At 43.7% G+C, this 70573-nt stretch overlaps 3 protein-coding genes, 1 long non-coding RNA gene and 1 pseudogene across 12 annotated transcripts in view; 3 read left to right on the top strand and 2 right to left on the bottom strand.

Annotated features, from left to right (window-relative positions):
• The window catches only part of Zfp866 (zinc finger protein 866), a 13588-nt gene extending 6647 nt beyond the window's left edge, over positions 1-6941 (top strand). Inside the window, exons 3-4 of the mRNA NM_177899.3 lie at positions 572-632; positions 1488-6941. Coding sequence (NP_808567.2) covers positions 572-632; positions 1488-2859 — 1433 coding nt within the window. The 3' untranslated portion in view covers positions 2860-6941. The remainder of the gene's footprint in view (positions 1-571; positions 633-1487) is intronic.
• A 4927-nt stretch (positions 6942-11868) lies between these two features.
• On the bottom strand, positions 11869-12472 carry Gm19893 (annotated as a pseudogene).
• Positions 12473-18302: 5830 nt separating this feature from the next.
• Positions 18303-26626, top strand: Zfp963 (zinc finger protein 963). The gene is made up of 4 exons (NM_001200023.1): positions 18303-18433; positions 23678-23804; positions 24013-24073; positions 24655-26626. The coding sequence occupies exons 1-4, from the start codon at positions 18431-18433 to the stop codon at positions 25613-25615; spliced, it is 1152 nt and encodes a 383-aa protein (NP_001186952.1). The 5' UTR covers positions 18303-18430; the 3' UTR covers positions 25616-26626.
• A 21842-nt stretch (positions 26627-48468) lies between these two features.
• Positions 48469-51158, bottom strand: Gm51532. The gene is made up of 2 exons (XR_003947396.1): positions 50512-51158; positions 48469-48734 (listed from the first exon to the last, which is right to left on the bottom strand). It is a non-coding gene; the product is annotated as a predicted gene, 51532 (long non-coding RNA).
• A 38-nt stretch (positions 51159-51196) lies between these two features.
• Zfp869 (zinc finger protein 869) lies at positions 51197-63128 on the top strand. 9 transcript variants are annotated; one of them, NM_001359087.1, is made up of 7 exons: positions 51363-51981; positions 53856-53963; positions 54900-54988; positions 57281-57579; positions 59800-59926; positions 60094-60154; positions 60571-63128. In NM_001359087.1, the coding sequence occupies exons 4-7, from the start codon at positions 57541-57543 to the stop codon at positions 61931-61933; spliced, it is 1590 nt and encodes a 529-aa protein (NP_001346016.1). In that variant the 5' UTR covers positions 51363-51981; positions 53856-53963; positions 54900-54988; positions 57281-57540; the 3' UTR covers positions 61934-63128. The 9 variants fall into 9 exon arrangements, with proteins under 9 accessions (XP_011240622.1, NP_001346016.1, NP_001035056.1 ...); XM_030243731.1 differs by having other exon boundaries at positions 51364-51497; NM_001039967.1 differs by lacking the exon at positions 54900-54988 and having other exon boundaries at positions 51363-51497.
• The last annotated feature ends 7445 nt before the right edge of the window (positions 63129-70573 follow it).

Genomic DNA, 70573 nt, shown 5'->3' with positions numbered 1-70573 from the left:
TGCCATGCAAGTATTAGAAACCAAACCTAGGTTCTCTACAAGAACAGTAAATATTCTTAACCCCTGAACCATTTCTCCAGCCCCTTTCTTCCTTTAAGAAATGATTTATTTTAAATTATCTGTGTGTATAGGGGCAGTCTTGGGGCATGTGTGTATATGAGCGCAGGTGGCGTGACTAACGCTGTGTGGTTTGGAGCATGTACATGTATGTGAGCGTAGGTGCCATGGAGGGCAGTGTGGCAGTGTGTGGGGCATGTGTGTATATGAGGGCAGAGGGCAGAGGCCTCAGGCGCCTCTGGAGCTGGAGCTTCAGGTGGTTGTGAGCTGCCCAGTGTGAGAAGTGGGAACCAAAGTTATATTTCTTTGAGAACAGTAAGAACCCCTCCTGGTTTTCAGGAACTTCTGACCTTTTTTTTTCTAGCTGGGGTCTCAGTGTGTAAACCAGCAGACCTTGAAGATACCACTTGCCTCTGCCTTCTGAGTGCTGAGGTTGACAGCATATGCCTCCACATCCAGTTTTATTTTTATTAATTTCTAATAATTTATCATAAATTTTGGGACTGCCTTTTAGGGTATATATGGGAAGAACAGAATGTTGAAGATGACTGCAAAAATTTTGGAAGAATTCAAAGGTAATTTTCATGTATAAGTGGAAGGAACTGTCTCTTGTAGAAACCTTAATGTGCCATATAAATTTAACAATAAGCAAAAGAACTTTAAGTTTATTCATCATTAGAAATTTGTCAGCAAAACTATGTGCTTGAGTGTAAGAATGCTATTCACTGTTTGCAGCACACTTTACTTGGACCCAGTGTTAAATCATGAGATTTAACAGTATTAGATTATTGCTCTGGGGAGGCATATTGTAAAAATATCGATCCATGTAGTTTCACACCATTCAGACGTGGCAGAGAGTGTACACTTGACCTCATCTTGAGAGCAGTGTCTGACCTACACCTTGATAATAAGCAGTCAATGAATCTAATTTGGTTGTTTTTGTTTTTGAGAAAGGGTCTCACCATATAACTCTGGACCAGACTGGCCTCTAGTTCACAAATATCCACCTGCCTTTGCCTCTTGAGTACTGGGATCAAAGACATGTACCACCAAGCTTGTCTTTTTTTTTTTTTTTTTTTTTGATTTTTCGAGACAGGGTTTCTCTGTGTAGCTCTGGCTGTCCTGGAACTCACTCTGTAGATCAGGCTGGCCTCGAACTCAGAAATCCACCTGCCTCTGCCTCCCAAGTGCTGGGATTAAAGGCGTGCGCCACCACGCCCGGCCGTCTTTTTTTTTTTTATTATTTTTTATTTATAGAAGTCGCATATTATAGACTATGAAGGTATGGTCTTAGGGTGAAGGTAGTCAGGGTCACACAAACTTCAACCCTATGCCGAACCTCAATAGAAGCATCAGGTTTTCTACTAAAATTAAGCTCTGTGAATATAGTGTTTGTGAGAAGGTTTTACATCTCATTCATCCTTTAATAGGCATGTCATATCTGATTCTGAATACTTACTGGATGAGCAGGAGGGATATGGAAACAAGCCATACGATTCTAGTTCTCTCACAAGTATTCAAGGACACATGGGAGCGCACACTGTGAATGGACCTTGTGAATGTGAGGTATGTTTAAAATCCTTTGGTTTTCCAAGTGCATTTGGAATGTGTCACCAGCCCCACAGTGGACAAAACGTTTGTGACTACAAGGAATTCGGAAAGGCTTCTGGTTACCACAGTTCACTTTACACACATGGAGGGACTGACACTGTAAGAAAATGTTACTCGTGTAACCAGTGTGGGAAAGCTCTGAGTTCTTCCAGTTCCCTTCAAAGGCATGAGAGAATTCACACAGGAGAGAGACCCTATAAATGTCAGCAGTGTGGGAAAGCTCTGAGTTCTTCCACTTCACTTCAAAGGCATGAGAGAATTCACACAGGAGAGAGACCCTATAAATGTCAGCAGTGTGGGAAAGCCTTTAGATGTCACAGTGCCCTTCAGTTACACGAAAGAATTCATACTGGTGAAAAACCCTATGAATGTCAGCAGTGTGGGAAAGCCTTCACATGTCACAGTTACCTTCGATTACATGAGAGGACTCATACCGGAGAGAAACCTTATGAATGTAAGCAGTGTGGGAAAGCCTTCAGATGTCAAACGTCCTATCATAGACATAAAATTATTCATGGTGGAGAAACATTCTATGAATGTAAGCAATGTAGTAGGCTCTTCATTTATCCCTCTTTACTTCAAATGCATGAACGAACTCACACGAGTGAAAGACCATATAAATGTAAGGAGTGTGGAAAGTCCTTCCTTTATCCCTCTTTACTTCAAATGCATGAACGAACTCACACAGGTGAAAAGCCCTATGAATGTAAGCAATGTGGTACAGCCTTTAGACATCACTCTTCCCTTCGGTTGCACGAAAGAACTCACACAGGAGAGAAGCCCTATGAATGCCAGCAGTGTGGGAAAGCCTTCACGCGTCACACTTCCCTTCGGTTACATGAGATAACTCACACTGGAGAGAAACCTTACAAATGTAAAGAATGTGGGAAAGCCTTCAGACATCATTCTTCTCTTCGATTGCATGGAAGAAATCATAGTGGAGAGAAACCCTATGAATGTAAGCAATGTGATAAAGCCTTTATACGGTACAGTTACCTTCGATTACACGAGCGCACACACACGGGAGAAAAACCTTACGAATGCAAACAATGTGGGAAAGCCTTCAGCCGCCACAGTTCCTTTCAGAGACATAAATCTATTCATGCTGTGGAAAACCCCTATGAGTGTCAGCAGTATCTAATTCCTTTACCCTTATTTCCTCCAAATACATCAGACAGCTCATACTGGTGAGAAACACTATGAATGTGAACAGTGCTACAGTGTATTCTTATCCAGTGAAAGCATGTGAGAACAGAAGCTGTCACAAGATAAGCCTTCTCCACATAAATGATACAGTTACAAAGGAATGCATGCCAGGCACAGTGTCTACAAATGTAAGCAGTGTGTGGCGGGCCCTTTATTGGTCTTTACTTGCCTTTCAAGGAAGGAAGTTAATTCATGTTGGGGAAATGCCTTATGAATGGAAGCAATATGGTGAGTCTTAGCCCTGTTTGCTTCAAACACATGAAACACTTAAGGTGCAAAATGCTGTGACTGTCAACAGCTGCAGCCTTCCAGAGTTGCAGGTCCCTTTGGTGTCGTGAAGGACATCTTACTGGAGGAAAAAACCCTTGCTGTTTAGATGTCATTGCTCCCATAGATTCCATGAACAACTTCTGTTGGAAACAATGTCTGTGAGTGGCAACAAAGTTGTAACACCTTCAAGCTCAGCTCCTTTCAAAGATGTACAAATACTAATGGTGGGACAAAGCCTATCCAAAGAAAAATGGTGTTGGTTTTGGTTGTCAGTAGATGGACAGACATTTCTGTCAATAGTGCAGCTGCCTGTAAGTTGCCCGTGCTCAATAAGCCCAATTAAAGTCAGTGGCTCCCCAGGCTGCACTTGGGTGGAATAATTTCTTTGCTTTTAGCCTTGGTGCCCTGTCTAGGGTGAATAGACATTTGTACACATGTGGCCAGAAAATGTTCACACAGCACTTGGCGTCTGAATGAGAGGCACAGTGGAACCAGAGTCGAGTTTGAGAGGAGCATGGGCTTTGCCTCTGTGTGGGTGATGAGACATGGCCTCTGAAGGGAAGCTTTCTGTGGGCGCAGCAGCACGTCTTCCAAAACGTCTGTCCTTTGCAGTGTGCCATGGAACGATGAGCCTTCATGTTGCAGTACCAGTTGCATGGTCTGTACCTTGCAGCTCCTTTGTAGTATGGAGTGGCACTTCTGTGACAGATGAGTTTGCCACATGAGTGGATGGATGTCCACATACAGCTGTCAGGTTAAAGAGTATATTACAGGTAATTAGCACAGGTGAACAGATTAAGTAGGCCTCAGGTGCATGGCCCTTGCTTTGGGTAATAAGACATGCCAATAGGGCTTAGCTGTCTGCCAACATGAACTTCCCCTCTAATGGAAGAATTACTTTGAGGAAAAGATGCACTGTGTTGGCCTCTGAACTGGCAGGAAAAGAAAGAAGAGGGCAAGTGGGAGGGAGGGAGGATGGGCGTGGATGGGATGCAGCTGCTGGCTCCCAGTTTCTTACAGCTGGAATGTCATAAGGGAAACAGAGGTTCTGTCTGCTCAGTAGTCCCACTGGGACCCTAAGACTTGAGGCTTTTGTGTAAAATCCTGCAGGGTGAGAGTGAGGACACTTTTTTCAAAGGGAGTGCTGGGTGTGGTGGCACACGCCTTTGATCCCAGCACTTGGGAGGCAGAGGCAGGTGGATTTCTGAGTTTGAGGCCAGCCTGTTCTACACAGTGAGTTCCAGGACAGTCAGGGCTACACAGAGAAACCCTGTCTCGAAAACAAAAACAAAAACAACAACAACAACAAAAACCAAAAATCAAAGGGAGTGAGTAGAAGAGACCCAGCACACCCTGTAGTCCTGACCTCTACTGCAGAGAAGTGGGAAATGACGGGTACACCTAGGGTTGGAGTCCTAAATAGTAGCCCAGCAAAGGAGCTTGTGATGATTAGCAAATATTCTGCCTCTGGAGGGCTGGAAGGCTTGAGGAAAACATGAATGAAGGAAGATAAGAGAAAGCAGTGCAGCTAAAACGTCTGAGCTTTTCCTGGGTCATTTCCCACAGAAGGGGTGTACTCTCCTGCAGGAAAGGATGTTTGTGTATAAATTGTTTGTTCAACCCAGAGACCTCTCAGTAGCCAGGAGCATCCACTGAAGAGGCAGCAGTATGCTACAGCTTGAGCCCAGAGACTGTCAGACCCTGCCAGTCCATGGGATACAGCAGGTGAGCATGTCTGGGTTTCCCCTTGGCCCTACACCCACTGGAGAACAGGAGCCAGCTCCTTCCCCAGCAGATCAGCTGGGGGTGAGGAGATCCATAGGCCCAAGCTACACTCAGGGTGAGGTTGCAAGATGGCTCATGAGGAATGACAGATCAGGTGCAGGATAAGGTGCAACCTCCCGTCTCCTCTACTGTGTCCACACTGGCTTGAATTTATTCTTTGTTTTCTTGAGGAAAATTCTTATATAGCCTGGGCTGCTCTTAAATGCACTGTATAGACGACAATGATCTTGAAAGTCCTGATCCTCCTGCCTCCTCTTCCCAAATCCTGGGGTTGCGTGCATGGGCCACCCCATCTGGTCTCCTGTGCTTCAGAACGAACCCAGGCTCCATGCACACACTCTTAGCTGTGCTATGTCCTCAGGTCAACCCTGAGAAGACACTTGGTACAAGTCTTTTCATGCCGTTGGATCTTGTTAATAGTTTATTGCCCCCTTAGCTGCTGACTGCTGAGTTCAGCTGGCACTTGTTTAGGATGGTGGGTTTAAAGCCTTCCGTGATCCTGAGACCCCGTCTCCTCCCAGTCCTCTGTGTAATAAGGAAGAGGATCTTGCATCATGCTGATAAAATGCTAGCCTGTGATGCTCCACAGATCTAGAAAACAATCCAGGTGAGCTGAGGGATGATCAGGACAGGAATATGCACAGGACAGGCACATGGCAATTTCCAAACAAGGTGAATAGGGGAAATCCTTCACAGCCTGTGGCTAGCATTAAACATTAAAAGGTGAGTTGAAGAGCTTGGATGAAGGCACCCTGTGTGAAAGATACATTCAAAAGATAGGCTATTTAGTTCAGATGCAGTGTCAGAGGTAGACTACTTCCCCAGGAGCTGTTAGCCAGGGATGCTCCTGAAGTCCCCTAAACAGTACAGACTATTGCCAATTCTGTTAGTTATCCCCAGAACTTCATGTAAGTCTTCCTGAAGACACCACATGCTTTGGTTGCTGACTGTAGAGAAACCCATCTGAGACTGAGCTGGAAGCTTTGTCCTTGCTGGCCAGCATGCATAGGACCTGTAGGTGCAGGCGGCTGTGCGGCACAGCACCACTTCTCTGGACCCTGCATGGTACTGTGTCAAGCAAGATGTGCCTACTAGGGCTGGTGAGATGGCTCAGCTGTTGAGGGTGCTTGCTGCCAAGGCTGCCAGCTTGAGTTAGATCTCAGAACCTACATGATGGAAACAAATCCTGCAAATTGTCTTGTGATCCCTTCACTCATGCTGTGACATGTACCTTCCCTGCACAATACACAGATAAATGTAGTAAGATCCAGTACTGTAGCCACCCGACTCAATGAGAGTAATCAGCTGCTTTTTGGTTGCATTAAGGCTTGCTCTCCAGGGGTCAATTTACATGTATAAGACCCAATCACCACCCACAGCTAGACAGTCCTAAGGCCCTAGTATTTTGCTAGATGGGTATATTTCTGTGAAATGACTGTCTCACATTCTGTGTTTATGCCTGTAGATTATTGTTTCGGTCATTTTTGAGCAGAGCAGCTTCTTTTTGCAGTAGGCAGTAGTTACTGATGAGACTTCTCACCCCCTCCTAGGTTTGGCACATTCTAGAAAGGGGTGGCACGCCCTGGAGGAAGGGGTGGTGTGTTTTGGAATGCCGTCTTCTGAGTGTGCTGTTGCCTATCTTTTTGACATCTGGGTACCTGTGATGGCCTACAGGAAGCCCACACAAAATCTAAACCTTTAGTGTCCTTATAGAGGCATCGGCATGGAGCCCTGGAACCTTCCCTGATGATCTATCTATCCATTTGCTTCTGAGTGCTGAGATTAAAGGTGTGCACCACCATGTCCAGCCTACTCCCTGAATACCTTTAGGTGGTTAATGGTACTTAGACAGGAGGGCGTCATAAGATCTCCCCCTCCTTTGAATATAAAACCAGATAGTTGTTGCTGGTAGGGGGATGTGGATTACCTATCCATAAGTTTCCCATGTTTTTGTCAGTACCCCTCACCCATGCTCTTGTAAGTAACCCTAATTAAAATAATTGGTTCATCAAGCTGCACTTGTGTCAAATCCTTTCCTTGTGTCTGTGTTTGGTGTCCTTGTCTGAGATGAACGGACATTCAGACCTCAGAAAAGTTCCACACAGCTGTATTGTAATAAGCATTATACTGACAAGCTGTCATGTTGCTTAAGTTTGTTGAGAGCAGACACTGTGAGAGAGTACACCCTCCTTGTTCTTTTCAGAAACCTGTTAATCTCAAGTTTTCTCTGTTACTTCCTATCCTGGGGTAGGCTGGCTGTAACAGGGAGAAAGTTGTTCAGCAGTAGCTATGGGTATTGAAAAGCATGGTAAGAGATAGAAGGCAAACTGTTTCAAGATTGCAGTGGAAATAAAAAGCCAGATGCTTTTTATTGGCCTCAACAATGCTTCCCCAGTGTACTCCTGCTGGGTTTCTTTCTTTCGTCTGTCCTTCTGTCCTTCCACCCTGCCTTCCTTTCCTCCCTCCTTTCTCCTTCCCTCCGTCCCTCTCCCCTTCCTCCCTCCCTTCCTTCCATCCATCCACTTATCCATCCATCTACCCACCCATCTATTTATCTATTATTTGTTTTTTGTTTTTGGTTTTTCGAGACAGGGTTTCTCTGTGTAGCCCTGGCTGTCCTGGAACTCAACTCTGTAGACCAGGCTGGCCTCAGAAATCCACCTGCCTCTACCTCTCAAGTGCTGAGATTAAACGTGCGCCACCACCACCACTCAGCTATTATTTGTTACTTATTGATTTTTATAAAAATGTACATGTTTAGGTGTTTTGCCTATATGTAGGTCTGTGTACCATGTGTGTGCCTGGTGCCCAGGGAGGTCAGAAGAGGGTATTGGAGTCCCAGGAACTGGAGTTAGAAATGATTGTGAGCTGCCATGTATATGCTAGGACTCAAAGCCAGGTCCTGTGGAAGAGCAGTCAGTTCTTTTAAGTGCTGAACCATTTCCCTAGCCCCTGCCTACCCTCCCCCTCCCCCATTTGCTCTGTGACTATGCTGCTTTCAGTTTTCTGCTGGATGTTGTCAGTGTCTCATGTTTTGCTATCCACCTATCAATTCTATCTGCAGCTTGCTGTTTATTCTTGTTTGTTTATTTGATACAGAGTCCCAATATGTTACATAGTCCTGGCTGGCATAGAACATATGATGTGTATCAGCCTAGCCTGGAACTCACTGACATCCACCTGTCTGTAGATGTTTTGATTTTGTATTAAATCTTAATTTTTTGTGCATGTGTTTGTGTGTATGTGCATACCTCAGTGTGCAGAGATCATTTAGGTCCTGGGGACCAAGCTCAGGCTCTGTGCCATCTTAGCATCCCCTATTGTTTTCATGTTTTTGCTCTATAAGTGTACTTCATGGAGAGTGAAAGTGTGGTATTGCCCCTGGTAACCCAGAGTGTACTGAGCGAGTGGGGGAGGGGAGCTTGATGAAGGGGAGGGAGGTGGCAAGCCTTCACTTGTCCATGTCTCTCTCCTGTGTCTGTAGGTACTCACATGGCAAAACAAATCTCCAAATAAAAGCTGATGATGTTGGGAGAGGGTGGCTTTCTTTGAAAACAATAAAAACAAACAGGAAACAAACAAAATGCTGGAGGAAAAATGGTTTGAATTTTCATACATTGTGAAAAAAATTCAGACTTCCTAATTCCCTTCAAATATACGGGGGGAAACGCATGGGTGAAAATTTAATGAATATAGATTTAATGAACATAAAAGAATGAATAAAAAAGGCCTTTGGGTTTTTTTCCCTTTTTGACATCACAAAAGGACTTACCCTGAAGAAAATTCCTGTGTATATTAGAAATGAATTAAAGCCTTAAGTATCCTTTATTTCATTTTATATTTTTTTGCGGCAGGGTGTCTGCTACGTTGCTCTGGCTGTTCTAGAACCTGCTTTGTAAGCCAGGATGACCTCCAACTCACAGACTTCCACCTGCCTCTGTGTGTAAAGTTCTGGGTTTAAAGGTGTTTGCCATCTATCTATGTATTTATTTGGGTTTTTCAAGATGGGGTTTCCCTGGGTAGCCCTGGCTGTCCTGGAACTTGCTAAGTATACAGGAAGGCTTCTAACTCACAGAGATCCCCTGTCTCTGCTTTCCACGTGCTGGGAATTAAAGGTGTACTCCATCACAGCTCAGCTCAAACACTTGTTAAATTCATTCAGGCACACATCGGTGCTCTTAAGCCAGTGCTTAAGAGCGCTGTAATTGTCATTGAGAGCAGATCAGTAGCTCCATGGATTTAATACCATCAGTGTTCTAAACTACGACCTTAGGAAGTTTAATATATATCATCTCGAAGTCTCATCTTTTAAATATCTTTTTAAAATATGTCTTTATTTTATGTGCCTGGGTGTTTTGCTTGCATGGATGTATGAGGGTGTCAGATCCCCTGGGACTGGTATTACAGACAGTGTTGAGCTGGGATCTGAACTTGGATTCTCTAAGAAAGCAGACAGTGCTCTTATCTGCTGAGCCATCTCTCCAATCCTTTTTTTTTTTTTTTCTTTTTTTTTTGAGACAGGGTTTCTCTGTGTAGCCCTGGCTGTCCTGGAACTCACTCTGTAGACCAGGCTGGCCTCGAACTCAAAAATCCACCTGCCTCTGCCTCCCGAGTGCTAGGATTAAAGGCGTGTGCCACCACGCCCGGCTTTCCAATCCATTTTTATAGATCTTAAATAATTTATTCAGACCGTCATATCTTATGTAAGCCAACTATTCAGGAAACATTCAGCTATGTTAATGTTCTTACACAAATTCTTTATTAAAGCAACCACATGGTGGCTCATAACCATCTATAATGTGATCTGATGCCCTCTTCTGGCATGCAGGTGTACATAGAGCACTCATAAATACAAAATAAATAAATCTTAAAAAAAAAAACAATTCCAATGACAAACTAAAGTTCTGTATCATCAACTTTTACCCTGAGCGAGCAGTGGGTTTATTGGACTTAGAATAGGTGAGAGACTGCTGATTGCTGATAGCAGCATGTGTGACCCCAAAGCTGCCATACTGGAAGTCTTGGCAATATGGATGATGGCTTCCCCATAGCTGCAGAGGTAGTACCCCCTCTCTGGATACTCAAATGAGGGTCCAATGACTCTACCCATCTTCCCTCCATACACACCTTTTTAAATATGGGGTCTCAATGTGTGGCTCTGGCTGGCCTGTAATTCACTATGTAGACCAAGCTGGCCGTAAATGCATAGAGATCTAGCTGCCTTTGTCTTCTGAATGTTGGCATTAGCGGTAAATACCACCACGCCTGACTATTATACAAGTCATTGTAACTGAAAGGTAGAAGCAAAAGCAAGATGGGTAGCTGGAGCTTGGAGAAGCAGAAATAGAAGCAGATAAGCATGAAGCAATGGGAACAAAGAGTCTTGGGAAAGGAGAGAACACCTTTTTGGCTCATCCAATGTAACTGCATTTATTGAGATAGTGGTGAATTTTCATGGTTTCCTCAGTCTTGATGAGGGCATTAGGCAAGCTGGTGATGTAGCTGCATGGTTGTTTTTGGTTATGTTAAGCATAGCTCCATGCAAAATGAGCCTGTGCACCATCAGCGCAACAAGTCCCCTCGGGATTCATGCATCTCACAGATTAAATGTGGAGAGGCAGTCACCTCTTTCCTTTAAGAAGATATCTTAACTAGATTTTAGCCTGTATGTGTCGGAGACAGTATGTGTGGGCTAGGCATGTAGTCCCCAAAATAGCAAAGCAATATAGGAAAAAATCCTTAAAGCAATTTGAGTCCCTATATCCTACAACACAAATTATAAGCAGCATTTTGATTGATAGATACTAGATTGTGTCTGTAGTTGTTTTTGGTAGGACGGCTGTCTTGACAATATTAATTCGTGCAATTCGTGAGCATGAGGGGTCTTTTCAAATCTAATGTCTTCCTCCATTTCTTTCTTTGGAGGCTTAAAGGTTTTATTATAGAAGACTTGTTTTCTTCTCTTGGTCAGGTTTGTTGTTGTTCATATTGTAAATGGATTTCCTTTAGACTGTGTGTTGTTAGTCTTTAGGGAGGGTGCTGAGTTTGTATTTTGGCACTTTGCTGAACATGTTTGTGAGCTCAGAGTTTTGTGGTGGAGGGCTTAGCTAGGGTCTGTTGTGGAAGAACCATGTCATCCGTAGTCAGGATTTTGTTTTTACTTCTTTCCTTTGTCTTAGTTAGGGTTCCATTGCAGAAAAGAGACACCATGACCAAGGTAACTCTTTTTTTAAAAGATTTATTTATTTTATGTATGTGAGTACACTGTAGCTGTCTTCAGACACACCAGAAGAAGGCATCAGATCCCATTACAGATGGTTGTGAGCCAGCATGTGATCACTGGGAATTGAACTCAGGGCCTCTGGAAGAACAGCAGCCAGTGCTCTTAACCATTGAGCCATCAATGTAACCATTCAGCCCCCAAGGTAACTCTTAGAAGGGCAAACAGTTAATTGTGGCTGGCTTACAGGTTCAGAGGTTCAGTCCAGTATCATTATGGTGGGAATCATGGCAGGGTACTGGCCAACATGGCAATGGAGAAAGAGAATTCTGCATCTTGATTTGAAGGAGCCAAAAGGAGACTGTCTTCATGGGCAGCCAAGAGGTGAGTCTCTTCCACACTGGCGGAACTTCACACTAGGAGATCTCAAAGCCCGTTTGCACTTTCTCCAACAAGTTGGAGAATGGGAATGCTACCCTATTCCAACAAGATGGAGAACTGGGCACCACTGAAATGCTTTGAGTTTTTCTTTTTTTTTTATTTTATTTATTTTTTGTTTTTTTAGAAACAGGATTTCTTTGTGTAACCCTGGCTATCCCGGAACTCGCTTTTAGACTAGTCTAGCTTTAAATTCACAGAGATCTGCCTGCCTCTACTTCTCCAGTGCTGGAATCAAAGGTTTGTACCACCACTGCTTGGTAATTTTATTTATTTTTTTAATGAATGAGGCAATTTATTAACCCAGCATCCTTTGTTCTAATGCTTCTTGTTGGCAGCTGCCACCTGTCCAGCGATCCTGTCCAGATCTCTCTGTCCCTGAGGTGTTAGCTTGCGGCCCTCATCTTGGGCCTTTTCCACCATTTTCAGCCCCTCCAGGGCTTGGAGGATCCAGCGGGCCACACTCTTAGAGTCTCTGCTGAAGTGGCTGGGCCTGACACCATTTCTCTGCTGTCCTCTGTAGCCAACCCCTGCACCACCATGGAGGTACAGGTGCCGAGCTGTAGAAGCAGTTCATGTGTAGAACCAGTTCTCATCATTTGGGGCAAGCTCTTTATGTTTGGCTAGCCATTAGGGGACTTTCAGCGTCCCCGGACTTTTTGAGGAAGGCTGCCAGAGCTCTGACTCAGAACTCCTGCTGGTTAACATCTTTTACAGTAACTCCAGACATCATGTGGTGCCAGTAGACCCTCTGGGTCCCTTTGTCTGCATGGAACGGGTCTCTAGTCTCAGGTGGGCAAGGTGTCGGCAGGTGACAGACAGACCAACACGTGAGATTGTGTAGAATCTGAATGTATTGTCACAAAGTGAACACCAATCTTATATAGTACAGAAAATACAAGGGGTAGCAGGCGAAGTACATTGAAGTTACCTGACACAAAACAAAGGAATGACAACAAAGGGACTTACAGGAACCAGGTAGATGTTTACAGTAAAGATAAAGCAGTCCTGCTTAGGGTCAGCTTAGTGACAGGTGAGGATTTCACACTCTAGTGCTATACCTTTGATCCTTGTGAAGGCTAGCACCAGGGGGTTCTGCTCTTAGCAGACCTCATGAATAATGCAATATCACAACCCCCCTATTTCCTAGGCCTTGCTAAATTCTTATATGAGTGTAACTTTTTTTTTTCCATTTTTATTAGGTATTTAGCTCATTTACATTTCCAATGCTATACCAAAAGTCCCCCATACCCACCCACCCCCACTCCCCTACCCATCCACTCCCCCTATTTGGCCCTGGAGTTCCCCTGTACTGGGGCATATAAAGTTTGCGTGTCCCATGGGCCTCTCTTTCCAGTGATGGCCGACTAGGCCATCTTTTGATACATATGCAGTTAGAGTCAAGAGCTCCGGGGTACTGGTTAGTTCATAATGTTGTTCCACCTATAGGGTTGCAGATCCCTTTAGCTCCTTGGGTACTTTCTCTAGCTCCTCCATTGGGAGCCCTGTGATCCATCCATTAGCTGACTGTGAGCATCCACTTCTGTGTTTGCTAGGCCCCGGAATAGTCTCACAAGAGACAGCTACATCTGGGTCCTTTCGATAAAATCTTGCTATGAGTGTAACTTTTAAGTATTTGGAGAATCTCCATTTGTCAGGAGAATTCACCAACTTGCTTCTAATATATAATGCAGCCTGTACTGAAGATTTCTATCTCAGTGGGATTCCCTTGCTCTATTATGGTATTTCCTTGTTTGGGTGAGATTTGCTACTGTCCTTAGTAAATATTTTGCAGACTAGCTCTGAGCTACTGGCTCCGTCTTTTGTAATGCTTACTTAGTTACTGAATAGATAACTTCCTTACTGTATTCCTATTGGATTCCAAGCTCATTGGCTTCTGGGACCTTGGAACACTGGGGAGACTTAACTATATCAGAATTTAATCTTAAAAGGCATTTATAATAAAATATTAAAAGAGAGCTCGTAGTTCCATACACCAGACTAACGTGGGAATAGAGTATGAGTATGTGGGTAAATGAGAACGCCAAAGCTCCAGGAGGTGAGTTTCCAAGAAACTCTTCCTCATGAGTGCTTCCAGACTTTTCAGCCTGTCAAGCAGACTTGACCGGAATGCGTGACAGTGTGGCCTCTGCGCTGCCAGCCAGGGGAAAGGGAGATTTTTAATTTTTATGTTTTAGCTCAATAACAGTCCTTCTTTTTAGGACATTGTCACCAGCACTGCCATTTTGAAACCTGCTTTGGATTTAACAAAATGGACTTGCTGTTGATTTATAGTTCAGAGGTTCAATAGATTATCAGGGTGGGAAGCATGGCAGCATTTAGGCAGCCATGGTACTGTAGGAGTTCTGAGTTCTGCATCTTGACCCACAGTCAGCAGAAGGAGACTATGTTGTCACACTGAGCATAGTGAGAACATTTAAGACCTCAGAGCCCCTGGCCAGAGCTCCCAGGGATGGATTACCAACCAGTGAGTACCCATGGCGCTGACTGCATATGCGGCAGAGGATGGCCTTGTTGGACATCAGTGGGAAGAGCGCCCTTTGGCCTGAGGGTGTTCAGTGCACCAGTGTAGGGGAATGCCAGGGCATGAAGGCTAGAGTGGGCAGATAAGGGAGCACCCTCCTAGAGGCAGGGAGAGATGGGTGGGATAGGGGATTTCTGAAGGAGAGACCTGGAAAGGGGAAAACATTTGAAATGTAAATAAAGAAAATATCCAAGGAAAAAAAAAGTGATCTGAAGAGTACATAGGAGAACGAAAAGTTCTAATTAGGGAACGAGGAGAAAGACAAATATAGAGAGAAGAAAGAGGTTAATATTACAATAAGGAAACAAAAAAGTCATAAGAAATTATACTATTAACTATCTACCTAAAGTACCTACAGTGCATGTAATTTGGTGTATGAATATATAAACTTTTTACAAAGAAAAAAGACCTCAAAGCCCTGCCTCCACAGTGACACAATTCCTTGAACAAAGCCACACCTCCTCCAGATAAGGCCATACCTCCTAATATGCCACTACCTATATCTATGTCCAAGCATTCAAACATATGAATCTGTGGGGGCCATACCTACTCAAACCTTCACAGTGGGCTTTGAGATTTCAAAAGACTCAAGTCGGGGCTGGTGAGATGGCTCAGTGGACTGCTCTTCCGAAGGTCCAGAGTTCAAATCCCAGCAACCACATGGTGGCTCACAACCATCCGCAACAAGATCTGACTCCCTCTTCTGGAGTGTCTGAAGACAGCTACAGTGTACTTACATATATTAATAAAATAAATCTTAAAAAGAAAGTGCTCTGTCCCCATGAATAACTTGCTTTACTACTAAAAAAAAAAAAGACTCAAGTCATTCCCTCTCCACCTTCAGCTTGCAGGTCAAGGTGTGAACTTCCGGCTGCTGCTCCAACTCCCTGTGCACTTGCTCCCCATCATAGATTCCAAACCTCTGAAACCCTGAGCCCAGTTAAATGTTTCCTTTATAGATTGTCAGCCTTGGTAATGGTGTTTTGTCACGGTAGTAGAAAAGGAACTGAAATTTGGTACCAAAATGTATATAATATAATACTACTGTGACAGACAACCCTGACCATGCTGGTTTTTGGAGGAATGGAGAAGACTGGGACTTTGGCATAGGAAAGTAGTTGTACTTTGTAAGCAGGTCTTAACAGGATGCAAAACAGCAGTGCTGAGAGCTCTGTAGACTGTGGAGGCAGAACTTAAGAAGTTTCAATATTGGCAAAACTGGGCTAGAGACCATTCTTGGCAAAAGAATGTGGCTGCTTTCTGCCCTTGTATGAATTTGCCTGAGACTAACTTTAAACTAAATTGGTTATTAGATCTTATGCAGAACTGTAATAATACACACACACACACACACACACACACACACACACACACACACACACACACACGCTTCAGTCAGTGTTTCTCTGAGTCCTGGCTATCCTGAAACTCACACTTTAGAATCGTCTGGCTTTAAATTCTAAGATCTGCTTGCATCTGCCTTTCAAATGCTCAGATAAAAGGAGTGCAACCATGCCTGGCCCAAAAAAGATAATAAACATTAATTCTGTTGTGTGGTTATTATCTATCTTAATACAGGTCTACAGTGAAAAAGAACAAGTGGGGCCAAAAAAAATATGGAATATATAGCTTCAAGAAAAAAAGAATGTCAGAACAATTAGTGTTGGAAACAAGGTTTGTGCTGAAAGAGAAAAGGAGACCAAGGCTGGGGAGATGACCCAGAGGTTGAAAGCACTGGCTGCCCCTACGGAGGACTTAGGTGTCATTCCCACATGCTGCTAGTACTCAGCCTTTCTCCATCTCGCAGGTTCCATGTTGCCAAAACTAATACCACACATAGGAGATGCTTACATATTACTAAGTCAAGCACCTATAGGGCAGCTCTGTTTCTTCAGTTCCAGGAGATTATGCCCTCTTCTGGCCTCTCTAGACACCTGACACACATGTGGTACACAGACATACATGTAGGCAAAACACTCACACACAACATGAAAATAAATCCTTAAAAAACAGCAGTGGTGCACACCTTTAACCCTAGCACTTAGGAGGCAGAGGCAGGTGAATCTCTGAATCCCAGACCAGCCTGGTCTACAGCGTGAGTTCCAGGACAGCTAAAGCTACACAGAGAAACCCTGCCTAACAACCAAGAGAGGGCAGGGATGGGAAGAGATCAAGGCAAGACCTAATTTGTATTGGGATAAAGACCTCATTGTCTTGTTCTAATCTATGTAAGGAAATAGTTATATTAGTCCATAGAACAGAGGTTGCTGTTCTCTTTCTGTGAATAGACAACCATGACAATGGCAACTTATAGAAGAAAGCATTTAATTCAGACATTATATATAGTTCAAAGGGTTAGAGTCTGTGGTCATTGTGGCAAGAAGCATGGTAACAGGCAGGTGTGGTGCTGGAGTAGTAGCTGTTAGCTTGTATTCCACCTCAAGCCACCAAGCAGGCTGGCAGGCAGACACACCCACATCCACACCCAGAGAGAGAGTTGGGTCAGACAGACAGACAGACTGGGCCAGGTGCTGGCTTTTGAAACCCAAAGCCCACCCTGAGCAACATGCTTCCTCTAATGAGGCCACACTTATCCTTCCTAAACAATCCATCAACTGGGAACCAAACATTCAAGTATATGAACATATGGGGGCCTGCCACTCAAACTACCACAGGTGCCTCTGGACAAGACCCTACCCAGCTAAGCTTCTAACATGTAAAAAGGAAAAGCCCAAGTAATTTTCTATTCCCCAAAACCATGACAAAGGAAAACGGCTGCAAATGTGATTCAGTGGGGCCAGGCTCCATCCCAAGAAGGCAGCAGAATTTGGCCATGATGTCTGTGTGGTTCTGACTTTAGAGTCAAGTCTGTAACTATGGAGAGTGTATGGCAGTGTAGTCCCTGCATGGAAGGTACTGAGAAGCTATTGTGAGTCATTTTGGAATTCAAACCTGGATTTCAGTGGAGATCCTAGAGCCATGAGACATCCGCCAAGGAGAGAATTGTCTTGAGCCTTAGAAGATATTTGGACCTTTAAATAATGTTGAGACTGTGAAAGTCTATGGGGACTTTTGACGGAGAACCAAATGCATTTTGCATTATAGTATGGTCTATGGGGGCCAGGGAGTGGAAGGAGGTGGTTTGAATGAGAATGGCTTCCATAGGCCATGTTTCAGTGTTTGGTCCCCAGTGATGGAACTGTTTGGGAAGAATTGGGTGCAGCCTTGGTGGTGGAGGTGGTCTTCGAGGTTTTAAAAGACTTGTGCCATTCTCAGTGGATTAAGGTGTGAGTCCTCAGCCTGTGGCCAAGCCTTAACAATACCAGCATGGACTGTTACACACTGCACCTCTAAGCCTGGTTAAACTGTTTTATAAGTCACTTCAATCATGAAGTTTTATCATAGCAACAGAAATGTAACTATGTCAGGCAAGTGCCCTTAATCACTGAGCGATCTCTCCAGCTCCTGTTTTTTTTTTTATCAACTCTAATTTTGTCTGTTTGTTTGCATTGGGTATGTTTATTTGTGCAGGCTAGTTTTATGTCAATTTGACACAAGCTTGAGTCATCAGAGTGGGGAGCCTCAATTGAAAATGTCTCCATGAGCTTGGGCTGTAAGCAAGCCTGTGAGGTCATTTTTAAAAATTAGAGATTAATGGGGGGAAAGCCCATTGTGGCTGGGGCCATCCCTGGACTGGTGGTCCTGGGTTCTCTAAGCAGCCGTATTTGCAGACAGTTTGGAGTCACCCGATGTGGGTTCTGGAAATTGAACTTGGGTCCTCTGAAGAGCAGCATGTGCTCTCAACCTCTCAGTATCAACTGGAACCAGAGTGGTCTGACTGGCCTCCTAGGTCTGAGGCACAGGGGCCATTGTATTAGACACTGAGTTGGTAACTGGACTGCTTACGAGAACCATCTGGTACCCTGTTAGACTAGGAAGTGCTTGCCGAGTTCACTGAGACAGCAGGGCCCAGCTCTCCAAGAACAAGAACAAGTTCTGCGTCAATGTAAATTCTCCTGACCATATGCTGGAGTAAAAGGCAGGCAGTCCAGGGCAGAGACTGCCTGGTCATCACTTCAGCTCCTGCTGTCAATCAGCAGTCGCTGGGCGGACCTAGCCAATCAGGGCCTTCAAGCTTACACCACTCAATCAAGAGCGAGGTAGGGCAGTGGGAGGCGGATTTTCTCTGTCCGCCGTGTTGTAGACTGAACTCCGTGGCTCAGGGAGGCCCCGTGGGTGCGTGTGCTGCGCTGTGGCCGCCGCTGTGAGGGGAGCACGGGCAGCTCGGAAGCCGCGACATGGTGAGCGCAGGGCCGCTGTCCCAGGTGGAGAGGAGTGGCAGCTATCGGTAGCTCTTCGCTTGTGCGGCGTTAGGCCCGCTGCGGTTGGCGGCGACTAGGTCGCTGCGGCTGTGTCGCTCCGCCCTTCGGCCGCGTCTGCGCAGAGCTCAGGGCGCCGCAGGGGAGGCCCCGCCCTCCGTGTCGGTGACGTCACGGCCACGAAGTGGTTTTTGTGTTGTACCCTGAGGCTGTTTGCTGAACTCAAGGTCCTGCCGGTTCCCCTGAGTTGTCTTCACATATTGGTGGAGAGTCCACTTTGAAATACTTTTGTGGGAGTTGTAAACTCTTAAGTTTTTGCTTATTTATGCCTATGTTGGATAGTATTTGTGAAGACAATTACTCTCCTGAGTTTAATTTGCTCTTTTAAAAGAACATTGACTATTTTGTGAGGTTCTTTTTTTATACTGTTTTGTAGATAAATTAGTTTCCAAATATTCGTACACTATTATGATCATTAAATTTCTTTGTAAAGATAAAATCTTTTATTTGTGTACTATTTATTTAGAATTGTCTGGAACGTTGAGGGTTTTTTTTCCCCCTTTACATATAAACCTTAGAACGGCTTTCTGCTGTTACACAAGATGTTAGCATTCTTGTTGGGATTGTGTTTTGAATTTATAGTGTAAATTGAGGAAAGCAACATCTTGGTGTTGTCTTCTATTTACTAGGCCAGTGCATATTCTTATTTGATTTTTTTTTTCTTTTTTCTGGACACTGGATCTCTCTGTGTCAGTGGTTCTTTACCTTTCGGTTAAGACAATCAGAAAACACTAATTCCCAATGGCTTTAGGAACTGAGATACTGCTCAGTTACAACATTACAATTATAACATAGCAACAAAAATAATTTTTTGGTTGGGAGTCACCTCAACATGAGGAAATGTATCAAAGGGCCGCAGCGTTAGGAAGGTTTAGAGTGACTGCTCTATGTATTCCTGGCTGTATGGGAATTTGCCATGTAGCTCAGGCTGGCCTTGAGTTCACAGAGATCCCTCGTCTCTGACTCCCAAGTGCTGGAATTAAAGACCTGTGCCACCGTGCCTGGCTTGATTCATTTTTGAAAAAGAAATTTATCTTCATCCAAGGATCTTTGTGAAATTTAGTATATGCTTCTCTTTGTGTCTCCTTTGAGCTGTGGTGCTACATACTCGGGGAAATTGCTAACCATTCAGTTGCTCATTGCTATTATACTGGAAGATGGACTTCTTGTGTTAATCTTGTATTCAAGAAGATTTTTTTAAAAAAGATTTATTTATTATTATAAATAAGCACACTGTTGCTGTCTTCAGACTCACCAGAACACATCCCAGTGGTTGCTGGGATTTGAACTCAGGATCTTCAGAAGAGCAGTTAGTGGTCTTACCCGCTGAGCTATCTCCCCAGCCCCAAGAAGTTTTCTTATTATTTCCTTGAGTTTTTGTTGGTCTTGGAATTTCCTATTTGAAAAGACTTGTATTTTATGTGTTATACTTAACAATTTTATTTTGAGATTCTAATACAATTAAACATTTCTCCCTTCATTTTTCTCCCTCCAAACCTCCTTCCATAATCCTCCCTGCTCTTCTTCACATTCGTGGCTGCTTCTTATTCCATTAATTGTTGTTGCATGCTTGTAACATCTATATTCCTAACTATAACCTGCTCAGTCCATGGAATGTTACCCGTGTGTATGTTTTCAGGGCTGACTGTCAAGCATTGGACAAGCAAGCAGTGTGCTCGTCCCTGGGGAAGAGTATCTCTCCTACTCCCAGATTTCCTTAGTTACCTGTAGTTCTTTGTGTACGATTGAGGCATTGTGGGCTTGTCCCTACCCAGTTTTTCATGTCCATTGGTGTTATCTTTGCTCAGCTCATTCTGAATAGACTTTATGAGTAAGTGAGATATTATTTCTAGGAGACCCAGTCTCACAGGAAATCTCCCTGATTCTCTGGCTGCTACACCTTTTCTACCCTAGACTCTTACTTTTTAAAGTCTCAGTGGCTCCCCTGTCCTGTTCTCTTTCCAGTTGTAGCATCTTCATCTGGCCTTCATGCCTTTCCTAACCCCCATGACTTGGTATGGCTGGCTCAAGCTTACTGGCTTTCCCCAGGGCTACCCACTAGGCTGTGCTTCTCGAGGCTCTGGTAGACACACACAGCCACTTCCACTGTCTCTCCCTCAGTCCTGCCTGGCTTCTGTGAACCTCTGGAAGGTGAGCAGCTTGCACTCTGGGCTTACTTCCATGCTGGAGAGAAAAACCCAGAGCTCATCGCAGCCACTGGACCGACTTAGTTTTTTCCATTTGCACTGTCTTGCCATTTTTGCTTCCTGTGAGCCATTCTTAAGGTTTTACAGGGGGCTGGAGCGATGTCTCAGTGGGTAAAAGCACTGACTGCTCTTCTGAAGGTCCTGAGTTCAAATCCTAGCAACCACATGGTGGCTCACAACCACCCGTATGATGCCACCTTCTCTAGTATGTTTGAAGACAGCTACAGTATACTTATTTATAATAATATCTTTGGGCCTGAGGGAGTGAGGCTGACTGGAGCAAGCAGAGGTCCTAGATCCAATTCCCAACAAGGAATTGAAGGCTCACAGCTACATTGTACTCATATACATAAAACAAATAAGTGTAAACAAAAGGCTTTCCAGCCTTGTGGGAGTTCCCTAGCTTTGCACTTGCCCTTCTGTCCACTTTCTTTAAGAACTTCAGCTTCACATAAGTCTTGCCTCATTTACTTCTGGTGATGTGGGTAGACCATGTTCTTATCTCTGTCCTTCTTTCAGCTCCTTTACAGACCCACTTTAGCCCATCTCTGAGATCCTTCAATGCTTTTCCTGCATCCTAAGTATGGAGTCCTTCTAAGTAGCTCAGCAAAGCCACTAAAGCTCTGCACCATGGTCAGGGTTGTTCCTGAATTAGCATCTTTCTTTAGTTCTCCAGTGAACTTTGGCGTCTTGTCTGGAGCTGGGCATCCTGAGGCACCGCTCTCATTCCGATGCTTACATTACAACGTTCTCCCCTCATGTTTTCTCTTTACTGACTGAAGTCTCTTGGGTTTTAAGGTTTTGGGTACCAGAAAGAGCTTTTAAGCTTAGATCTAACTTGCATGCTTTTTTTCCTCATAAAGAGGTGTTGGTTAGCCAGGCAGTGGTGGCGCACACCTTTAATCCCAGCACTTGGGAGGCAGAGGCAGGTGGATTTCTGAGTTTGAGGCCAGCCTGGTCTACAGAGTGAGTTCTAGGACAGCCAGGGCTGCACAGAGAAACCCTGTCTCGAAAACCTCCCCCTCAAAAAAAAAAAAAAAAAAAAAAAAAAGAGGTGTTGGCTAGTCCATATTCTCTGTCTTTCCTGCTTTCTTTTCCAGATTGGGCTAATATAGAGGCTAGCAAACACATGTTAGAATTCCTCCTCCAACAGCCATCTCAGCCGCAGACACATTTCTTATTACACAAAGCAGGGTTGCTTCCTAGGCAGCTTGCTGGCAATTTGCTCATACGTGCTGCTCTGCAGGGCTTGCAGTATTTGTGCTGGCAGCCAGCTCTTCCTAGAGAGCATTCACATGGCAGAGCCCAGTCATGAAGCAAGCATGCCATTTCCTCCACATAGGAGAAGACTGACAGCGTGGAATTCTCTGCCCCCTACCCCTACCCCCCAGAAGGGAACCCACCTTTTTAAAATGTTTCCCCCCCCTTTTTTTAGATTTATTTATTTATGTATATGAGTACACTGTAGATGTCTTCAGACACACCAGAAGAGGGCATTGGATCCCATTACAGATGGTTGTGAGCCACCATGTGGTTGCTGGGAGTTGAACTCAGGACCTCTGGAAGACCAGTCAGTGCTCTTAACTGCTGAGCCATCTCTCCAGCCCCAGGGGTTCCATCTTACACTACCTATCCCATGACATGTGCAATGTCTACCATAGTAAGACAGCACACTACCATTAACACATAGGGAAGGGCAGCCCTATCAGAATTTCCTTCACCCTCAGCCTGGTCAGCCTTGGTTGCAGGCCTTGTTACCAAGACCATGAAATCACTCCTCCCACACTCACCGAATCTGTCATTTCCTGTTCTGTTGCCAAGTATGTTGTGTGAGTCTTCCCTGCAGAGACATAACACAAATTCTTCTCACCTCCACATGGGGAACAAGGAAAAACCAAAGCAACAGTTCCACCAGTGTCCATCTCGGTGACCCAGCGGCTCTGTTGGGTTTCCTTAGAGGCTGAGGAGCTTCCTAGAGGAGCGGGATGAGGAAGGTCACCAGTGTCATGGGAAGGCCTGTCCTGACACAGGACTCAGGAAAGCTGCATCCCGGAGCACTGTGCAGGACGTACTGTGCAGGGCTTGCAGGCCACTCTACCACTGGACAGGTCTCCTGGAAGTCATTTGCCACTTCTATACATTTAGATCTAGAGCGGCCTGTGGATCTTGTAAATTCCTGCTTTCCCAAAGATGTGTAATCACTTTCCAACTCTCCTGAATTTCGGCTTCCATCCAGGAAGGAATGTTTCCAGTTGGACAGAATTGCTATGTTACAGCCTGTAGATAACTTCATCTTTTTTAAAAAATTAATTTATCTTAACTTTTATTTGAAGCCATGGCTGTCTTGGAACTTGCTCTGTAGACCAGGCTGGCTACAAACTCATACAGATCTACCTGCCTCTGCCTCCTGAGTGCTGGGATTAAAGGTGTGAGCCACCATGCTCAGTCTTATTTACCTGTTTAACTGTTGTGATACCACACATGAAGTGTCCACTAGAGTAGCTCATTAGACTCATGAGCCACAATTTTCTTGCTGAAGGATAATGGGAGCTTAGGAAGTTTCCTAGTATTGGCACAAATCGTTTGTGTTGAGTGATTTATCCTTTATATTCATGTGAACCCTATCAAAATGCTACGTTCCCTCATGCCATCAAACTTTAAATGTTGTGAGGAGGAATTTCTAAGAACAAGCAGGCTCTTGAGTGCTAATGTTAACACTGTTCCGGACCCCAGGGGGAGGACCGTGAGACAGGAAGTAGAAATCACTGTACACAGAGGACTGGGGCAGAGCTGCAGCACATCCTATGCCCTGAACCCAGTAATGAGAGAGTGCTGCTACAGTGCTGCCCTTCTGCATCCCTCAGTGCTTGCTTGCATGACGACTTCTGTGTGCTAGAGGACATGTGTGTGTCCACACAGTGGCTGAACCTGTTGTCAATCAAGTATGTGCAATGTTTAGGCCTCAGTGAGCTTTGAGGACGTGGCTGTGCACTTCACCCAGGACGAGTGGGCTTTGCTGGATTCTTCCCAGAAGAGTCTGTACAGAGATGTGATGCTGGAGATCTGCAGGAGCCTCGCTACGATAGGTAATGATATCACCCTACCTTCACTCTGTAAATTAGGGAGCAAGTGTCCCTTGGTATCTATCAATGCTCTTCCGGAATTGGGGCTATATTGAAAGGGAAGAATATGGTGAACAAATCAGCCATGTTTTTTGTGGATATTGAAGGTAGAAACTAATTCTTTCAATGATCTCTAATAATTTATACCAAATTTTCTGGGAATGCCTTATAGGAAACAGATGGGAAGAGGAGAATGTTGAAGACCATTATAAAAATCCCTGGAGAAATATGAGGTAATTTCTATCAAAAGTTGAAGCAAAGGAACTTGAAGGAATTTTAATATTCCATGAACATTTAAGAAAACAAAAAACAGGGCTGGAGGGATGGCTCAGTGGTTAAGAGCACTGACTGCTCTTCCGAAGGTCCTGAGTTCAAATCACAGCAACCACATGGTAGCTCATAACCATCCATAATGAGATCTGACGCCCTCTTCTGGGGTGTCTGAAGACAGCTACAGTGTACTTACATATAATAATAAATAATAAAAAAACAAAATCAGCTTTCAGTTGTTTCATCATTAGAAAAATCATACCTATATTACAACACTAAAAATGTGTGCTGAGTATAAGAGCACATCAGGGTTTGCAGAGGGTTTCTCTTGGAAACGCTCCTAGGACTTTGTATCGGTGAATGCTCCTGTTCTGATTACTGTTCTGTGGGAGCCATGCTATAAAGCCATCAACCTATTTGGTGTCACACTGTTCGAATGGGCCAGAAAGCACATACTTGGCCTGATTTTGGGAGCAGTGTATGACATAAATCTAATAAGCAGTAAGGAGTAAAGCACCTCTCTAACAAACTTGTCCTTTTTCAGTGGTTCCATGTCAGAGACCCCCTGTGAGAGGACAGAAGATGATCAGGTCGAAGAAACTCTGACATGGATCTCAAACCTTCATGCAAGCATGACAGTTTTTCCAGGACTAGCACCATATGAATCCCATATATGTGGGAAGGCTTCGACGAGTCACTCATCCTCTGATAGGCATGCCACATTTCTCCCCTGTTATAAACCACGTGAGCGTGAGGACTGTGGGGCCGAGCAATATGACTTGAACTCTCTTACCAGCTTTCAAAGGTGTACGGAAGCCCACACTGGGAATGGGCCTTGTGAGTGTGAGGTATGCTTAAGATCTTCCTGTTTTCCAAATCCACTAGGAACACATCAAGAGGCTCACAGTGGAAAAACACCCTATCAATACAAGGAGTGTGGAAAGAACTCTGTTTGTGCACATGGAGGAAGCCCCACTATGGGAAAGTTTTATGAATGTAATATATGTGGTAAAGCCTTGAGCTCCTCTACTGCCCTTCAAAGACATGAACTAATTCACACCGAAAGATTCTACGAATGCACGTATTGTGGTAAAGCTTTTAGATATCCCAAATACCTTCGATTACATGAAAGAATTCATACTGGAGAGAAACCCTATGAATGTAAACAATGTGGGAAAGCCTTTAGATTTCCTGGTGCCCTGCCATTACATGAAAAAATTCACACTGGAGAAAAACCCTATAAGTGTAAACAGTGTGGAAAAGCCTTTAGATTTCCTGGTTCCTTGCCATTACATGAAAAAATACACACTGGAGAAAAACCTTATGAGTGTAAGCAGTGTGGGAAAGCCTTTAGGCGTCATTATCATCTTCAGTTACATGAAAAAATTCATACTGGAGAGAAACCCTATGAGTGTAAACAGTGTGGGAAAGCCTTCAGGCGGCACAGTCATCTTCAGAGACATGAACGGACCCATGGTGGAGAGAAACCCTTTGAATGTGAATAACATGCTAAAGCCTTTACACTTCTTAGTTATCTTCTGTTACGTGAAAAATTTATACTGGAGAAAAAAATGTTGTCAGTGTAAACAATGTTGGGAGACCTTGCACTTCCATGACATCACTCTTATTAGATGCAAACCCTATGAAGTAGACACTGTGATGAAGTCTTTAGATGTGCTTGTCATCTTCAGTTTCTTAGAAAATACAGGAGAAAGCTGTGTGACTATGGACATTGTGGTGGAGCTCTTAGGTATTACACTGGACAGTGACCACTCATGCTGGAAGGAAACCCTCTGGATGGAAATAGCGTGGCCAAAAGGCCACACCTCGCACTGTTCTGTTGTCGAAAGGATTTCAATCCTAACCCGGAGTTTCTACCCCACCTTTGCTATTCCCGGATGAAAGATACATACAACCTTTATATTTATAGTAAGCCTTAAGCAACACAAGAGCTGGGCAGATACTACTCTCTATATTGTTGGAATCTACTTTCCTAGCTATAAGCCAGAGTTATTGCTTACTACTTACTATGTTTCATCTGGGCTGTTCTTAACTCCAATCGGCCAGCCCTCAGGGCTACATTCTTCTGACTCCTAACCCGTGGCGGCTTCTCCTTCCTTCTCCTGCACCCTTATTTCTCCTCATGGTCCCTCTCTAATCTTAAGCCCACAAAACCAATGTCTCTTTTGTCCAACTGTTAACTGTTAACATCTTTATTTACCAATAAAAAATATCTTGGAGACAAAGTCACTCTGTCGTCTCTGAGACAACCAATCTTAAGGACCCCAAATTAATATTAAAATACAAACAATACTAGGCCGACACACGACAGTGTTCTTCAGATATGGTATACCTCATATGTGAGAAAAACTCTACTCCCTCTCTGTATGTATGTGTGTGTGTGTGTGTGTATATATATATATATATATATATATATATATATATATATATATTCTCATTTGTGTAGAACAGATATCTTCAGTTCTTTCATACTCAATAAAACTCTAAGAATACAGACAATTTGGAAAAGGTATCATCTGTCACACTTTCAGCAACAGTGTCATGTTGGGCTTTTAACTGGGGAGATGTGAAATAATATTTACTTACCTCAGATGGGAACTAAAATGGTCTTCTAAGGCCTAGCTTGGTAAGCAGTGATTCTATTGAGGTTACTTACAGGACCACGGACAGCTCACAAGCATGTGCATCAGCAGACCACCCATGCCAACTTGAGTTTTGACTACACCCCTAGACTAGTTGACTACAACTTGGAGGGAACCCTGCTGGTCAGAGTCTCTTCTGTCAGCAGTTGTTTACTGGTCCATAACCTCGAGGAGTCCTCTGAATGTTTTAGCCTTAGCTTTCTGGGACTTACAAGATAATTCATTCAATTCCTGGGTCTGATGAGCCTTTCTCCTTCCTCCTTGGAGAATGTTTCAATTTAGAGGATATAGCTGGACAATAATCCATTCTTTCCTGTGATGGACTCCTACCTATTTTTTTCAAGTTACCTTTTGAGTCTTGGAAGGGTGACGCCGATATCAGAAGTTTCACTAGTGATTATGAATCTCTGAGGTACACCATCATTGTAAACTTTGCTCCCAGGACAAACTGCAGATAACAATCATCGTGACCCATGTGCATATATGTAGACGTTTATGAGGCACTTGGTCAGACACATCACTTCCATCAGTTAAAACAGTGACAGTTATTTTATAGCTGGGGCCTATGGTTTGTCTAGCTACAGGACTTTGACCTGGCATATGGTAGCAGACACGAATTTCCTCCTGTAGAGTTGCCTTAAATCTGAGAAAGCTTGTTTTACTCACGGTAATCATGCCTCTGTCATGCCACAAGCCTAGCTTTTTGGTACCATACCACACAGGGTCTACCTGAGCAACACTGTTAGTGAAAATTCTCTCTCTGCAACCTGCATAACACCAGTCACTGGGGAAGCTAGCAAGTATGAAGGAAACCTCTGGCTTACTTCCATGAGTTTTCCATGTCCTGTTGCCAAAGAGCTTGTCTTCAGCATTGAGGTCTCATCCTCTGTTTCTGGCATGTGGGCTCAGGATTGGCCTTGACCAACAATTCATATTGAGGCGACCTGCCCTTGACTGTGAGGTACTCACTTAACAGCCTTATGGGCTTTGTGTCATTAGGGCGCATCCTGTACTTAAACAGCTAAAAAGCTGTTGGGTTTTTTTTTAAAGCTGTTGTTTTAATATCCCATTAAAAAATTAATCTGGGGATGGAGAGATGGCTTAGCAGTTAAGAGCACTGGCTATTCTTCCAAAGATCCCTGGTTCAATTCCCAGCACACACATGGCAGCTCACAAGTGTCTGTTAACTCCACTTCCAAGGGATCTAACATTCTCACACTGTCATACGTACAGACAGAACACCAACACTCTTAAAAGTAAATTATATAAAAAATTGAACCTAGGGGTTGGAGAGATGGCTCAGTGGTTAAGAGCACTGACTGCTCTTTCAGAGGTCCTGAGTTCAATTCCCAGCAACCACATGGTGGCTCATAACCATCTATAATTAAACCTGGTTCTCTCTTCTGGGCTGCAGGCATATATGCAGGCAGAAGGCTGTATACATAAATAAATCTTAAAAATTAAAAAAAAAATTGAACCTAATCCCAGTATCTTTTCAAGATAGGTGAAAGTACCATTGCTTCTGGTTGTCTTTATCCAGGTCTGTGCATTCGTGTTTGTGAATGACTACCTCATTCGAGGACAATTTTCTGAGTTGGGTGATACCCTGATGGTGGCGTCATGTGTTCCTTTCTCGTATGGAAATGCTTGTAAGATGTCCTGGGCAGCTTCTACTCAGGTGAGGGCATATTTGCATCCTTCACTCATAGGCTTAGGTCCTATATGGCTTGCTGGCCATTCCTTTATGGGATAAGTTAGCTTATGTATATGTTCTGTCAGAGCCTTTATCTACAAAGACCTCAATTGGGAAGAAACCTCACATGCAGTAGCACCTTCTGCTTTGTAGCCTAGATGTTGGTATTCTGTCTCAACTCCACTCTCACTATTACCTATCAACAGCCAGGTATGTTCCTCCCCATAGTTACCTGGCAACAGCCAGTTAGGCCTGGCCCACTATAAAAGGGGCTTGTCTTAGTCAGGGTTTCTATTCCTGCACAAACATCATGACGAAGAAGCAAGTTGGGGAGGAAGTTTATTCGGCTTACACTTCCATACCAAAGGAAGTCAGGACTGGAACTCAAGCAGGTCAGAAAGTAGGAGCTGATGCAGAGGCCATGGAGGGATGTTCATTACTGGCTTGCTTCCCCTGGCTTGCTCAGCTTGCTTTCTTATAAAACCCAAGACTACCAGCCCAGAGATGGTCCCACCCACAAAGGGGCCCTCCCTCCTTGATCACTAATTGAGAAAATGCCGTACTGTTGGATCTCATGGAGGCATTTCCTCAACTAAAGCTCCTTTCTCTGTGATAACTCCAGCTGTGTCAAGTTGACACAAAACTAGCCAGTACAGGGCTGTTTGCCCCCTCCTCCCTCTCTTGCTGTCTTACTCCTGCTTTTCTCTCTTGCCTCTTGCCTTCTTGCTCCCCCTCCCTCTTGCTCCCCCTCTCTCCCTCTTGCTCCCCATCTCTCCCCATTGCCTTCCCCTCTCTCTCCACGTGGTCATGGCTGGCCTTTACTTTTCTACTCTCATCTCTCTGCCTTTCTCTGCCTCTACTACCCTCTTAACTCCCATCCCATGCCCGGAATAAATTCTATTCTATGCTATATTGTTGTGTGACTGGTCTCTCAGGGGGAAGGCATGCTTTGGCATGGGCTCGCTGAGGCACCCCCTTCATCCATACCTCACCATGCCCCCACAGGACATATATTAATACCCTTTATCTTTTTATAATCACAACATTGGTGCCCTGTGACTCGGATCTAGAAACTCTGCAGGTTTGCATCCCACCTCAGCTACCACAAGAGTTCGATGCTCACTAGCCCAGATCTGGTAAGCCCCCCGTACCCCCACTGGGCAGAGCAACCGACGGACGGACCGTCTGCATGGTCCCAGGGATTTCTTGAGCTCAGAGCTGCCCTGACCCTTGTTTCAGAACTCTTTCCCTTGGGTGAGATTTCCCTCTCCTTGGAGACAGTTTCTCTCTGTGACTTCCAGGCTGGGCCTGGACCACTGCTCTCTGGCTCAGCAGCACCAGCTCTGAGCGTTACAGTTGTGATTATAAAAAGATAAAAGGTATGTTCTATTCCCTGTAGGCCTATGTTTTTTTTTTTTTTTTTTTTTTTTTTTGAGACAGGGTTTCTCTGTATAGCTCTGGCTGTCCGGGAACTCACTCTGTAGACCAGGCTGGCCTCAAACTCAGAAATCCACCTGCCTATGCCTCCTGAGTGCTGGGATTAAAGGCATGTGCCACCACACCAGCGGGGGGCGAATTTTTATTAAGCCATCACAGATGGATTAAGTCTTTGTTTTAGTTTTGGCAGGTGGTGCTGTCTATGTACTAAGTTTTATTGCCAGAATGGAACTTCCATCATGGAGTCAGTTGTGCTAAGGTCTCAGGTCCTACTCAGGTCTGGGGCTCTGTTACATTCCCCAGTGGTCCTAGTGAATGAGTCAAATTATGGACTCATCCTGCTCTAAAGAGGTGTAGTTGGTCCTAAGAACCACCCAGTCAGTGCTGATAGCAGTGTAGTTAGCTATCAGGGACCAAGAGAACAGAGATGGTATCAGTTATTTGATTTATGTCTTTGTCTCTTGTTTTTCTTTCTCAACCATGGCAAGCTTTTTTAAATTACTTCTGAATAATTCACATAGAAACAACAGGTTTTTTCAAAAGCTGAACATAGTTTCATTTATCGCTTGAGAAGTCTAAGCCTCTTCAATTTGATAGGACTATTTTTGCAAGGGCATATAACGGTTGTTATAATACCTCTAGATATTAATCTGTTTACTTAGTTTAGAAAGCATCAGAAGAGGCATATTTAGTCAAACCGTTGGTACATGCCCACCAGGTGGTCTCAACAGTAATATTTCTGTTACCCAAATGAATTAATTCATTAGGCAGAATAGTAGGCATCAAAATAGGGGAAGTGCCTAGGTTAAAGGTTTTGGATGTTAGACAAGTTTTAGCCCCTTATAAGTTGTCTAATGTCTAATGTTTTTTAAGGCTATCCCCGGTCACAGTTTTGTTAGTAAATGGGCTGACCATCTGTTTAGTTCCTGTCCCTATGCAGTATGGGGGCCAGGTGTCTAAGTCTAACCAGCAACCCTGGCCAATTTCTGGCTGGAAATTATTAACTCTATGTACAGGGTCCCTTCCTGTGGCATAGAGTCTGATTGCCCAGGTTTTCCCTATTTCTCAAAGGTCAGAATCTTTTTTAAAAGATTTCTTTAAAGAAAGCCTTGGTTTTCCAACCCCAATTTTTGAAATGGAAACTCCCTTGATTTTGACAATCGGGGGTCCAGTCATAGGACATGTGTAGAAATGTAAACTTTGTGTTCCTGTCTCAAAAGATATATCCTACATCTTTCTTTTTTTCCATACAACCAGACAAAGAGAGCATTAACAAGTAAAGTCCAAGAGGGAATATGGGTTGCTGGATGGTAGTCACACTAATTAAAGCCTTGTCTGTATCTGTCTTTCTCAGTTTCCAGTCCAGGCCAGTGGAGGGGGTTAGATCATAATACTAAACTCATACCAGACATAAATCTCAGAAGGTGGTAGAGGGGCAGGTATCAGAAGGGCCTGGGACCTAGTGAAAGCTTATTTTCAATGGGTCCATAGTCCAGGGACAGTCCATTTGACAGCATCTGTGCCTCCCCATTTCTTCACCTGGGTGTGGTGGATCTATTGTGTAATGCTAGTTACTTTCACAGCCACAAGAGCGTAGAGAATCACTCTGTAGAGTCCTGTCCGAGTCAATGGCAGGGCCCCCGTGGTCACCTGTCTGGTGCAGACAGAGCCAGGGGAAACTAGTGGTGGATTGGGAGGTCGGCTGGGTTTCTCAGTTCAGTGAGAAGTCTTTATGGAGGATGGGAGTGTCTGTAGTGACTTGAGAAAGGAGTGCTTAAGAGAGTTTTACCAGGGGGTTGGAGAGATGGTGATATCAGGCTCAGTAGTGAGGAGCACTGGCTGCTCTTCCAGAGGACCCAAGTTCAATTTCCAGCACCCACATGGCATCTCACAACTGTAACTCTAGTTCCAGTGGGATCCAACACAGATACACATGCAGGCAAAACACCAACACAGAGAGAGAGAGAGAGAGAGAGAGAGAGAGAGAGAGAGAGAGAGAGAGAGAGAGAGAGAGAGAGAGAGAGAGAAGAAAGAGAAGAAAGAGAGGAGAGAGAGATTTACTTAGTTCTGCGAATTGCTGGTCTCTGAGCCTCCAGAAGCAGTTGGGGAGGTCTTCCAAACATAATCTCATAGGAGGGTATATCTCTCGCAATATGGGGTGTGGCAGACTGAAGCAAAGGAGGGAGGCCTATCCATCCTTTGGTAGACTTGTATGAGAGTTTTGTTAAAGTTTCTTTTAATGTCTTGTTTATTCTTTTTATCTGTCCAGAACTCTGAGGTGTATATGCACAATGATGCTTTCAATCTGTTTCTAAAGTTTTAGCTGTTGAGAGATTTTTGTCTATAAAAGCTAGGTTATTGCTAGACCCCATTGCAAGGAGGCAATCAAATCAGGGGATCAACTCCTGAAGGAGCTTTTTAGCCAATATTTGAGCAGTTTCAGCCTGGGTAGGGAATACTTCTACCCAACCTGAAAAGATATCTGTAAAAAGTAGCAAAGACTTATATTCTTTCCCAGCAGACCAGATCTTGGTGAAGTCAGTTTGTCTGGACTTTGCCTGGGTGTTTTTCTCTCATTTGGACCCGTCCTGGGTAAGTGCTCTCTGTTTTGGATTCACTTGAGCACAAACCTTGCCTGTCATCCAGCTGAGTCATCCTGCACCAAGATGTCCTGTCTAGTTATCTTGATTTGGGCAGCTCAGAATGTTTTGTGGATCCCAGCTGAGTAGCCTGGTGAAAGGTTAGTTACAGAGTCCTGCCAGTTGTTTCAGCCTGGTAGTGGAGGATAGCAATTTGTAGGAGAAGACAAATAGCCTCTAGAAGGGCCAAGATTTTTTTTTTAAGATTTATTTATTTTTATTATATGTAAGTATGCTGTAGCTGTCTTCAGACACTCCAGAAGAGGGAGTCAGATTTCATTAAGGATGGTTGTGAGCCACCATGTGGTTGCTGGGATTTGAACTTCCGTCCTTCGGAAGAGCAGTCGGGTGCTCTTACCCACTGAGCCATCTCAGCCCCCCAAGATTTTTTTAATGTCCCCTTTTTTTCCAGCAGCAAGAAGCCCTCTTTCTTTGTAGAATATACCATGGACATGACTGGTAGTGAAACATACCAACTGATGGACCATGTATATGGTGGTGGGCTTTCCTCCTCCCCATCTGAGAGTCTGGGTCAGATCAAGCAAGTCTGCTCTCTGGCTGAGGTGTAAATTGTTTTAGTTAAACTAAGCATTCAGCTCCCATGTGTCTGGTATCATCTTCCATCCTGTTATAGTCACCCAAGTCATCAGGCAAGAGGGCTGATGGCGGCTGGTTTCTCAACAGTTGTTAAGGTGGGCCAGAAGTAAGGCTGCCACAGAGTTAATTTGTTTGCTTTTTTTTTTTTAAAGATTTATTTATTTATTTATTATATGTAAGTACACTGTAGCTGTCTTCAGACACTCCAGAAGAGGGAGTCAGATCTTGTTACGGATGGTTGTGAGCCACCATGTGGTTGCTGGGATTTGAACTCCGGACCTTTGGAAGAGCAGTCGGGTGCTCTTACCCACTGAGCCATCTCACCAGCCCCTTGTTTGCTTTTTTAAAATTAAAATTAGCAGTAGCTACCACAGCTCTTAGACAAGTAGACATCCTGTGGCCTCAGGGTCCACTCATCACAGGGGGTTTCCATGGCCCCAAGGTTTGAGTTAAAATTCCTTTTGCTTGGAAGTTCTAAGGCTGGAGCAGGAGTCAGAACTGTTTCTTTTCTTATTTTCCTTCCTTCCTTCCTTCCTTCCTTCCTTCCTTCCTTCCTTCCTTCCTTTCTTCCTTCCTTCCTTCCTCCCTCCCTCCCTCCCTCCCTCCCTTGCTCCCTCCCTCCCTTCCTTCCTTCCTCCTTCCCTTCCTTTCTTTTTTGTAAATATATATATATATATACATACATACACACACACACACATATATATATACATATATATATATATATGTATTTGCTTTCCTCAGACACACCAGAAGAGGGCATTGGATCCCATTATGGATAGCTACCATGTCATTGTTGCGAATTGAATTCAGGACCTCTGGAAGAGCTCTTAACCACTGAGCCATCTCTCCAACCCCCAGAGCTGTTTCTTAAAGCCTCAAATGCTTTTGTTTAGTTTTAGTTCAGATTAGGGCTCAGTGCCTTGTTACAGAATATTTGATCACATTGTGAACCCCAGATTTGTGTTATTTACTGAAAAAAGCTTTTTCTAGTTTTGGTGTGGCTCAGCCACACCTTTAATCCCTCTGGCTGCAGTATAGACATGCCTTTAATACACACTTTAAATCTGAAACAATGAACATAACATTAGCTTGTAGAAGGAAGCACCCATGTTTGAAAGTGATGTCTAACTGAGTGACAAAGTGCTGAATCAGAGACAGAATCGGATATGCCCAGTTGTCATGAGAGCAGAGAGAGACGAGAGACTTACTTAAGAGAGAACAGCACAGAGAGAAAACAAGAATGACACAGGACAGTTATACAGAGACAGGGTGTAGAGAGAGAACAAGGTAGATACAGGTGAAAACCAAAAAAGCTGGAGAATAAAAAAGAGCTAGAAGATTAGAACATATTGCCAAAGTTAGTATGAGGCCAAGCAGGGCAATCAATTCAGGAGAAGCCAAGAGAAGCCAGATTGAATCAGTCAGCGTGGGGAGGAGCTTGAGGCAGAACAGAATGAATGAGCCAGCAGGGGTCAGAAAGAGCAGGAAAGGGTAAGCTTATTGAGAAGTAAGTGTCAGAAGCTGAAAACATTTTAGGCCTAGGTTAGAGTGTACGGAGGAGGCAAGAAGCTCCCAGAATTAGGTCGAGGTTAGCAGACTGAGGCAGTAAGCCTCGAAGACAATAATTACAACAGGCACATAAAAGTTTCTTTTACAGTGCCCCTTTTTGTGTTGGTGTATAGGAACCTTGCTATTTCCATAAACTCTGGAATCCAGAGGCAGCAATATGGATATTGGCTGCACCTAGGAAGTCTTGAACCTTGGCTTAGTCTTTGGCATTGGAATCTGAAAGACAGTGGCAATTCTACTTTGAGACAGGCTCCTCTGCCTCCACTCAGCTGTAGCCAAGATAGGTAGTCTTCTATGAAGGTTTAGATTCTTCAAAACCTACTTTAATAAGGGTCCTTAGATAATTTATCCTCCCTTCTAGCCCACCAGAGGTAGTGGGGATGAAAGGTTGGGCAAAGGGGAATGTGGATCTGTTTAGGAAGAATTCTTTTGGGCAATTCCAATCTTCGTTGTCAGGATATCAGCAGTTCAGTTTACATGAATCAGCAGTGGTAGCTCCTTGTATCCACTTGTAAACACTCTTAGTGAATCAGCACTGGCAGTTCAATCTAGGAGAAACTGGCCCATTGGCCCAAGCTGGAATATCATGAGAAGTTCTTTGGTTCATTTTTTCTCTAAAAGTCAGGACAGTGGTGATCAGTGAAGAGGGCAAGGCCAACCAATGCCACAGTGTTGACAGGGAAGACCAGCAAAGAGTGGCAAGACCAACCAATGCTACACAGCATGGTCCACTGTCTGTTGGGTTATGCTTATATCCTTTCCAAACATCATGTGTCCTCTCAAACGTCCACTCCAGCAAAACATCACATGCCCTTTTCCCAGGAAACTTCAAGAAAAACACCACATGCCTGTTCTCAGGAAAACACCCTCCCATGTCCCTGCTTCAGCAAAACATCCTTTTACAAGACAATCTCCAGAAAAACACTGCGTGATACAATTGAGTCTCCAAAGAAACCGGGAGTTTCCACTTCATATCCTCCTTTCTGTTTAAAAAATTGTCTTTTTCTCTAACATTAACAATCTACGGGCTGGAGAGATGACTCAGCGGTTAAGAGCACTGGCTGCTCTTCCAGAGGTCCTGAGTTCAATTCCCAGCAACCACATGGTTGTGGCTTACAACCATCTGTAATGGGATCTGATGCCCTCTTCTGGTGTGCAGGTGTATGTGCAGATAGAGCACTCATGCATAAAATAAATAAATAGATCTTTAAAAAAAGAATAAAACCGAAACAATCTACACACAATAGAAACAATTATAAGAACCACAAAACTAGAACATTAAATCACAGCTTAAATAAACAGCTTATGTACAAGATAGTCAAACAACAGTCTAACAAAACCACCTTAAATTTATATCAATATATAATATGTCAAACAAAACAACTTTACATTTCTATCAGTATGCAATAATTAAACAAAACAACTTTAAATTTCTATAAATATACAACAATTAAGCAAAGCAACATTAAGATCCTATCAAGAAACCATCACTAAACAAAACAACCCTAGATTTCTATTAATATACCATCATTAAACAAAACATTAAATTTCTATCAATATATAAAATTATACAAAACAACCTACCACCCTAAATAATAACAACCATAACACATCAAAGAATCAAAACCACCCACCCCAACTTAAGGGAGAAGAATGACGGTTGCCTTATAATGGCTTCCTGCTGAATTGGGGTGAGGAATTCCTAACTGGGACCCAAGGGGAAAAACGGTTAATATGAAAAGAGCTAGGCGTAGCATTTGTTTTCTAGTCTTTGTGTCTATCCAGTCTGTGTTGTCTGTCTAGTCCATGTATTGTCCAGTCTTTGTGTGATCAATCATTTGGGCTAGCCCTTTTGAAGTTGATTTTCATGCCTGCTTTGGAGAAATCAGTAACAGACAGTCTGTGAATCGCTTGGGCTATTTGCTTTGTGAAGACATCACTGTTCCAGGTGATAAGAGGTTTTCTCTGGTCAGATCTAATTTTTATAAGTTTTATTGGTAACCATATTTTTTCATTCCCTGTAGTTGCATAAGCATAACCGCTTCCCTATCTTAAAACTATTGCAGGTTTCCATTCTAATATCAACACATACTTATAGGATATCGGTTGGCTTAGTTCTTCAGGTTTTTTTAATAACCCAGTGTCTCTCAGCTGCTGTTTTTCCTTTTTTACCATTATCAAGAAATTTTAGAGTTAATGAAGCATTATTTAGTCTGTCCCTAAATAACGAACATTATTTAGTCTGTTAATGAGCAGTATCTACTCTCCATTTTTGTTTTGTAAGCATCTATCTTTTTTTTTTTTTTTTTGTCCGAGACAGGGTTTCTCTGTATAGCCCTGGCTGTCCTGGAGCTCACTTTGTAGACCAGGCAGGCCTCAAACTCAGAAATCCGCCTGCCTCTGCCTCCCGAGTGCTGGGATTAAAGGCGTGTGCCACCACGCCCGGCTTCTTTTTGTTTTTTTAAAGATTTATTTATTGTTATATGTAAGTACACTGTAGCTGTCCTCAGACATACCAGGAGAGGAGAAGGTGTCAGGTCTCATTATGGATTGTGAGCCACTATGTAGTTGCTGGGATTTGAACTCAGGACCTCTGGAAGAGCAGTCAGTGCTCTTAACCACTGAGCCAACTCACCAGCTCAGTAAGCATCTATCTTAAGGCATGATTGGCTCTTTATATAACTGCTTGTCCTGTGGGATTGTGTGGTATACCAGTAACATGCTTTATATTATAATATGCAAAGAATTGTTTCATCTTATTGAATACATATATGGGATCATTGTCAGTTTTAATTTGTGTAAGTATCCATATAATTGCCATTATTTCCAATAAGTGTGTAATTACACAACTAGCCTTTTTAAACTTAAAGCAGTTGCCCATTGAAACTCTGAGTACATGTCAATGGTATGCTGTATATACCTTTGTTTTCCAAGGTCTGCAAAATGGAACACACCCATCTACCAGATGTCATTTTTTGGTACCCTTAGGGTTATTAAAAGTAGGTAACAGAGTTTGGTTGAACAGAGAACATATTGGATTATTTTAAAATTATTTCTTTGGTTTGTCACCAAGTGGTGGGAAAAAAATTTAAACCTTTCCCTTTAGCATGATGTTTCTCATGAAATTTTGAGGCTTCGAACACATTTCCTATTAGTAATTGGTCAATTTCCTCATTTCCTTGAGCTGATGGATCAGGCAAACCTGTATGGACTGAATATGAGTAATACATAATGGATGGTGTCTACTTCTGAGGGCCTGTTGCCATGGCAATCATATAACAGTTAATTCTGAGTTATCAGGCACAAATTCAGCAGCCTCTATATGTAAAACAACTCTTTCTGCATATAAAGAATCAGTAATCATGTTAAGAGATTCAGGATAATTTAATCCATAGGATTGCATACAATTATGATTTTTGAACTGATGTATACTGACTTTTGATCACCTTGCTTATTTTATCTGACTTGTAATCTGCCATCTCATCTTGTTTGCATCAGTATAAAATGTTGGTGCCTCTGGAATTGGTGTTCTTTTTACTGTACGTGGAAGAATACAATTAGATCTTTCTATAAGCTCTTTGTGCTTGCTTTTTGGACATTTGTTATTAATTTCACCCAAGTAGTTATGACAAGCTCTTTGTCAATCTTCATTGATCACTCATAATGACATAATCTCAGCATTTGTAAGAAGAACTACAATTTTGGCCACATTTGTTCCTGAAAATTGAGATAGTCTTATTCCTCCTTTTATACTTAATTCAGAAACCTTTTCTATAGGTCTTCAATTTTTTACTTTGTTTATGAGCTAAGAAAGTCCATTTCATAATATTATCTTCTCTTTGCATAATGAGCCCAGTAGGAGAATGAGTTGAAGGCAAAATGACTAAGATACAATCAAGTTTAGGATCAATTTGATCCATATGTACATTTTTCAGTCTTTGTTCTACAAAAATTAACTTTCTTTGCTTCAGCTGCTAGACATCTTGGACTGTTTAAATTGGAATCTCCTTGTAATGTTTGAAACAAATTGCTCAACTTATACTACAACTTATTCCAGTTGTAGACCTTAGTTAATATCTCCCATATTAATTTTTTAAAAGCGTTATGAGTTTGCAATTGGTCCCTATGCAGCTGTACCTTTTGTGGTTGAATTTTTGTTGACAGATTTTATAACCCAAATTCACTAAGTGAATCTCCTCTTTGTATTTTTTTTTCTGGAACATTAATTTGAGTACCCCAGCATCTAAGAATTCTCTATGTTACTTTAAACATATTCTCTAAAACATCTTTGTTAGAATCAACCAACAAAATATCATTCATAAATGATAAATGATAGATCAAGGAATTGCTTACAAAATTATTTCTAATGGTTGTTGTACAAAATACTAATATAAAGTTGGACTATTTAACATTTCCTGTGGAAGTACCTTCCAGTGGCATCTCTATAGTGGATGGCTATGGTTCAGATTAGGTACTGAGAAAGCAAACCTTTCCCTACCTTTCTCATGCAAGAGAACTGAGAAAAAGAAACAATATTTCAAATTAATTATTATTATAGGCCATGATTTTGGTAACAAAGAAGATAAAGGAAGTCCAGCTAGTAAAGGACCCATTGGTTGAATTACCTTATTAATTGCTCTTAAATTCATTATCATCCTCTCTTACACGCGTTCTCGCGACCGGCCAGGAAGAACGCAGCAAACCAGAATCTTCTGCGGCAAAACTTTATTGCTTACATCTTTAGGAGCCAGAGCGCAAGAGAGCAAGAGAGATGGCAAGAGCACAAGAGCTTTATTGCTTACATCTTCAGGAGCAAGAAGCAAGAGCCAGAGCAAGAGAGCAAGAGCTCTATTGCTTACATCTTTAGGAGCCAGAGTGCAAGAGCGCTAGAGTGCAAGAGCCAGAGCAAGAGCAAAAGCAAGAGCGCAAGAGCGCAAGAGCTTTATTGCTTACATCTTCAGGAGCAAGAAGCAAGAGCCAGAGCAAGAGAGCAAGAGAGCAAGAGAGCAAGAGAGCAAGAGAGCAAATGACGAAACCCCGTCCCTTTTTAAGGAGAATTATTCTCCGCCTAGGACGTATTACTCCCTGATTGGCTGCAGCCCATCGGCCGAGTTGTCGTCACGGGGAAGGCAGAGCACATGGGGTGGAAAACTACCCTTGGCACATGCGCAGATTATTTGTTTACCACTTAGAACACAGGATGTCAGCGCCATCTTGCAACGGCGAATGTGAGGGCGGCTCCCCACAGATCCTCCATTTTCCTGATTTCATTTTTACAACAAACATGGAGGAATTCCATGGGCTGGTAGACTTTTCTATATGTTGAACCTCCAACTGCTCTTGTACCAGTTGTTCAAGTGCCTGCAATTTTTCTTTTGTTCTGGGCCACTGCTCTTACCAGACAGGCCAGATTAATAGTCACTTTAGGGGCAAGGCTGTTGGTAACCTGTCAACAGTGGCTTCTTTTATAAATTTGTAAACTCAATCTCTGCTGCGATGTCCTGCATGTGGATAAGAGGCTCTGCTTGTAGTAGTTCTTGATCACCTGTATCGATATCTTCTCCAGGCGCATCTACCATATCACCCCTAATTTCCTCATTTGCTGTCCCTGAAATTGTAGGAATATTAATTTGAGTACCCCACATTTGTAAAAGATCCCTCCCTATAAATGTATGGGTATACCAGCCACATAAGGTCTCAACTTCCCTGTTTGTCTTTCTGGTCCCGCACAGGTAATCCATCGGACACTTTGTCTTATTTGTGATAATTTACCAATTCCTATAAATTGTGTGTAAACCTTCTGAAGTGGCCAATCTGGATTCCAAGAGTTTTGGGAAAGTATACTAAGATCATCTCCTCTATCCACCAAACTTTCTAGGTCTACACTATTCATTCATACTATTAATTTGGTTCTCTGATCATTTAACCACTGTTTGCCAGAGCACACATTTTCCAGTACTCCCAAATGCCCCTGTCCCTTCTACTGGAGTGGCTTTGCCCTTGATGTAAGGAAACAACAACAGTTGAACAATTCTGTCCCCTGCATCAATTTGCATCTCGTTTTTCATATTTGCCATGATTTTTTTTCTTCCTTGCTATCTCCATCTACTATATCTGGATGCACAATAAATCCTTGAGAAGTAAACCCATTTCTTCCCATGAATATTTCCACTGTCCCTGAGGGTAAACCAGTGGTAAACCATAAATACTAGTGGTTAACTTGTAACATTCAACGTTTGGGGATAATGTTAGAGGGTTGTCTGTGGCCAGCTCCAAAGTTGTACTTCCTTCCGTAGCATGTGTAATATCAGAAATACTCCATTTTGATTTTCTTGACTACTTGGTACTACCTGACTGACCAAAGGAAAATGGCTCATATTGTTTGCTGCAGGACCGTGAGCTGACAAGCCCCTTGGTTTGTTTCCTGGTGGCAAGAGATTACTTCTTATGCCTCTCTTGGACTGGCAATCCTTAGACCAAAGTTTGCCCTTTGCACAGCAGCTACAATACACTGGAAGCCTTTGTGACTCTTAGCAACCATACCTTACTTGTTCTATTCTATGAATACCTTATTCTCTAGCGCTAACATACCTGCTATTTTAAGCTCTGAATCTTCTAGCCTTACAATTTCTTTGGAAATGACCAAACTCATTACAATTAAAGCATTGAGCATTTTGATCCCTGAAATTGCTAGCTATGATTTGGCCTATGATATTGCTTTTGAGAACCAATACCAGTGTCTCCTTTGTCCATTTGTCTATCAGGGCTCCTCCTCTTTAACATGCTTTAGATCTAGCATTTCTGTCTGACACCAGGTCAACTCATTATAAGCATGGCCACCATCGTTAGCAGGCATATGTTGAACTAAGACTGAGAAAGGTGAAGATGCCTGTGTAACCCCAAGCAAATCCTCTGGTGGTGCACTTGGCAGAACCTGTTGACACTGCACTGTATTCCTGCTCTTCCTCACCCCGTCTCCCTGAGATGCCCTGGGCGCATGGCAGTGAAAGTGTATGGAGCATGGTGGGGTGGCAGTTTACCTTCCACCATAGTTTGCTTTCCCACTTTCATTGTGTGGTAAATTCCCAGTCTCAGACATCAGGCCTGAACCCTGCTGTTCTCCCTCTGGCTCCTTTGCTTCCCAAGCACTTCTACCTCTGTTTGCAAACTCTCTCATAGAAGAGGGTTGTCAGCTTTCCCCATACACCTTTTCAAAATAGTATACATGAAAACTAGGACGCAAAACCAAACAGCTTCCCCTAAAGCAAGGCAAGAAACCCGCCCAGCAGCAGTTGCTGCTCTCTTGGCAACCTCCTTAAATAACGTTGCTAACCCATCAAAACCTGCCTTTTCCTCTAGTACATTAGAAGCAGAGTTACCTATAATGCCTGTCCTGGCTGGTTTTGTGTCAACCTGACACAGCTGGGGTTATCACAGAGAAAGGAGCTTCAGTTAAGGAAATGCCTCCATGAGATACAACTGTAAGGCATTTTCTCAATTAGTAATCAAAGGGGAAAGGCCCCTTGTGGGTGGGACCATCTCTGGGCTGGTAGTCTTGGTTCTATAAGAGAACAGGCTGAGCAAGCCAGTAAAGAACATCCCTCCATGGCCTCTGCATCAGCTCCTGCTTCCTGACCTGCTTGAGTTCCAGTCCAGACTTCCTTGGTGATGAACAGCAGTATGGAAATGTAAGCTGAATAAACCCTTTCCTCCCCAACTTGCTTCTTGGTCATGATGTTTGTGCGGGAATAGAAACCCTGACTAAGACAAATTGGTACCAGCATAGTGGGGTATTCCTGTGACAACCTGACCATGTTTTGGGGAGGACTATAGAAGAACTTTGGAACTTTGGGCTTGAAGATCCATTCGTTGTTAAGAGCTCTGTCAGATGTTGTGTAGGAGCTTGGAAGATAATGTTGAGAACAGTGCAGAAGATGGAGGTCTGGCTTGTGAAATTTCAGAGGGAAAATTAAAGACTTATTTTCAGGGCCATTGCTGTTTTGATTGTGAAGATTCTATAGTTCTGGTTAGCTGGGGCTGAAGAATCAGCTTTGATTAACAAGATACCAGAACTACTAAAGCAAAAACTTTGCATTACTGGGACTATTGATGCTGGTTAGCTGGAGCTAAGAAATTAGCGGTGATTAAGAAGAGACCAGCATTGTTGAGGTGACATCTTCTGGGAAGTGTTTTCTGAAAGCACAAAGAGGCTGTGTTCCAGAGATAGCCGAGGTTGTACTCCTGCTGAAGCGGGACTTGGTAATGTGTAAGGGTCACCCAGGTGGTACTGGTTTGAAGGCATGAAGGGGTCACACATTGCAGCTGAGGCTCGGCACTGTGAGAGGCCATGGAAGGCCATTGGTGAAGGTGCAGCCTCAGTTGCAATTGATGGCCCAGGACTGAAGGGGTCATGCAGTGTTTTGGAGATGCCAGTATCATGAGATGACCACCAAGAGCAGCAGCAGCAGCAGTGGAGTACAGGCATCTGGAGCCTAGAGGACGACACATGTGCTACAAAGGGCATGGCTGGAGAAGTGATCCAAGCCCTTGGAGGAGCCCAGAAGACCGTGAGTTGGATCCCAGACATTGGATGGTTGGAAATTGATTTTTGCTTTTGATTGTGACTGTGCCCTGATATTTTCCCTCTTGAAGGAAGAAACTATTTTAGTGGAGCTCACAGTTAAGAGACTTTTAATTGTAAAAAGACTTTGGATTTTAAAAGAGATGGATTTTTTTTTTTTTTTTTTTTGAGATAGGGTTTCTCTGTATAGCCCTGGATGTCCTGGAACTCACTTTGTAGACCAGGCTGGCCTCAAACTCAGAAATCCGCCTGCCTCTGCCTCCTGAGAGCTGGGATTAAAGGTGTGCGCCACCACGCTCGGACAGAGATGGATATTTTAAAGAGATTGAAAATTTAAGAATATGTAAAGACTGTTGGACGTTTAAAGTTATTTAGACCTTGGGGATGAATAAGAATGTAAGGGTTGAGGCTTACTAGTGATGTGTTTGTGTGTCAAGTTGACAAGGGGTCAATTGTACTGGCTAGTTTTGTGTCAAGTTGACACAGCTGGAGTTATCATAGAGAAAGGAGCTTCAGTTGAGGAAATGCCTCCATGAGATACAACTGTAAGGCATTTTCTCAATTAGTGATCAAAGGGGAAAGGCCCCTTGTGGGTGGGACCATCTCTGGGCTGGTAGTCTTGGTTCTATAAGAGAACAGGCTGAGCAAGCCAGTAAAGAACATCCCTCCATGGCCTCTGCATCAGCTCCTGCTTCCTGACCTGTTTGAGTTCCAGTCCTGTCTTCCTTGGTGATGAACAGCAGTATGGAAGTGTAAGCTGAATAAACCCTTTCCTTCCCAACTTGCTTCTTGGTCCTGATGTTTGTGCAGGAATAGAAACCCTGACTAAGACAATGCCTAAGCCATGCATTGGGATTCACCTGTAAGCTTAGATTTCTCTTTCTTTTTCTTGTTTTTTTCCTGATTTTTTTTTGTTAGATATTTTCTTTTCTTTTTTGTCATAGAAATTGCTGTCTTTACAGTTGAAAACACTGCAGGCACTCTGTATATTTATTAAGTACAATCTTAAAACACACCACCAAGCCGGGCAGTGGTGGCTCACGCCTTTAATCCCAGCACTTGGGAGGCAGAGGCAGGCAGATTTCTGAGTTTGAGGTCAGCCTGGTCTACAGAGTGAGTTTCAGGACAGCCAGGGCTACACAGAGAAACTCTGTCTCGAAAAACCAAAAACCAACCAACCAACCAAAAAACAAAAAACAAAAAACACCACCAGTTCTAGGAAATGTTGCAAGCTAACCGTAGCTGACATGTCTTGAGATTTGTAGTTTATGAAAAGGTTTGATCCAGCGTTGAAGGGAGAAAGTGTATTCCAAATCTTCTGCTTTACCTTCATTAGATATTCTATTCATGTGAAGGAACTACATGCTGCTTGATATGTGTCTTTAGACACCTCATCTCCAAGCCATAAATCAATCAATCAATCAATCAATCAATCAAATCAAATCAATCTGTAGTTGGCTTACACAGCCTGTTGGACTCCTTCTGGAATGAGGCTTGTAGACTCTTCTTTGTTGATATTTAGTGTCACCAGTGGTTACCTGGGTCCTCAGGTAGAACTACTTTGTATTTTCTGGGGAACCACCAGATTGTTGTCCATAGGGTTGTACCAGCTTGCAATTCCATCTGCAATGGAGGAGTTGTTCCTGTTTTTCCACATCCTAACCAGCATCTGATTTCCCCTGAATATTTTATCTTGGCCGTCCTGATTCTTGTGAGCAGGAATCTCAGGGTCCTTTTGATTTACATGTTCCTAATGACAAAGGATGTGGAACATTTCTTTTTTAAAAAAATTACACTTTAAATGTTATCCCCTTTCCTAGTTTCCTCTCTGAAAATCCCCTATCCCCTTCCCACTCCTCTTGCTCCCCAACCTATACACTCCCATTCCTGGCCCTGGCATTCCTCTATACTGGGGCATAGAACCTTCACAGGACCAAGGGCCTCTCCTCCCATTGATGAACGACTAGGCCATCCTTTGCTACATATGCAGCTAGAGACACCAGTAGATTGGTGGTTTAGTCCCAGGGAGCTCTGGAGGTACTGGTTAGTTTATATTGTTATTCCTCCTATGGAGTTGCAAACCCCTTCAGCTCCTTGGGTACTTTCTCTAGCTCCTTCACTGGGGACCCTGTGCTTTGTCCAATGGATGGCTGTGAGCACCCTCTTCTGTATTTGTCAAGCACTGGCAGAGCCTCTTAGGAGACAGCTTTTTCTTTCTTTTTTTTTTCTTTTTTACATTTTAAAAAAAGTTTTATTTAAGTACACTGTAGCTGTCTTCAGACACACCAGAAGAGGGTGTCAGGTCTCATTATGGGTGGTTGTGAGCCACCATGTGGTTGTTGGGATTTGAACTCAGGATCTTCAGAAGAGCAGTCAGTGCTCTTACCCCCTGAGCCATCTTGCCAGCCCAGGAGACAGCTTTATCAGGCTCCTGCCAGCAAAATCTTGTTGGCATCTGCAATAGTGTCTGGGTTTGGTGGTTGTTTATGGGATGGATCTCCAGGTGGGGCACTCTCTGAATGGTCCTTCCTTCAGTCTCTGCTCTGAACTTTGTAACTCCTTCCATGGGTGTTTTGCTCCCCCTTCTAAGAAGGATCATGTATCCACACTTTGATCTTCCTTCTTCTTGAGTTTCATGTGTTTTGCAAATTGTATCTCGTGTATTCTGAGCTTCTGGCTTAGATTTTTCAAAACCTACTTTAATAAGCATTCTCCAATGCTTTAAGCTTCCTTCTAGCCCACCACCCACCAGAGGTAGTGGAAAGGAAAGGCTAATAGGGCAAAGGGGGATGCCAACCTGTTTAGAAATCGTTCTTTTGGGCGATTCCAATCTTCTACAAAGTTGGGCTTTCTTAGCCAACATTTTGTAGCCTAGGGTGTAACTCTTAAAACAGTCACTCAGTGGCCCTTTTAGGATGTATTTTCTCAGGAAACCTCTAATGGAAGGACTGGAAGTCTGTATTTAGTGTCTTTAAATCCTGGGACAACCTATTCCAGGTATGTTGCCTGCTGAAGCCTCCCACTGGGTCTGTCCATTTAAGAGTAAAGATGGGTTGACTCGTCTCTGACAAGTGGAGGCTAAAGAAAGCATCGTTCAGGTCCAAGACAGTGTTCGTGTTTCTCTGGAAGAGTCAGACTCATGAGGATCTAAGGTCTCACGTTTCTTTGCAGGCACGAGAGGTAGATTCCAGGATGACTGGCATGGCACCAGGATGCCTGTCTCTTCAAGCCAGGAAATATAGCCTGCAAATTCCCCATTTGTTTCCAGGGTCACTGCGTATTGTTTAATCTGGATGGAGGAAGCTGAACTGGTTAGTTGAACAGTTATAGGTGCTTGGTGTTGGGCCAACCCTGGGGCATCTATTTCTGACAGAGGGTAAGAAATTTTGCTGGATATCTATAAGTCTATGTCTCATCATAAGAGAAGGTAATGGTGGATTTCAGTTTATGCAAAAGTTCTTGTCCCAACCAATCTTTTGATATTAAATACCCTTTAAGCTGCTTCCGTCAACTGGGACCTCCTCATACCTTCAAACATTTCCAAAATTTTTAACTTTTTCTAATAACTGGGGCTGACTGGGTGACAAAGAAAGTCTTTCTTTTAGTTTTGTTTTTTTTCTTCAAGCCAGGGTGTAGCCCTGGCTGTCATGGAACTTGCTCTGTAGAACAGGCTGGCCTCAAACTCACAGAGATCTATCTGCCTGCCTCTGTCTCCTTAGTGCTGGGATTAAAGGCATGCACCACCACCACCTGGCAAAGGAAATCTTTTTAGAAGCTATCTTTAATCCTTTAAAAAGAACCTATTGAAATGTTTTCTAACATTTCCTTCCTTGGTCAGTGTTGGACAGAAGGGAAAATCCCATTCTGTCTAGGTTGTGTTGTCTGGCAGCGTTCCTCTTTCCCAGGCCTGGAGCACATTAAAAAGAAAAATCTTCTAAGAGAATGGTGGTTTTTATGGTCATTGGTTAAAAAGGAGACATAAATCATAAAAGAGAAAGGAGTGGAACATTTTCTTTTCCTGCTCTGCATAGATCTGAGCAGAGGAAATGGTTCCCTGATGGAAGTATATATAATTCACACATATATATGAATTCATACTCTGTGTATGAATGCATTGTCTGCATATATGTATGCACACCATATTTGTGTCTAGCGTCTCTGGAGGTCAGAAGAGGGAGTAACATCCCCTGGAACTGGAGTTATGGCGGGCTGTAAACCACAATGTGGGTGCTGGGAACCAAACTTTGGTCCCTCTGGAGGAGTAGCCAGTGTTCTTAACCACTGACCCGTCTTTCCAGCTCCGTACTTCTCAACTTTTGATATTTATATTTGATGTTTTTGTTGTTGTTGTTGTTGTTGTTGTTGTTGTTGTTTTGGCTTGATCACCTGCCTTGTTCCAAATGTATTGTATTGACACTGTTATTGGGTTGCAGTTTATTTGTACCTCTACAGCCCATTAGTTTTTTTTTTTGTTGTTGTTGTTGTTTTTTGTTTTTGTTTTTTGAGACAGGGTTTCTCTATGTAGCTGGCTGTCCTGGAACTCACTTTGTAGACCAGGCTGGCCTCAAACTCGGAAATCCGCTTGCCTCTGCCTCCCGAGCTGGGATTAAAGGTGTGTGCCACCACACCCGGCTAGTATTTCTTTTATTAAATTAAGTGTGCAGAATCCCAGTTTTCTCTTGAGAGACTGTTTTCTTTAATCACCACAATATGACTGTGTTTGTCTCTTCTAATGAATTCTCCTTAGAAGCCTTTCATCAGACCGTGTCTGCTTTCTCAGGAGTGTCTCCAGTGTCCTTTAAGCCCTTCTTCTGTATGCTGATGATTGTATCAGTTATGCCTGTGGTTTCAGAGGTGTGGTTTTGTTTGTTTGTTTTTGAGACAGTGTCTCACCATACAACCCTGACTGTCTGGATATTGCTATGTAGACCATAGAACTCAGAAATATGTAGACCATAGCCTCAAACTCAGAAAAATGCCTGCCCCTGCCACCAGAATGCTGGGATTAAACGTGTGTGACACCAAGCCTGGCTTGTGTAATTACTTCTTAGCTATTGCTTGCCTTTTTGCTACTGTTTCCTGCAAGCTCTCTTTCCACCCCTTGGTTTCTCTATTCAGTGAAGAATTAATGTAGTGACAACTTCAGAATTTTGGTTTCTTTAAAAACACAGAAATATTATAAGAATGTGTTTTCATTTTAAACCAAGGAGTGGAGATATGGGACACTTCAGACTGTCCAAAGCAGCTGACTACGATTTGCCTCATGCTCTAGCAGAGGTATGGTATTGCCAGCCGCAGATAGTTTCTGCGATATTGTGTGATACTGTGATGTCTCTGTGACATTCGGAATTCTGAGAACTTTTCGGAGGGTACATGAATGCTAGCTCCCCAGGAGCTGGAGCAGGTGCTCGTTGGCCATTTAGGGAGGTTGGTTTGTAATTGCTGTGGTCAAAGAAGAAACAAAAGGAAAGACATTAGATTTAGGAATTCATTCTCTCTCTCTCTCTCTCTCTCTCTCTCTCTCTCTCTCTCTCTCTCTCTCTCTCCCTCCCTCCCTCCCTCCCTCCCTCTTTCCTATTTAGTGATGGGGTGAAATGGGGTGGGGTGCGGGGGTAAAGGGTGGGAAAAGAAGAATCCACAAAGTAGCAAAGACCAGCTACAAATTACAGAATGAAAAGTTTGCAGTCTACATGCAGAAGATTATTATTATTAAGATTATTATTGCTCCAGATTGCCCAAAGCTATTTAGGGAGACCCTGTTTAAAAAACAAAAAAGCAAAACAAAAAAAAAAAAACCAAACCAAGCCAAAAATCTTCCCTCAAAAAGCACATATTCACACAAAGCCACAGTCTCCTGTACAACAGGTGGGTGTGGTGTTCAGAGAGGGCGCACTGTGGCCCTTTATGAATTTCATGTGATTGGTTTTTCTGCATGTATGTATGTGCACCGTGCATGCCTCTTCCAGGGAGGTCAGAAGAGGATGTTGGATCCTGTAGGGCTAGAGTTACTGTGAGCCATTATGTGGGTGTTGGAAATTGAACCCAGATGCTATGGAAGAGCAGTCAGTGCTCTTAACTTTGGAACTATCTTTCCAGCCACCTCCCCCAAGTATACTTTATTCATACATATAGATTGTGGAGCAAAACTGCACAACTGCAAGAGTGCATTTATCCTTCTAGAAATGGACCAGCCAGCATACATTTAGCTGATTGGTTCATATTAAATGATATTAAAGAATAAAATCTTTGAAGTTTCTATGAAGAAGGCTCTCAGATCCTACCTGGCCTTGTTAGTAGTGGCCTACAGCACAGAGGGCAAGAGGGAGTTAGCTCAGTCAAGCCTACCAGGTGGGTTGTGAGTGACCCTCAGTGGAATGGGGCTAGTGAACGTGCATGTGTGCATGTGTGGTATATGTGTGAAGTTAGCCGTGTAGGTGCATTTACACAATGGAGTACTACTCAGCTATTAAAAAAGAATGAACTTATGAAATTCCTAGGCAAATGGATGGACCATGAGGCAGCTTCTCTTGGGCAAGAATCTGGAGTAAATCCTTGGATCCCAAGTGGATGAACTCCTAATCAGTTTGATTTGATCCAGAGCCACTCTCCTTAGCTATCTGCTTATTTAAAAATTAGCTATCTCCTGTCTTCCTTCACTATTCTAGTGTGGTTTGGTCATTTCTGTGGCCTCGTGGATACAGGCATCTTCAATGTGTAAGGCTCCTTCAAATACTGAAAGATCCTGGCAGAATGTAAAAGGACACAGAAGCCCTGAAATTGGCAAGATAGACGTCAGTGTTAGCAGAACTAGCTTCACTGATTTAGAAAAATAGAGGTGCACAATGCTCTGGCCACTTCTTGAACCTGTGTGTCTGCCAAAGTTCTGACCAGGTGTGTGCCCATTGCTGCACCTTCATTAGACTCTTTCCTTGTACCCCTCCCATACCCATTTCTTGAGAATAGACATTGTTTAGATCTGGAAATCCCCTAATCTCCCCCTTCTCCTTTCCCCCCTGAGGGCCTATAAAAACTGGGACCTCTTTCCCCTCGAGGACAACTCCTCTACCCCTGCGTGGGATATGAGTCGTCCCCAGAGCTCTGGCTTTCCCCGAATAAAGCCTCATGTGGTTTGCAACAAGCTCGGTCTGTCGTGAGTTCTTGGGTGTCCGCTATTGTCCTGAGGCCTGAGCGAGGGGCTCCTCTCGGAGTCTTTCAATACCTTCTGTTGACCTGGAGTAGTCTGTGATTGATACTGGAAGTTTTTCAGGAAGTATATCCCGAATTCCTGGTTCTTTGGCTTCCACCTCCTTTGTTGGGATTGCAGGAAAAGCAACACCACCTTGGTCTTGGAATGGGTTCGCTTCTCTGCTTAAAAAGAAAAGGTGCAACTTGTTATAATTGAGCAATCTTTGGCGTGACTTGCTGAAATTCCTGAAACCCGGAGGACATCAAGTCTTGTTTCGATGTGATAGGGGTTGGGTTGGGCCCTGGTCTAGTTGTGAGGCAAAGTGATCACTGCCTTGGGGAGTGTATGTAATAGACTGTGCACAAAAACAAGGCTTCCAAGAGGAAGAACCTTAAGTACCTACTGAGTGCAAGAAGACAAGCTGTGAAAGTTCTGGGATGCACAAGGAAGTCCTGCTTCAATCAGATCGTCTTGAAGCAGACTTGCATGAACTTGGGTGAAAGCCAGAGTTGGGAAGGTCTGTGTGGTCCACGTCTTTTAATTTCAGTTCATCCACTTATGGGAGCTGTCATTCAGATTTCACTAGCCAATCAGGGCCCTGAGGGCAGGACATTCATTCACAAGGACCAAGCGAAGCTGTTCCTGTCACTCAGGCCCTCGTAGGGCAGTGCTAGCCAATCAGAACCTTCAGGCCAGGCCACTCACTCAAGAGCGCCTAAAGGAACTGCTTCATCATTCAGGGCATGCTAGCCAATTAGAGCAATGGAATTGAGTCATCCACGCAGCTGCATCTAGGGAACTCCTGTCAATCAGACTTGTGGTGCAGCTCTAGCCAATCAAAGCTTCGGGGCAAGATGTCCAATCAAGAACACCAGACGAGACGAGAGGTGGGTCCTATCCGCCGCCATGCTGCAGATTCTGTTCTTAAGCAGGCATCGCGTGGTCCCGTGAGCTGCGGTGTGATCGCCGCTGCCGGGAGCTGTAGGGGGAGCGCAGGCGAGCTCAGCAACCGCGCCATGGTGAGCGCGGGGCCGCTGTCCCCGGATGGGGAGGAGCGGTCGGCTGAGCCGCGTGAGCCGGGGTGATAGGTCCTTCCCGGGGTTGGGGGAGCGGTGGGACCGGCCGGCCGAGCGGACACCCTGTGCGTTCCACTGGGCGACGTGGGCCCCGTCACTGGCCAGTGCTTGTCTCGGAGGACTCTAATCACTTCCGCTTTTCCAGCCATGTCTGCGCAGAGCGCGGGGAGCGGAAGACTCCTCCTAATCAGGGGGTAGCTTCCGGGTTGGTGACGTCACCGCCCAGTGCTGGCGCCCTGTTTGTGCTTTTGGTGTCGCACTTATGACTGCTGTGTTCTCTGCGCTGTGGTCTAGACGTTGTGGGCTTCGTAGGTCTAGCATCAAGTGTGAGTTAATTTTGTGAAATTCTCCGAGTCTTTGTCCAAGAGTTTCTTTCGGATGGTGTCCCAGAAACAGTTCTAGAAAAGATTGTACTACTTTATCAAAGGTCAGCTTGTCTCCTAATTTAAAAAAAAATTTTTTTTTGTGGATCTGTTTATTCTTCCTAAACAGTGTGTTGTCTTGTGTATTTGATTGGAAATGTTACGAGTGTGTTGTGGGTTCGTCTACATTGTGCTAACCATTTTGTGTGTTTTTTTAAAAGTATTTTACATATAAAATTCAGCAATGTCTTTTATGTACCTGATAAGAACTTTTTAGCATTTTGTGGGAATTATCTTAAATCTGTAATTGAACCTGGGAACTGACATTTTTCTGATTGTGTCTTCTGGTCATGAGGATGTTATATCAGAAACAGACAAATATGTTTGTGTATTTCCACAATTTCATAATTTACTGAATAGAAAGTAAAAAGGTGTCACGCCTCTGGTGGTAATCTGGCCAAGGCTATTTTTCCAAGATATTTTATATTTCCAAGATATTCTATCCAAGGTTCAATTTTTCCAAATCCTAATTATTAATATTTTTTCATATCACACGGTAAATATATAATTATATCCACATATGCTGTTTACACAACCAGCATAAGTTAAAGAGGCTGCAGCAGAGTTCAGAGGGTCCCAGAAGTTGGCGAAGAGAAATGCAAGCAGTGTTTCAGTTGATGAGAGAAGTTAGAACACACGACTAGTGAGCCACAGGGGGAGAGCTTTGAATGAAGCCCGAGGATGTCAGGTTTGAAAGTGGCTGTAGTGGTCTATATGATATGAAAGGCAGACTGACTGGTCCTGGTGAACTGACAGGGACTCAGTTGAATTGAAGCTGCGTCCCTGACTAGATCCTTGGCTCACACAGGTATCAGATGATAGGCTGGTTTCAGGCCGTGCCATCCTAGTGCTTGGTGTCCATCCCTTTCTGAGGCCAGGGGAGGGAGATGCATCCTTTTGTATCCTATGTATGGTGTTTCGTTTGCACCGCTTGTATGCCTAGTGCCTGCGGAAGCTAGCAGAGGACATCAGATCTCCTGTAGCTGTAGTTACATATGGGTGTAAGCTGTCATGTGTACTCTGGGAATTGGACCTCTGAAATAGCATCTGTGTTCTTTTTTTTATGATTTATTTATTTTTTTATTTTATGTATATAGTACACTGTCTTTAAACACACCAGTAGAGGTGTATCAGATCCCATTATAGATGACTGTGAGCCACCATGTAGTTGTTGGGATTTGAACTCAGGACCTCTGGAAGAGCAGTCAGTGCTCTTAACCGCTGAGCCATCTCTCCAGACCAGCATCTGTGTTCTTAACCATTGAACCATACCACCTCTTTAGCCTGACTTTTCTTTAAATTAGCATGTGCTTTTGAGATAGAAATTGTGTAGGCAAGAATGACCTTGAACTCCTGGTTCTTTTGCCTCTATTTCCAAGTGCTGGAATTTCACATATAATTTCATGTAAGAGGCATGCACCGTGACACCTATCTGATGTTCTTTTTCCCTTTAACAATTTCATACATGTATAAAGACTACTGTAATGTCCTGCCCTCTGATTTCCCTCTTTGTCCTCTCCTGCTTACAGTTCCCTGTGAAATATCCATGTTTTCTGCCCCCTTCATCTCCTTCTTTGTTTTGAGAGCCACTAAAAAAAACCATTCTGGTTTTAACCAGGATCATCCGTGTGGCTGCAGGTTCCTGCCCATGCATCTGAGCACGGTAGTGGGTACACAGTTGAAAACAATGCCTTTGTTTAGAATCCCTTGGTATCTAAATCATGATGGGCCCAGTCCTGTGTCAGGTCCGTTACAGCAATGCATTGCTGTTGTAAAGTGAGGTCATACAGAGCATTAGCTCTGCAGTGCTGAAAAGTCAACATTTTACATCCCATCTCACTGTCTCTGGGCCTTACTGTCTGTGCCTCATCTTTCACAGTGATCTCAGCGCCCTGGAAGTGGTGGTCTAAATGTCCTGACTAACTGTGCATCTCCGAGTTTGCTGCGGAGGGGCTTCTCTACCTCAGACGGGGAGGAGCAGTTGTTTGTGAGTAGAGCATTATTTAGAAGGTAACTGGGTGCCAGGACAGTTGAGCTAGAACAGTGGTGCAAAGTTTATCCCTCCAGCTGCAGACGTGGGTTTTGGGTTTAGTTTACTATGACAGGGATGGATTCTCTGAAGGAGTGAGCCTCAAGTTCAGTTAGAGAGCCGCCTGGTGTTATCCTCAGAACAGCTATATCACTATTGCTCAGGTGGACACACCTTGCTTGGCAGGTTGGTTTTGTGTGTCGTGGAGGTCTGGGTAAGACATTCTGTGCCTGTCATTCCTCCCCCAGCAGCCTGCTTAGTGCCCAGAGCATCATGAAAGCCAGCCAACAGGGAGGAAGTTCAGTGCCAGTTTGATTTCTTTCTGCATTGTAACCGGTGTGGGGGGCGTCTTCAGTAATAACAGCCAGTTCTGGAGGGCAACCGTGAAGAGCAGGCGAGCCTGTTAGGTCTCCCTGACCTATGGCTGATAAGCAGTGATTCTTTCCTGCTCTGGAGTTACGGCTTAGTAACCATCGGCTTTCAGAAGCATCATCTACTGTAGGATCTCTCCCTTCTTGTTTTTATCATTTGTCTTAACTTACACATGACCTCGCTGTAGCACTGCTGTGTACATGGACAGAGGACTCTAGAGCCTGCTCCGGGAGATGCTTGTACAGTCATGTTCATTGTCATTCTTAATTTGTAATAACCAGGAAATTAAAAACAGCCTACATGTCCAGCTGGTGAGTAGATATTAAAACCGTGTATACATGAAAGGCTTCCATTCAGCTGTGAATAAAACCAAGATGATGAAATTTGCAGGCTAATGGATGAAACTAGATAATAATACTGAATCAGCTGAGAGTTTGAGCTGGGACAGTGAACACCCTGTGTCCCTCTCCCATAGGTGTTAGTGTCACACTTGTCCTTAGATTGCTGTGTCTTAACTTGCAGAGCTTGAAGAAGTAAGGAAAGGGCCACCAGGGAGCTGCTGTTAAGGATGGAGGGAATGGTAGCACAGATAACCAACAGGAAGACTCTGGGTGAGGAGTTTGAACATGGGGGTGCAGGGTGGGCTGTGAGGGGTGTACAGGAGAAAGGATGAGCATGGGGGGCAGGGGGGCTGTGAGGGGTGTACAGGAGAAAGGATGAGCATGGGGGTGCAGGGTGGGCTGTGAGGGGTGTACAGGAGAAAGGATGAGCATGGGGTGCAGGGTGGGCTGTGAGGGGTGTACAGGAGAAAGGATGAGCATGGGGGGCAGGGGGGCTGTGAGGGGTGTACAGGAGAAAGGATGAGCATGGGGGCGGGGGGCTGTGAGGGGTGTATAGGAGAAAGGATGAGCATGGGGGGCAGGGGGGCTGTGAGGGATGTACAGGAGAAAGGATGAGCATGGGGGGCAGGGGGGCTGTGAGGGGTGTACAGGAGAAAGGATGAGCATGGGGGCGGGGGGCTGTGAGGGATGTATAGGAGAAAGGATGAGCATGGGGGGCAGGGGGGCTGTGAGGGGTGTACAGGAGAAAGGATGAGCATGGGGGTGGGGGGCTGTGAGGGGTGTACAGGAGAAAGGATGAGCATGGGGGGCAGGGGGGCTGTGAGGGGTGTACAGGAGAAAGGATGAGCATGGGGGCGGGGGGCTGTGAGGGATGTATAGGAGAAAGGATGAGCATGGGGGGCAGGGGGCCTGTGAGGGGTGTACAGGAGAAAGGATGAGCATGGGGGGCAGAGGGGCTGTGAGGGGTGTACAGGAGAAAGGAACAAGAGTTCAGGAGACTGAGGATGCTGAAAAGCCACACGGACACCTATGACGTCGTTAGCCAAGTGAAATTACTTCTATAAGTTATTCTTGATGGTCTTTTTTGCTAGAGTTAATAAAACATTCTGATTTTCAGTATATGTGAGGTTTCAATTTCAGCACACCGAATAATTTATCAATGTACTGTCTTTATTTTTAAATATTTATTTTTGTTTTCTGGAGATGGTCTTAGTCTGTAGCCCAGGCTGACCTAAAATTTACAAGTTTCTCCTGCTGGCCTTGAACTTGGATCCCTACTGTCTGTTCCCTGAAGGCTGGACTGACAGGCCTGTGCTACCTTCAGAGTCACCCTTGCTACACTTTGGCAGCTTTCTATGTTTATAACTCGTAGTGATAATTGTTTTCATAATTAGAACATTTAGAATTTATTTTTGTGTATGAGTATTTTGCTGCATGTATGTCTATGCCCTGTGTGTGTTCAGTGCCCATGGAGGTCAGAAGAGGGTGTCAGAGTTCCAGATTGTTATGAGCCACCATGTGAGTGCTAGGAACAACCTGGCTTCTCTGCCAAGGCAGCCCAGTTCTCCCGTGAGGTTCTGTTGCTCCTTTGTCCAAAATTGGGTCTGTTTGGGTTTGTTCCTGGGTTTTCTGCTCGTATGAGCTGTTCATTGCTTATCAAATGAGAGTGCACTCTCATGATTGTGGTAATTTTATGGGGAGTCTTAAAGTCCTGTATTCTCTGTGTGTGTGTGTGTGTGTGTGTGTGTTTCAAGAGTTGTGCTGAACATTCTTTTTTCTCATCCTTTTCATGTGTCCCTTACAATCAGTGCTGGTTATAACAGTCTGATTCTGAATGTTGGGAGGAATGTGTTTATAGTGCGGGTGGAACATGTGTGAAAACGTCTTCCACGTGCAGACCTCTTGTCCTCTGTGGTGCTGACTTCTTTTTGTTTTTCTCTTCATTAGGAATGTTTGATTTTTGTCTAAAGACTTTATCCTCCCCCGTTTTTATTAATGTATGTACAGCGTAGAGGTGGTATTTGTACATCCAGTTCATTGCTGTCGTAGGAAAATGATGGTCTTTTGTATATTGATGGGTCATAAAAGTTTTCAGTAGTCCTTTTTTTCGTTCCTTGGATTTTCTGTGTGGAAGTTGTGTTGTCCCTCCCCCATCTCAGTGTTTTGGCATTCCCCTTTTATTGCTATGCCCCTGCCCTAAGTATTAGTATTATCATATAACTTTTCAGGATCTAACTTGTTGATCTGAGCCTTCTGAGCCCGGGGGCTTTAGTTGAGTGTGTGCAAGGATTTTGCCCGTGGTATGGTAGGAAGACCAAGGTTAGATGGGAAACCCAATAGTTAGAGAAAGTGCAGTTGCTGATGATGGCGCTTGAGACACATTTAGTCGGAGGTGAGCCTGTGGATGGAGACAGGTAGACCTGAAAGTTGTGAGGGTGTGTGTGTGCGTGTAGTTCTCAGTGGGCACACGTGTCCTGAACATTGCTGGTTGCTTGTGTGATGGCTGATCTTTACTGCAGACTTGTATGGCTCTGGAACCAACTAAGAGGCCTGTCTCTGCAGGTCTGCCAGGAACTTTCAGGGAGGACTAACTGAGGTGAGAAGACCCTGTCACCGTCGTAGAGTAGGTGGCACTTTGAGAAGTCCAAAGAAGGAGCAGCGTTCCTTCCCTGCTTGCCTGACTTCTTGCTGGTGAGTGCATCTGTCTTGCCACCGCTGCCACCGCCACCGCGTCATCCTTCCCTGACACTGGAGTCAGCTTCTTGGGCCTTCCGGTGTGGACTGAAGATCACTGAAGAAGCTCTCCCGGTGTCCTCTTCATCATGGAGGCAGCCATTGTTGGACTCTCCAGGCCTGATGAGGTAAGTCAATCTAACATGTACTCATCTTTGTTAATTCTTCCAGTTCCCCTCTGCCGGAGAATCCTGATCTGTTCATGGCCATCTATGTCCTCATTTTCTTATGAATTCACCTGAAATATTTTTAATCGCCATTTTTTTAATAGTCTGCATATATAAGCCATGTAAGAAAAATACTTTCTTCATTTTCTTAACCATAAAAGACCTAAAATAATGACTCAGAACAGTATGTTTAATACCAACACATACTGTTATCAGAACTTAGGGAGTCCTGTTGTAATTGCTAGATGTTACTGCAAAAATTGGGGTCTTTTCTTGGAGTTGTTAATCCTACTGGGTGACAGTAAGACCACGACGACAATTTTTGAGCCACATTTGAAGCAAACTTTATTAAATACTGGCCAGGATGATGGACACTGTCCAGGCATCAAATTATACTAGACAGGGTTCATAAAGGCAAACCCACAAGGTCATGCACGTCCTGCCTTGTCCGTCCTAACACTGCTGCCGATGTACTCCTTACCTGTCATCTCCCACATCTGTGACCAAGCACATCCTGAGCAGTTGGGGCGGCCAACATCATTTATGGAAGTGAAAAACAGGTTTGTTACTGTACACGAATAGCAGCCCCCAGCATTCCAGGCATTACTTATCCTTGGCTAGTGGCTTAGAGGGTTAGAGGCATTTCTGTTTTATGGATCTCTTAAGCACAGTAATTTAAACTTGGAACATAACTTTTGCCCTCGCAGGGTTTTTAGTCACATGAATTTAAGAATGAGCTGAGAGGAAAGCCTGAGAAATCTTTTTTTTTGTTTGTTTGGTTTTTTGAGACAGGGTTTCTCTGTGTAGCCCTGGCTGTCCTGGAACTCACTCTGTAGACCAGGCTGGCCTTGAACTCAGAAATCCTTTTGCCTCTGCCTCCCAAGTGCTGGGATTAAAGGTGTGCGCCACCACTGCCCAGCGTCTGAGCGTAAAAGAAAACCCCAAGGCAAGCAGGCATCAGTCTTGACATCTGCCTGGAGAATAGTCATGGAGAGAAAGAGAAAACCCCCATGCCTTTTGAGTTTAGCCAGCAGAGTTAGCCTCAGGAAGACAGGTATCCAGATGGCAGGGAGGGGGCCTGCAAAGAAAAATGGAAACAGCCCAAAGTACCAGAAAAAGCATTTCAAAAGGCTCCATCCTGCATCTCAGAGAAATAGAACAGAGTTCAAGAAAAAGTGTTAAGTTTCATCCTAGTATTCAGAAAGGCAGACAGAACTAAGAGAACCTCTTGGCAGCTGCTCTGTAGCATAGAGAGGAGAAGATGCTTCTGATGCAAGTGTTATTCTCATTAAAGGAATGATACTCCTCCCATCCTTTAGCTTAGCTTAAAGCCAGTTCAGCTTTCCCTAAGTTTAGTCCCTTGGCCAAGCTATTGACCAAATCAACTGTCTTAAGGTTAGGCACAATGGCATGTCTCCACCAGGGTTAGATTTTATTTGACTGGACGGAGCCAGCTTTCCTTTATTGGTGCTTCCAGTGCGACTATAACATTTCTTTCTGTGAAGAATCATTTAGCAACCAGAGCAAAACAAGCTCTAATATTTCTAGCATTTCTGGCCTTCAAGCCAACATAGAACCAAGGACCCAAGGACATTTCAGCTTATTTCCCAGGACACAAAACAAGCTCCCCCCAGCCCCAAATCTCTAAACTGCTTGTTACCATGCTTGTTGTTGTTTCCTGTTTCCTTCATTTCTCCCACTGAAGAGGTAGCCATAACTACCATTTTGTGATTTTGGGCAACAGTTTACTTGGATTCTTTGAGATTGTCCAAAGTAAGGTTGCCCGATGTAGCAGTTGGTGTATCCCTTCTTGGACCTCTAGGGAACCTCAGACCCACATTTGTACGGCAGCCAGGTGTGTTTGAGGAAAAGAAGTCCTTTGCTGGAACTTTAAAAAAGAAATGAGGGAGGGATAAGGCTAAGAGTGGGGACAAGAAGTGAAATTGGAATCATTTGAGCAGAGGATAGATTCCATCCTGCCAGGAGCAGGCATGGTTTTTATGCAAAAGCGTAACATTGGAAGACCCAGGCAGAATTGCCATCATGCTGCCTGCATTCAGTTTTGGAAGGGTCTATCTGATCGATTAGGTGTTTCTGAGTTTAGAAGTGGCCATACTGTCAGCTGTGGACGGATGTGTCTTTCTCACCCGCTCTTTCATATCCTAATCTGGAATGTTTTAGGGTTTGGTGAGCTTTGAGGATCTGGTGGTGCACTTCACCCAGGATGAGTGGGATTTGCTGGCTCCTTCCCAGAAGACTCTCTACGGAGATGTGATGCTGGAGACCTTCAGGAACTTCACTGCCGTAGGTGAGGATGTTTTCTTACCTCCACTCGTAAACTAGAGAATGAGGTTTCTGGTCACTGAGTGTCACTGCAAGTTGGATGTGAAAAGGGAAGAATCACGGTGATGAAACGAGGTGTAGTCACGATGCACATTCTAATCACTTATCATACACTTCTGGACTGTGTTTAAGGATATGAATGGGAAGATGAGGCAATTGAAGACCATTGTGAAGATCCTGAAGTAAATCTAAGGTAATTTGCATGCACAAGTGGAAACAATCATCCCTTGAAGAAATTTTAGTGTGCCATGAAAATTGAACTAACAAAAAAAGCCCAATTTTAAATTTATTCATCAGTAGAAAAATTTTATCCCAAATGTGTACCTTTATGTGAGCTTGAAATCTTGCGTGGTCTTTGGTACTGGTTCTGGGACCCTGCACTAAGGAATGCTGCTCTTTTGATGGTGAGCTTATATGGTAGCAGGCTGTCCAAAGTGGTCTAATAAGCAAATAGTAATGAAACAACTGTCACTAATTGCTTGTCATTTTTCATAGTAGTTATATTTGTAGATACTGTATGATACTGAAGAATGGTGGGACAGCCTTATCCACATACCAATATGAGCAGCAGTGTGGAGACATTTTCATGTGTCATTCATCTTTTAATAGGAACATCGTCACTCACTCTGAATACACACAGTATGAACACGAGGAATATGAAGAGAAGCCACCTGATTCTAATTTTCTCACAAGTGTTGAAGGCCTTGAGGAAACTAAGACTTCGAGTGGACCGTCTGTGTGTGAGGTATGTTTAAAGACCTTTGGACTGTACCACCTAACTTACAACGGACATCACAACTATGACTACAAGGAGCTCAGAGGAGGCCACACTGAAGAAAATGATTCTGAAGGTAACCAGTGTGAGAAAACTTCCGGTTCCCTTCAGAAAGAAGACAAAATTCATACTGGAAAAAAACTCTATGTGTGTCAAGAGTGTGGTAAAGCCTTTAGGTATCCCAGCGCCCTTCAGTTACATGAAAGAATTCATACTGGAGAAAAACCCTACGAGTGTAAAGACTGTGGGAAAGCCTTTAGAGGTCTTAGTGCCCTTCACTTACATGAAAGAATCCATACTGGAGAAAAACCCTACGAGTGTAAGCAGTGTGGGAGAGCCTTCACGTATCTCAGTGCTCTTCAGTTGCATGAAAGAATTCACACTGAGGAGAGGCCCTGTGAGTGTAAACAGTGTGGGAAAACCTTTAGATATAGCAGGGCCCTCAAATTACATGAAAGAATTCATACCGGAGAGAAGCCCTATGAATGTAAACAATGTGGGAAATTTTTCAGAAGTCACAGGACCCTTAAGTTACATAAAAGAATTCATACTGGAGAAAAACCCTATGAGTGTAAAGAATGTGGGAAAGCTTTTAGATGGCTTACTTCTCTGAAGTTACATGAAAAGATTCATACTGGAGAAAAACCGTATGAATGCCAAGAGTGTGGGAAAGCCTTCAGGTGTCAGGCGTCCTATCATAGACATAAAATAACTCATGGTGGAGAAACATTGTATGAATGTAAGGAGTGTGGGAAGTCCTTCATTTATCCCTCTTTACTTCAAGTGCATGAAAGAACTCACACTGGTGAAAAGCCCTTTGAGTGTAAGCTCTGCGGTAAAGCCTTTAGGTGTCAGTCCTCGCTTCGACTGCACGAGAGAACACACACAGGAGAAAAACCCTATGAGTGTAAGCACTGTGGCAAAGCCTTTTCAAGTTACAATTACCTTCGATTTCACGAACGAAGCCACACTGGAGAGAAACCCTATGAATGTAAGGAGTGTGGTAAAACTTTCACACATCGCTCTTACCTTCGATCACATGAAAGAAGACATACTGGGGAGAAGCCGTACCAGTGCGGACAGTGTGGCAGATCCTTCAGCAGGCACAGTTCCTTTAAGAGACATCAGTCAGTTCATGGAGAAAGCCCATATGAACAGTATCTAATTCCATTATCCCCATTTCCTTCAAAGGAATGAAAGAACAGATTGGTAACAAACCCTTTGAATGTAAACAATGTAGCAAATTATCCCATCCACATAAAACAGGCAGAAACTCACGACAAGGGGGAACCTTTTATCTGTAAACAGTGTGGGTAGCCTTCAGGGGTCACAGTGTCCTTCAAAGAAGGAATTCTTGCTGGGCAAAGTTTATGTTTGTTACCAATGTTGTAAGTGTGGATTGTCACATTTCCTTTCAAAGAAGTAAGTTAATTCATGTTGGGCAAATGCCCTACGAATGTATAAGATATGGTTAATCTTTCATTTATCTCTATTTGCCTTAAAATCATGAAAGAACTCATAGTGGTGAAAAAGCCCCACATGAATATAAACAATGTGGAAAGCCTTCAGGTGTCACAGGTCCTTTCACTAGCATGGATGAAATGTCATGTTGGAGAGAAAATGGGAATGTAAGGTGTGTTAAGACCTTGAGATAGCATTGTTTGCCTAGATTCCGAGAATGAATTCCAACTGGAAAAATTTCCAAATGGAAACAGCTGTGAAGCCTTCATGGTCACAGTTGTTTAAGATGCTCATAGTGTTGGAAGGTGGGCAGTTCTGTGAGTGTAAGGAGCGTGGGAATTTAATGGTTACTAGGAGATGGACATTTCCTTTGCAGTGGCTTCCCATGACTTGCCTGTACTCTTGTAAATACCCCAAATTAAACTCCACGGTTCCTCAAGCCCACTTGGGTAGAATCATTCTTGGTCCCTGTCATTGATGCACGGTCTGGGGAGAACAGACCTTCGTAAATGTCTTCAGGGTTTTAAAGTTGTGTTTACATCCGTCTGAAACATCCAGCAGGGGTGAAGGCTGTGCCCTAATGTGCTGTGCTTCTTTCTGTTTTGGATGGGTGCTTCAGCTGTCAACTTGACACAATCTGGTGTCACCTGGGAAAGGAGTCTCACTAGTGACCTGTCTGAGTTAGGTTCGCCTTCACACAGCTGTGAGGGATTTTCTTACTAGGATGATTTGAGGTAGGAAGACCCATCCTGAATGCTGTCAGTGCTGTTTTATGGACTGAATTAAAAAGGACAGAAGTAGCTGAGCGCAAAGATTCCTTGCTGTCTGCCTTGGGATTTATGCGGTGTCAAGCTCCTGCCACCGAGACTGGCCCATAGTAATGGATTGTAACCTGAAACTATGAGCTGAAATAAACCCTTTTTTCCGTAAATTGCTTTGTCAATGTATTTTATCACAGCCACAGGAATGAAACTAAGACTGCCTGGATCTGCACACAGCAGAACCAAAGATAAGTTGTTTGATAGCAGCACTTGCCTTGTTTCTGACATGAGTGGTGGTGACAAGTCACTGAAGGGCTCTTTTTGAAGGTTCAGCATCCATGGCAGTAAGCCCTTTGCGGGTCTTTTCCAAAGTGAAGGTTCTGCTGCACTGCCGGCCTTATCATCCCTACTGAGCAACTCCTGTGGACTGCAGCCACCTCTGTGAAAGATGAGGTAGAGCACATGTGGGGGCACTCCCCCTATGGCTGAAAAGCCTAGAGAATACTATAGTCCCTGAAAGATGCATGTGTGGGACAGACTATGCCACAAGGTGCATGCTCCTTGTTGCAGGCAATGAGACATGAAACTGAGGCTGAGTGTTGGCTAGCAGGCACTTACCCACATGTGTAGCAGTTGTAAGGAGATACATGCAGGTTCTCTGCTGTGTTAGCCTCACATTGGCAGGAAAGGTACAGAAAAAGGAGGTGAAAAAGATGGCTTCTGGAAGGACAAGCAATTACAGATTAAGTCTGTGTTAAGCCTTTCCTGAGATCCTAAACCTGGAACCCATGGGAAGAATTAAGGAGGAAGAGTGAGGTTAGTGAGATGTCACCCCTACAGTCTGTCCCTAGTAGGAGTTAGAAGCTCATAATAGAACACAAACTAGCCCCTTTCTCACTAGGCGTGGTGAGGAGGCACATAGTAGGCCTTTAGCAGCCCCCGGAGAGATTGGATGGTGCAGGGCTAAGGTAGTACTTTCTATTTATAACATGGTCCCAACATTTTTTATAGTTCCTGGAACTCACTTTGTAGACCAGGCTGGCCTTGAAATCTACCTGCCTCTGCTTCCCAAGTGCTGTGGGATTAAAGACGTGTGCCACTACTACCTGGCATTTAATGGCTTTTTAAAAAAAAAAGATTGTTATTTATTTATTTATTTTTTAATTCATATGAGACACTAGCTGTCTTCAGACACACCAGAAGAGTGCATTGGATCCCGCCACTGAGCCTGGCTTTTTTGAGCTTCTGAGACCTCACTGCCCTAGTGACATACTGCCTCTAACAAAGCCACGCCTACTCCATAAGGCCACACCTACTAGTGCTACTCCCTATGGACTCTTGGGAGCCATTTTTATTCAAACCATAAAGAGTCAAAGCTTTTTTAAAGGTTCTTATTTTATCTAGTTTAAAGAAAAATATAAGCCGGGCGGTGGTGGCACACGTCTTTAATCCCTGCACTTGGGAGGCAGAGGCAGTCAGATTTCTGAGTTCAAGGCCAGCCTGGTCTACAGAGTGAGTTCCAGGACAGCCAGGGCTACACAGAGAAACCCTGTCTCGAAAAACTCAAAAAAAAAAAAAAAAAAAAAAAAGAAAAGAAAGAAAAATATACACATGGGTGGGTGTACATCATGTTTATATGTGCATGTGTTTATTCGGCTAATTCATATGGCCATCTGTGAATCCTTGTTACTTTTCATTCACAGTGTAACTGAAATTAAGAATAGCTAGATAATCATTCATAGGTTACTTGGTTAATTATTGTCTCAGCTCTCATCCAGTATGTATTCTAAAAATATTCCCATTGCTTGGGCAAATCATGGCTCTTGGGTCCCTACAATACCGCTCCACTCTCACGGATGATTGCTCTCAGCTGGGAGGGGATCCTCTAGGCTCTGCTGTTCCTAGGATGAGCAGGGGAAAAGACTGAACCCTATGCTTTCAGCTTTCACAAAGTGATTGTCATTTCTGCTTTGTTCATCACCTGATTGAAAACTTAAATCTCAAGTCGGGTTTATTTAAAAATCTGCCCCGCTAAGCTTTTAAGTGTCACATAACAGCCAAAATGTAAAGTGATTTGTCAATACTAGTGTATAACTAATCACTGTTCAGTACTCTGTGGTCAGAGGATGTAAATGGGATGGACAGTAATTTGATCTTTATCTTCCAAAGCCAGCTAGGTTCCAGGAGGCTGTGGGGGCATCTCTCAAAGTCATGCAGTTATGAAGAATCGCCTGTTCTCTTGTATTTAGAGGCTCTGGAAGTCCCATGAGGGAATTGCCAGCTTACGCTGTAGAAGCGAGTCAACACAGGAGCATGTTCCCTGTGCTTCCCAGGAAGCCATGGCTAGAGTGCCCTGACTCAATATGTGGAACAACTGATGAAAGAAAACCGGAGGAGCTAGGAGCCCCTCTCAAGCCCCGGTGACCACTGAGGAGAAAATAAAACCAAAGTGAGGGTGTGTTGGCTAACTGCACAGTGGAGAAAAGAATAAAGTTAAACACTTGATGTAAAACCCATGAGTACAGCTTTCCAGGCTACTGTGTATGGGTGGCTGGCTACCAGATGGAGTACTCATGGCTATCCCACTAATTAAAGGACTTTTGTGCTTTCCCTAACCATAAATATACTGTTGTTTTTATGGTTTAATTCTATTCATGCCTCCATTGCTTATTTATTTATTTATTTATTTATTTATTTTTGTTTTTCAAGACAGGGTTTCTCTATATAGAGATCCATGCTGTCCTGGAACTCACTTTGTAGACCAGGCTGGCCTTGAACTCAGAAATCCGCCTGCCTCTGCCTCCCAAGTGCTGAGATTAAAGGCGTTGCACCACCAACGCCCGTCTGAAGTTTTTTATTTTTTTATTTTTTTATTTTTGTCCATTGCTTTACAAGGGGAAAAAAAGTCAGACTAAGACAGTGCCAAACACCGCCATCCCAGTCATGAACAACTTTCAGATGAGACCTCTGGAGCATCATAGGAAACACTGGGTAGGGCCTATCACAGTCATCACACCTTTAATTCCAGACTGGTCTACAGAGCAAGTGCCAGGACTATAGTGGGAAAACCTGTACTCCAAAAAAAAAAAAAAAAAAAAACCCAGAAAAACAATAGAAAACAGAACAAACCAATCTTGGTAATGATGCCACAACACAAAAGGTGTCAAAGTGGCAGGCAGCTGGCCCCTCTCCCTCCAGCCTGTGTCCGAGGCAGCATGCCTCCATCGGAGCTGTCAAGAATGCAAAAATGGCTCTACCATGACACTTCCTCAGCCTGCAGCCTTCAGGGTGGCACATCTTCCCACCTCAGCGGGTGTCCACCTTTCCTGCTTCAGCCTACTGTAGTTGGTCGTGAGGAGCTGTCCATGGTGGCAAAGCCACTAGCCAGAGAGGATGTTCCATCCTAACCCATGGGCCCAATGCAGAAAAAAAGGGGGTGAAAAGAGCTACCAATACCCGAGCAACAAGAAAAATCCCTAAACACGGGGGAGTGGGGGTGGGGTGGGGGGGTGGGGGGGCGGGGACAACAACAAACCACCAATCCCTCTATCTTTCCACAAAACAAGACCAATCCCTGAACAGGAAAACGCACCAATCCTTAATCTGGAAATCTCTGCCCTGAAAAGTTCTGGCCCCTAAGAAATCCTATATTAGCCCTGCCCTTTGTCCAATCGCTGCTTTTCTTTCCTGGGAGCAGTGGGCTGCCATCCCTGGATTCTTCCCCATGCAGGACCCTCCAATAAGTCTCTTTCATGAGATTTTTCTGCCTGGTGTGACTTTCACTGAAGAAGCCAAGAAGTGGAGCAGGGCTGAAGCTCCGGAGAGCTTCAGTTCAGTTGGGGTTACCTGCCCCTTGGAGCTGTAGTTTGTCTGTTGAGACTTCCTCTCAGAGCTGTGTGGTTTCTGGGCACCTGTGTTTCAGGATACTCTTGCAATCAAGCAAAAACACATACTCAGCTGCTGTCTTGATTTTATCTTGTTTATACTTATCCATGCTCAGATGATCATATCACATCTAAGTTCAATTACCTGTGTCTCCTTCCTTGATCAACTTCCAATGCTTGGGAGTAGAAACCCTAAACCCTTCTAGGCTCCCTAGGCCCCCAATATCAGTGTGAAGCAGAACCCCCAACTTCCTGCACCCTCAGGATCAGCCTGCAGCAGCCTGATTGCTTTGGCATGCATCTTTAAAATGGTGTAGAGTCTCAATCTCAGGGGAAAAATGTTAGGTAACTAGATCTTAGCAGGTTTAGAGGCCATTGAGGAGAGACCATTCCTCCACAATGGCTTCATTCCAAATTTCTGATACCAAAGGTTCCTTATGATCCTTTGATGAAGGCTGGGTGTGTTGGCATATAGTTTTATTCCCAGCACTTGAGAGGCAGAGTTAGGTGGATCTGCAAACAACAACAAAAAGATATGTTGATGAGAATGCAACTATTTTTCCAGCAGAAAAATTTTAAGGACAATAACTGCCTGACTTTTCACCTGTCTAGCAAAAACTAAAGGAATGTTAGCCAGGGCTCTGCCATTTTCATAGCTTCGCCTCTTGGGTTGAACTGTGCAGTTTCTGTAACTACAGCAGTTTACTTCCCAGAAGCAAAGAAACTTATGTGATAAGATCCTTGACTCTCCTGCTTTGTGGACCCCCAGGAGTCATGTATCACCTAACATCCTTTAACTGAACTCAGGAGTTAACCTACAATGGCCAACTGTAGTCCCCCCCCCCACCCTGCCCAGAGGAATCCTTTCATCCTCTCTTCTGATTCCCCCTTTGTGGTGTGATTTGTGTGCCTGGCCCTTTAAAGGATCCCCAGTTGCCAGTCAGATGGCCCTTTGGGAACACTTAGCTGTTAGAACTGCTTGATCCTATGACCTTCAGTGTTATTTGCTTCTTGGACCTCTGGAAAAGAGAAAGGATAAAAAAAAAGCCAGCAGAGGCTGAGAGAAATTGAGTAGGGTTAGAGAAGACTGTTAGTGCAGAGGCTGAGAGAGATTGAGTAGGGTTTAAGAACACAGTTGATGCAGAGACTGAGCACAGGAAAGAGAGTAGAGCCAGAGAAGATAAGTGTTAGGAGACAGAAGAACCCACGACAAAGAACCCGCAAGCTACTCATTTTTGCAGTGTAGCATCAGCACAACTCACTGGCCAAATATGGCACACTTGATTTTCAGATTCTCCCAAAGCATAGTAACTTCTGCCACAGCAGAAACATGATCCTGTGCTGGCTGGTTTTATGCCAACTTGACAAGCAAACTGGAGTTTTCTGAAAGGAGAGAACCTCAGTTGAGATGAAGTCTCCTGTGGGGGCTTGAATAGGAATTGCTCCCATAGTCCCATGTGTTTGAATGGTTGGCCCATAGGAATGGCACTATTAGGAGGTGTGGCCTTGTTGGAGGAAGTGTCACCGTGGGGGCAGGATTTGAGGTCTTCTAGCTCAGTGTGGAATTACAGCCTCCTGCTACCTTCGGATCATGATGTAGAATTGCCAGCTTATCCAGCACCAAGTCTTCCCTGTGTGCTGCCATGCTTCCCGCCATGATGATAATGGACTGACCCTCTGAAACTGTAAGCCAGCCTGTCCTGGAACTCACTTTGTAGAACAGGCTGGCCTCGAACTCAGAAATCTGCCTGCCTCTGTCTCCCTAGGCTGGGATTAAAGGTGTGTGCAACCACACCCAGCAACAATGCCCAGTCGTGTTGCATGTAAGTGGAGCTGGGATCAAAGGCATGTGCCACCACGCCCAGCAAATGTTTTCTTTTATAAGAGTTGTCACGGTCATGGTATTTCTTCATAGCAGTGGAAGCCCTAATACATTTTAAGATCCAGCTGTAAGGCATTCTCTCTGTCTCTCTGTCTCCCTGTTTCTCTCTCTCTCTCTCTCTCTCTCTCTCTCTCTCTCTCTCTCTCTCTCTCTCTCACACACACACACACACACTTATTATTTTTGTTTTTATTTTTTTGAGACATGGTATCACTGTGTAGCATTGGCTGTTCTGGAACTCACTCTGTAGATCAGGCTGTCCCCAGACTCCTAGAGATGCTCCTGTGTCTATGTCCTTAGTGCTGGAATCAAATGTGTATGCCACTAATGCCCTGCATTTTTTAAATTAGTGATTGATGGGGAAAGGCCCAGCCCATTGTGGGTGGTGCCATCCCTGCACTGGTGGTTGTGTGTTCTATAAAAAAGCAGGCTGAGCAAACTATGGGAAGCAGGCCAGTAAGCAGCACTCCTCCATGGTCTCTGTATCAGCTCCTGCCTCCAGATTCCTGCCATGCTTGAATTCCTCTTATGACTTCCTTTGGTGATGAACAGCAATGTGGAAATGTAAGCCAAATAAATCCTTTCCTCCCCATCTTGCTTTTTGGTCATGGTGTTTTGTTACAGCAACCTAAGACAGATCCCCAAATCTCTTCTATCTAAAGTTTTTCTGTTCTACAAACCCAAAGGTTTCTACTTTCCACTCTTCAAAATCTTTTAATACTATTGTATCAACACTCTTCATCTTAAGATCTCTAAATTTATTGGGTATTGTTAAAAATATCTGTAAACTAACAAAAAGTTAGCCTAAAGCTTGTAACAAATGATGATAGTTAAAAACCTATACATAGTGCTTCTAGAGGTCCTGAGTTCGATTCCCAGCAACCACATAGTGGCTCACAACCATCTGAAATGGTATTTGGTGCCCTCTTGTGGTGTGTATGAAGACAGCTATAGTGCATAGATAAAAGAGCAAGGAGGCAACAGCAGGTCTCTTAAGATATTTTGGAGTAGCGTGGATTATTTTAAGATAAATTCCTAAGGTTCTGTAGATCTACTCAGACTAACAGAAACTGACTTAGAACATCTGTGTCTAACCACTTACATTTTTGCTAAAAGTGTTTAATACAGGCTTCTGGAAAAATTTAAGTAAGGAACAACATGTTTTTTGAATAAGATATGTTTGATAAATAAGGTTCATAAATTCCTAAGGTCAATTCAGATTAGCAGTAACTGACTTGAAAATATATGTCTAGCCTCTTTGTTTTTGCTAACTTTGTTAATATTCAGCTATTTGGATAAACTAAGTCATACAAGAAACTGATATTCTGTAATTTTATACTCTAAAGGGATTAGAAAAGTTCCCAGTCTCTCTATGGACTGTATTTATGGTTTTGTTATGTTCTGAACTATGAGATAAAGTTTTATTTTTATGCTAAAAATTCTTCAGTTAAACATTCAGCTCAAGATTTTAAGAGTCAAACTTAACAGGAATAAAGCTGTAAAATTCTAATATGATATGAGCCACTAACTTCTTATAAACTTAAAGATAATTAAGACTTGGAAGTTCCCCTCAGAAAGTTGGACATAGTACTACCGGAGGATCCTGCAATACCTATCCTGGGCATATATACAGAAGATGTTCCAACTGGTAAGAAGGACACATGCTCCACTATGTTCATAGCAAATTTATTTATAATAGCCAGAAGCTGTAAAGAACCCAGATGCCCCTCAACAGAGGAATGGATACAGAAAATGTGGTACATTTACACAATGGAGTACTACTCAGCTATTAAAAAGAATGAACTTATGAAATTCCTAGGCAAATGGATGGACCTGGAGGGCATCATCC

Source organism: Mus musculus, chromosome 8 (genome assembly GCF_000001635.26).
Source record: "Mus musculus strain C57BL/6J chromosome 8, GRCm38.p6 C57BL/6J".
In the NCBI taxonomy this organism is placed as follows: Eukaryota; Metazoa; Chordata; class Mammalia; order Rodentia; family Muridae; genus Mus; species Mus musculus.
This window is presented reverse-complemented; position numbering and strand designations above follow the sequence as displayed.

What these genes read in the sequence shown, in the direction of transcription:
- Zfp963 (NM_001200023.1), top strand. An exon ending in CAGGAGCCTCGCTACGATAG is followed by an intron (nt 23,805 to 24,012) that starts GTAATGATATCA and finishes AATGCCTTATAG; the next exon opens with GAAACAGATGGGAAGAGGAG. An exon ending in AATCCCTGGAGAAATATGAG is followed by an intron (nt 24,074 to 24,654) that starts GTAATTTCTATC and finishes GTCCTTTTTCAG; the next exon opens with TGGTTCCATGTCAGAGACCC.
- Zfp869 (XM_011242320.3), top strand. Translation starts at nt 57,541, where the DNA reads ATGGAGGCAGCCATTGTTGGACTCTCCAGGCCTGATGAG. An exon ending in GACTCTCCAGGCCTGATGAG is followed by an intron (nt 57,580 to 59,799) that starts GTAAGTCAATCT and finishes GGAATGTTTTAG; the next exon opens with GGTTTGGTGAGCTTTGAGGA. An exon ending in GATCCTGAAGTAAATCTAAG is followed by an intron (nt 60,155 to 60,570) that starts GTAATTTGCATG and finishes ATCTTTTAATAG; the next exon opens with GAACATCGTCACTCACTCTG.